Source organism: Mesoplodon mirus (genome assembly GCF_964341445.2).
Source record: "Mesoplodon mirus genome assembly, chromosome: X".
In the NCBI taxonomy this organism is placed as follows: domain Eukaryota; kingdom Metazoa; phylum Chordata; class Mammalia; order Artiodactyla; family Ziphiidae; genus Mesoplodon; species Mesoplodon mirus.
The window spans coordinates 123,428,805-123,500,893 of record NC_138981.1 but is presented as its reverse complement, the minus strand read 5'-3'; positions in this window follow the sequence as shown (position 1 = coordinate 123,500,893).

The window sequence follows — 72,089 nt, the reverse complement described above, 5'->3', positions numbered from 1 at the left end:
GAGAAACTTGTCACTCCTCCATGAGAAAGTGAAAACTCTGCCCCTTCCTGAAACCGGGTGGGGTTTTTTGTGACTGCTGTATCTAATCAGATATGACAACAGTGATACTCTGTGACTTCTGAAACTCATAAAAGATGAAACAACTTCCACCTGGTGCTCCTTCTCTCTCTCGTTCTCACTCTCTCACTCTCACATCTCTCTCTGCTCACCCTTGGAATGCAGGTGCCAGGCTGGCAGGAAGTCTAGGCCACATGGAGAAACTACCTGTAGGTGTTTCAGCTAACAGACTCCTTTGTGGTCCTGACCAACAGACTATATAAACTTCTAGACATGTGAGTGAAGAAGCCTTAAAGGCGAACCCAGTCCACTTCTCATTTAACTGCAATTGCGTGAGAGATCCCAGGTGAGAACCATCTAGCTGAGCACAGTCAATCTCCAGCATTATGAGAAATAATAATAAATGTTGTTGTTTTCTACCATTAAGTTTGAAATGGTTTATTTTGGAGTAATAGATAACTGGAACAGAGACCAAGTGGTAAAGTGACTTGCTTATGGTTACACAGCATTTGGGTTGCAAATCCTCAAGGTTTGCTTGTCATCTTGTAAATGTAGATCTTCAAATTTTTGTACCTATGACCTATTCTTTGGAGAAAAGAAACTGTGTATGTATGTATGGATGCTCATAGGAAAATACTCATGGATCTTCATGACCCTTATCCACTGATAATAAACAGCAAGGATTTTAGAAAAACGCTTCTAAGCTTCTGTTGTAGTCCATCCTATAATATTTCATCTTTTTTTTTTGATGGTGGTGGGTGGGAAGGGGTTGGGGATAAAGCTGGAATTTAGAGAGTATGCTTTCTTTTATCTGATAGTCCCAAAGGATCCCATAAAACGGCAAGTTTAGAGCAAAAAATAACCCAGATTGCGTGTCAGACCTGTGTATGGATAACACTTGCTAGCTCTGTGACTTTTGAATGAGGGCCAAATGAACCAGTACTTACTTTTACAGATGAGTAATCTGAGGTCGAAGAGGTGAACTGACTTTCCCAAGGTCATTTATCAGTTCTTCTAAATTCAAATCAGGTGCTCTGTCAATTATACCATGCTGTTCTGTTGTAAAGGTATTTGTTTACACTAAGGAGAGGGAAAGGGAATAAGAAAAACATTTATCAGTTGCTTAGAAGAACACCATGTGCATATCATCCAGTTTAATCCTTACAAAGACCCTTTGGAGTTGGTGCTGGTGTTAGTAAACCATTGAACACTTGAATTAGCTGAGATTACTAAAGCTAGCTCAAAGTCACAGATAACATGTATAAGAGGCAGCATTTAGATTTATTCTTGAGTCATTATGTACCTATTTACTCTGCCATCAGATCATTGTACCATATTCTTTGTTTTTTGTTTGTTTGTTTTAACATCTTTACTGGAGTATAATTGCTTTACAAGGGTGTGTTAGTTTCTGCTGTATAATGAAGTGAATCAGCTATATGTATACACATATCCCCATATCCCCTCCCTCTTGCGTCTCCCTCCCACCCTCCCTATCCCACCCCTCTAGGTGGTCACAAAGCACCGAGCTGATCTCCCTGTGCTATGCGGCTGCTCACATGTACCATATTCTTGATTGAATTTATTTTACTTCCCTTAACGTTTATTTTAAAACTTGGGATCTTTTTCATTGTTTCATTGTTTTTCAGATTAAAAGTTTTCTTCCTCTTCTCTTTCTAAAACTTAAATTAATTTTGGTATTCTTTGCTTTATATAGTTCTGTTCTGTAATTAAAAATACATCTTAAGTGTCATGTCTTTCTAAAAATCATGAAAAGTTATTTCGTTTGAAGTTTCTGAAAAGACAAAACCTTAACTGAAAAGTACTTTTCATCCATCTTGTTGCTCTGTATTCTTTACCTCCAGCCTTTCTGTTTGACTTTGCAGAAAGAATCTAGCTCTTAGCATTGAAAGGGCAAAGCTCCCCTCTGAGGACCACTCCCCAGTGCCTTCTTACCTTAGTACCAGAGAATCATTCTGGCAGACCTCAAACAAAAATCAACCCGATAGTGATATGGGGGAACTGGGCTATTAATTAAGCTACAAATCCTCCTGTAAAAACTTGGCTATTGACTATACATCACGGGCATCCAGGAATATGATCTACATTCCATCCATTCCCTTACTTTATGGGAAGAAGAGAGATGAAATTCTAGATATCAGAGACCACGAGGAGCATAATTTCTGAATTTAATTTTAATCATGAAAATACTTGGTGAAATTTAGTAGAAGACATAATGGAGGAATAATGACTTCCAACTCCACTTAAAGTGAGTTATTGATAACAGCTCTTGGGTACTTTAAAAATAAAGTAAAATAAAAAGTTCATATTGAAAGGTGGATTTATTAAAAGAATACATGCTTTGAAGACACACAGATCTGGTTTTGGTGAACAGGTGGTTCAATGTTTTTGAAACTCAGCTTCCTTATCTATCACATAGGATGACAAATCTACCTTACCAAGTTTTGATTAGAATAAGAAGAGATAATGCTTTTTTTTTTTAATTTTATTTATTTATTTATTTTTTGCGGTGTGCGGGCCTCTCACTGTTGTGGCCTCTCCCGTTGCGGAGCACAGGCTCTGGATGCGCAGGCTCAGCAGCCATGGCTCACGGGCCTAGCCACTCCGCGGCATGTGGGATCTTCCCAGACCGGGGCACGAACCCGTGTCCCCTGCATCAGCAGGAGGACTCTCAACCACTGCGCCACCAGGGAAGCCCAAGAAGAGATAATGCTTTTAAAAGATTTGACATATACTTACTAATGTATAATAAGTACTCAGTAATTTCTAGAAAATAATATTACAAATATAAGTTAGATCTGAAAGCCCCAGTTTTAAATATATTGACAGGAGTCATGAACTGAAATGTCTTAAGTTCTCTGGTGGTCCAGTGGTTGACTCTGCACTTCCACTACAGGGGGCACAGGTTCTGTCCCTGGTCAGGGAACTAAGATACTGCACAGCGAGGCCCCCCCCCCAAAAAAAATCACAGACTGAAATGTCTTCATTGGCTAGGAGGATCAAGTAAATGCTTGAGGTGGCTGAGTGTAATACAGGAGGGAGTCAAGGGGTCTGTGGAGACCTGAAGAGAGATTTGCTGACTCAGGGTTTTCCAGTTCAGTTTTTAAGAGAAGCTCTGTACTAACAAAGTGTGTATGCTTTGTTTGCATCCCACTGACCACCAGCTCAATACCCATGACGTACAGAAGTATTAAAGATAAAATTCCTACTTCTCCCTAAATCTAAGCAGTCTTTTTAAAAAACAAAACACTTTTCTATTTTCTACCTAATTTAATATATAGAAAACCAGTTTCCAGCAACACGTCAGGCTCTCATTAGAAATAGATAGTAATATGAGATTAAATATATCAAAATTAAAATTTCATTTTTGTAAGTTAAAAAAAAACCCAAAACTCCAGGTACTAGAAATTGAGATAATTTTAAAGTTTGGTATTAAATTAAATATGAGCTGATACTGCAGTGGCCCATAAAGTTTTCAATGTTCCATATATGTTTTAGTAGGAGGATAGGTTTCTAACAGAAATGGGCATAAGATACGTGACCCAGACTCTCCAGGAGGAGAAGAAACTATAACTCTTAACATAAAGCAAAAGGACTTCAAGAACTTTTCCATCTGACAAAATAGACTACAATACCTTTCACTAGTGCCCTGAGGATATTGTGAGGAAGCTTGCCATCTGTCCAAAGCCTTTGGTATGTTTCAGCCTCTAAAATCTATCCTTTTAAGTCACCACACTAACAGATTAAAAGATTAAGAGAGAAAAAACATAGTACATGTAGGAAACTATCTGATCAAACATAATGCCCATTTATGATTAAGAAAAAAACTCTTAGTATACTACAAATAGATTGCCTTAACCTAGTAAAGGGAATCTACCAAAAAAAATGTAATGTTATTCAACATTGTAATAGAAGGCCTAACTATCCCAGTAAGAGAAGGAAAAAGTTTTTAAAATGTAAGAGAAAAGAAGGAATAAAAAGGAAGAAATAAAATGGACTTTATTCATACAGGATAAAGTTATCTACACAGAAATTTCGATGACCTCTACCAATTATTAGAACTAAATAGAGAGTAGCAATGTTTGGGGTAAAATAATTGAAATAATTTATAACTCTCCTGTATACTGAATTAGCAACAGCCAATTTGAAGCTGTCATAATAAAAAGGTCCTATTTGTAATAACAAAACATTTTAAGCACCTAGTAATAAATCTAACAAAGGTTGTGGAATATTTTATGGAGAAAATTACAAACATTATTGAAGCCAATGTATTAGGATTCTCCAGAGAAATAGAAGAAGTAATGGAATACATATAGAAAGAGAAAGAGATTTATTATGATGGATTGGCTCACATGATTATAGAGGCTAAGCCCTACTATCTGAGGTGTGCAAGCTGGTGGTTCAAAAACGCTGATGGTATAGTTCCACTCCTAGCCTAAGGGACTGAAACCTTATAGTGTAAGTCCCAGTGCAAGTCCCAAAGTTTGAGAACTAGGAGCACAAATGCCTGAGGACAGAAGATGTATATTCCAGCTCAAGCAGAGAGCAAATTCACCTTACTTCATCTTTTTGTTCTATTCAGGCTCTCGCGGTATTGGATGAAGCTCACCACATGGGTGAGGACTCTCTTCTTTACTCAGACTACTGATTCAAATGCTAATGTCTTCTGAAAATTCCCTCACAGATACACCCAGAAATAATGTTTTACCAGCTATCTGGGCATCCCTTAGCCCATTCAAGTTAATGTGTAAAATTAATCATCACAGGCCATAAAAGGAGACTTTTGTATCAGTTAGGGATTGTGTTCAGGTGTTCATGACAGGAAACACTGAGTGAACTAATTTAAAAAAAAAGAAAAAAAAAAGGAAAATCTTTTACTCCTCCCCTGTAAAATGAACCCTAGAGGTAGTTGATTTAGGGTGGTACAATGACTACATAATGTTCTCTGGGACCTAGGCTTCCTTGAGCTTTCCGCTCTGCCATCCTTAGTACGTGACCTTAATCATCCTCATAGTCAAAGGATGGCTGCTTAGTATCTCGTATAGCATAAGTTTGAAGAAAGGGAAGGATGAAGGGGAAAAATAGTTAGTGCCAGTGAAGTCTGACTTTTTCAAAGAGCTTTCCTAGAAATGTTGCCCAGCAACTTGCACTTATATTTTATTGGCCAGAACTATGTCACATGGCCCTCCTTACCTGCAAGGAGGCTGTAAGGCTGTACCCTTTCCCCTAAGGGTATTGCTACCCTGAACAAAACTGGAGTTTTGTTACTTAGGAAGAAGGCAATATGGATATTATACAGGAACTAGTGGTTATGCCACACTCGGTAACTAGAAAATGATTCCTAGTTTATACATGTGAAGGCTCACTATCAAAATGATATTAATTCTGACCTAATTAATATATGAATTTGGTGTAATTTTAATTAAATTTATAATTGGATTTGTTTCATGGATATTGAAAAATTCACACGAGAGAGAACACTGCATAGTGATTAAGATCACAAAGTCTGGAGCCAGACTGACTGGCTTCAAATCCAGCCTCTGTCACTTACAAGCTCTGTGGCCTTGGGCAATTAATTAACCTCTCTGTGCTTCAGTCTCTTCATCCATAAAATGCAGATGTTAATAGTAGTACCTCATGGTGTTGTTCGTTGTAAAGAACAAATGAGTTACTGTTTTTAAAGCACATTGAACAGAACCTGTCACATAATAAGTACATTGCATTTGTGAAACATATATTAACATATAAAATTAAAAAGAGCCAATGAGATCCAAGATAATTTTGAAGATGACTGAGTCCTATTACATATCACAAATTATTACAAAATGGTAGTAATTAACACGTATTATCAGTGCAGGGATAGACAGGCCAATGTAGTAGAATTAGAGAGCCCAGCAACTGACAGAAGCACATCAGGGAACTTGGTGTATAACAGAGGTGGCAGTAAAACTCAGTGGGGAAAGAAGAATATTGTCAATAAATGCTTGTAGGGCAATTGCTTCCCATATGGAAACAATCATATCCTACTTACGGCATACTCAAAGATAAATCACAGCATACTCAAAGATAAATTTCATATGTATTAAAGAAATGTTTTTTAAAAAAGCAACCTTTGAAGTCATTAGATAAAAATGTTAGAGAATATCTCTGTGATCTCCAGGTACACAAAGATTTTTTAAGCAGAATAAACACAAACTGCCAAGGAAAAGACTGGTAATTTGACTACATGAGAATTTGAAACCTTTGTTTCAAAAACAAAGGTTTTGTTTGAAACCACAAACTTGGAAAAGAAATGTGTGAAGCATATTACTGATAAATATTAATAACCACAATATATAAAGAACTCCTACAAAAAAAAAAGAAACAATCAAACAACCCAAAAGAAAATAGGGGGAAAATATATAATTCGGCATTAGATAAGAGAACAGTGGTGGGTCTGTATTTCTCAGTATTTATGAAGAGATGCTAAGCAAATTAGAGCAATGCAGTATCATTTCATATTCATCAGATTGGTAAAATTAGAAGATCTGATACTTCCTTTGGAGGGCAATATGCCAGTTTCTTGTTAAGTTGAAGTTACATATACTCTACGGCTCAGTGATTCTTCTTCTAGGTATCTCTTGCAGGTAAAAATTTATGGAGGGATGATTATATGCCAAGAACTATTTTGAGTGCTTAATTGTCTCACTTAGCCTTCACAACAACTGCATGAGATAGGCACTGTTGTTGTCCCTGTTTTACAGATAGTAAAGCAAGGAAGAAAGAGATTAAATAACTTGCCCAGGTATGCTTAGCTAGTAATAAGCAAAACACCTGGGATTAAAACACAGGAAGTCTGGCTCCAGAGTGCATTCTTAGCACTGTCGTATGTTTCATACACAAATGTTCAATATTGTTGGTAATAACAAAATAATAATAGTAATAATAATAATTATTATTAATAAAATTACCTAAATGTTTTTTAGTATAAAATGGCTAAATAAGTTGTTAATCATTGTATGATAGAACACCACATGCAAATTAAAATTAATGAAGTAGATCTACAAGTATTAACACAAATCTCAAAACATAAAATTAAGTGATAAAACTGTGGTTTCGCATCCGCGATTTCAACCAACTGTGGATTGTGTAGTACTGTAGTATATATTTAGTGAAAGAAATCCTTGTATAAGTGGGCTCACACAGTTCATACCTGTGTTGTTCAAGGATCCACTGTAGTGGTCACTTCTGGCTGAGTTTAAGGAGTGAGATTATGGGATTAGGGAGGACTCTAGAGGAGGTTTCAACTAGATTTTTAACATTTTATTTCTTTAAAAATCTCAGGTAAACTCCTACAGTTCAACAACAAATAGGCTAACAACCCAATTTTAAAATAGGCAAAGGACCTAAATAGACATTTCTTCAAAGAAGGTATACACATAGACAACAAGCACATGAAAAAATGCTCAATATCATTAGTCATTAGGGAAATACAAATCAAATCCACAATGCAAATTAAAACCTCTTCATACCTACTAGGATGGCTGTAATAATATTAATAACAGGTATTGGCAAGGATGTAGAAAAATTGGAACCCTTGTACATTGCTGGTGAGAATTTAAAATGGAGTAGCTACTGTGGAAGACGGTTTGATTGTTCCTCAAAAAGTTAAACATAGAACTACCATATGACCCAGAAATTCCACTCCTAACTGAAAACAGGGACTCAGAGAGGTACATGTATAACAGTGTTCACTGCAGCATTATTCACAGTAGCCAAAGGTGGAAATAACCCGTGTCCATCAACAACTGAACGGATAAACAAAATGTTGTATATACATACAATGAAATATTATTAAGTCATGATAAGGAATTAAATTCTGATACATGGGACAACATGAACCTTGAGGACATTATACTTGGTGAGAGAAGCCATACACAAAACGTCAAATGTTGTATGATTCTCCTTATATGAGGTACCTATAATAGGTCATAGAGACAATAAGTAGATTAGTGGATACCAGGGGCTTGGGGGAAAAGGGAATGGAGCATTATTAGTGGGTACAGAGTTTCTGTTTGGGATGATGATAAAAATTTGGAAATGGGGAGTAATGATGGTTGCACAACATTAATTACATTGTGAATATAATTAATGCCACTGAATTGTGCATTTAAAATTGGTTAAAATGGCAAATTTTATGTTATATGTATTTTACCATAATATTTCTTAATCAGGCAAATATGGCTAAATATGACCATTTTTACATTTAGATGATAGATACTTGGGTTCTATATTATTTGTATTTTCTGTATTCTTGAAATGTTTCAAAATAATAGATATCAATGGTGGATTTATTCAGAAGGAAAAAGGAATATACTATTGGAAAAGAAAAACACCAACTTGGGAAGGTTTAAGATTTCTGGATATAGGGACTTCATTAATTCAGTGACCAATGATATCAAAATGAATTGAGTTAAATATTAAAATTAATGAATTAAAACAACCCAAATCTGCTCAAATTATTTGGAAGCTGAAGCAATGCATGCTTTTATGTGTGAAAAAGTTTTAAATTCATTTGACTGTCAAGCAGACAAAGGGTCATACACCTTGACAATCTCAGCAGTTTGGGGAGAAAGATGCATTTAAATTGTAAAAGGCAAGCAAAACAGACGTACTACATTTGCACTCTTCCCATTAGAATTGGAGGCTACGAATCAGCAGGAAAGAATGCTATGCAGGCTACTTCCAAGTCTATGTCTAATTGTGTGAAAATTCCTCATATTTCATGTCCTATCCATATATTCTACAGTAAGGAGACTTTTTCTGAGGTGAATTTTATGCGGGAAATAACTAGTGGTTCATTTTCAACTGTTTGATGTTTTCAAAACAACTGAAGCTTATGTTTCTATGGTAAGAAAAAGAACAATTTGGAAATAGTTTTTAAGTGTGCCATGTTAATAAGAAGAAATTCGAATCGGGTGGCAGAACTGAATTGAGATTTTGTCTCTATCATTTATTAACAAGGTAATGTTGAGCCAGTTGCTTACTTTGTCTAGTTCTCCATCTCATCATATAAAAAGGAATGGGTTGACATCAGATCGTTTCTTATTTTACAAAGTAAGGTAAAAATGATTCCAGAATCTTGAAGTAAAAGTCAATTCAAAAGAGTGTATTCCATGGGCAATACTAGTTATGTCAAATAATACTTTTATTCCATTTTCTTTTGGATACATTTAAATAGCAGGATGAACACAAGAGGAAGGCCAAACTGATAGCAGGTTCATGATGAATAAATACTCTTTATTATACAAAATATTATGTGCCAGGTTTCAGTTTTCATACACCAGCCTATTTGCTTGCTTATTCTGATGCAAAACTCCTTTATGCACACCAAGAAAGTGGGGATATAGTTTTGTTTTGTTTAACTTTGGGTTTTGGTCTTAGAAGTCTGTATTTGTCCTTCAAAAGTAATAAGCAGAAACACATATATATGGAATCTAAAAAACAAAATGATACAGATGAACCTAGTGGCAGGGCAGGAATAAAGACGTAGACATAGAGAATGGACTTGAGGATGCAGGGGGGAGGGGGAAGCTGGGGCTAAGTGAGAGTAGCACCGACGTATATACACTACCTAACGTAAATAGCTAGTGGGAAGCAGCCGCATAGCACAGGGAGATCAGCTCGGTGCTTTGTGATGACCTAGAGGCGTGGGATAGGGAGGGTGGGAGGGAGGTTCAAGAGGGAGGGGATATGGGGACATGTATATGCATATGGCTGATTCGCTTTGTTGTACAACAGAAACTAACACAGTATTGTGAAGCAATTATACTCCAATAGAGATCTGTTAAAAAAAAAAGTAATAGGCAGAAATAAGGCAAGTAGGTATCCATTATTCTAGAGCAGCCCTGTCAAAAAGAAAAATAATGTGAACCACATATGCAATTTTAAATTGTCTGGTAGCCACATTGAAAATTAAAAAGAAATGAAGTAAATAAAATAAATAAATGAAATTAATATTTTAATGATATGTTTTATTTAACACAGTATGTGTAAAGCGTTACCATTACAACGTGTAATTAATATTACCAAGAAATGTATTAGTGAGATATTTTGCATCCTTTTTTCTTACTTGGTCTTTGAAATCTGATGTGCATTTTATACTTAGGGCACATCTCAGTTTGGATTAGCCACATTTCAAGACCTTGTGGCTACCATATCGGACAGTACAGGTCTAGAATAAGGTTGCATTATGGCTTTAAAAAATGATTTAGCAAGCGCTATCTCCAGCCTTGACATGCCGAGCAGGTCACTAGTGGAGGAAGTGCACTGATTTGTATAAAGATCCCAGGCCAGCTGGTGAAGGAAAGATTTTTAGTCCATCTTCTGTTCCCCAGGATCCAAATGTTAAGGAGATCTCTCAGGGTAGACAAAAATGGCTAAGTTAGGGCTTACTTGCAGGTAATTTCAATGCGGAGTAGTTTTGCAAAATTAATTTTTGCCAGAGATGATTTTGTTGCAAACTTCAGATGAACTCAGTTCCAGTGAATTTGATTAGTTGACTAAGTGTCACAATATCTGTAAGAGCTGTTGACAGAGGATGGAGCATGATTTGTCATTTTCTTTTGCTGGGGTGTCCCCTGGATGAAGTGTACGTGATGGAAATAAGTAGGCTGTAGGCAGGCATTGCACATTTATGCATGGTCTTTCATAAACTCGGAGGTGGCTCTTAAGGGGTCTTTCAGCTTCCGTAGATGCAAAAAAGAAAAGAAAAAAAGAAAAAAAGTCTGAGAAACCTTGACAGATGTCAGAGAGTCCTCAGGGAGTCCTATGCCCTTTATTTCAGAGTAGAGCCCCTCAGGCCATCACTCAAGAACTTTTCCTTTCTTAATTTACAATCCCACATATAATAAGGATGATTATGATGATGTTACCCTCTGCTTGTATTTCATTTTCATTTTTGACATCCCTTTCACATATATTACTTAATTTTATTTCCGTAGACTTTCTGCAAGTTAAAGAAAGAGATCTATCCCTACTCCCTAAGGCCTTGGACCTTGAGAAAATCAGTTCAGGTCCCTGAACCTCACTCTTCTTATCTTGTAATATGAATAATACCACCTTTCTCATATAGTCTTAGGTTTAAATAAGAGCATATTTAAAATGCACTGCATATTGTATGTGATCATTAGATGTTAGTTAGCCACATCAATAGATATTTAGAGTAACAATTTAGCAAACTTTATGGTCAGCTTTAAACATACCACAATCATAATAGCTAAAGTAGACATTTTGCCATATAAAGTCATGGACTCATAGACCTAGTAGGATCTGAGGTTCTACTCACTTATTACATGCTTTGAGGAGCTACAGTATGCCAGGCACTGTGCCAGGCACAGATAATCTAACTTGCACTCTGCACTGCAAGAGACAGAGGCGGAGGAGGGAAAGTTGTGCGCTCAAAGTCACATGGTTAATACATAATGACAGTGGCACTAAAATATAGGTTTTCTAATAAGTTCAGGTACTTTTCATGACACTACTTCCATCTTTTCCTCCCCTAAACTCTTAACAGTTTGTTATTTAGTTCATAAGCCCACAGAAACAGCACATTGAAGGCAGGCTGAACAGTACATGAGTCAGACATACTGACAGCAGTAGTGACAATTGACATCCTGGGCTCAAGGGAGGAAGCAAAAACACTGCATTCTTATAGTCCATGACAGTGTCTTATGCTCAAAATCGTGACCCTGGGTCTTCTAAAAATGGAGTTGAACATGTTAAAAAAACAAAAAAACTCTTTAAGTCAGAAAGATTTTCATCAAAATGGTTAAAATAACATGACACTAGAAAGGATATTAGACAATATCTAGTCAAGTGGTTTTCAACTGCTATTTTTTTTCAGAAGTGTGTGGGAGGCCACTGACTACAGCTTTCATATAAGTTTTCATTTGATGAGAAAGTTCCAAATACACACACACACACACGATATATATATACCTACACGTCATATATATATATAATGTACAGTATGTATGCCATATATGTCATATATATACACTCACACATATGTTTATATCTATGATTAATCAGTCTATCTATTTATCTATCTATTTCAACAGTCTTGTGGTTCAGCCACTTTGTGTTGCCCTGCAAACCTCCCCTGCTCCCCATTTCCCTGGGACTACTAGGCTGGACCACTATACTAGCTCCCAGGATTTCTAGGCTGGGCACATGACTCAAGATGGGCCAAGGAGATTCCCTATCTCAGGAATTTAAATTTTGCACAGAGATATACAGAGACAGAAAGTGGCTGGAAGTAAGTCATCTGACAGCAGTACCCTGGAGAGGAAGTTCATGAGTTCCTTTTGCTCTAATCTCCAGAGCTACTCGGATTCCCATCCTTCCCAAGGTTTGATTATCTAGCTCTTCCTTTAATTTTTGGTGAGTTAGCCCAGTATCCTCTCAATCACTTTTGTTTAAGTTAGTCAAACTTGGTTTCTTTTGTTTGTAACAAAGCTGCTTAAATGATAGCCTTAGGGAGTGAATGTGATTTAGTTAAAGTCACACAGTGAATGGTAAAAACTTGACAGGATGACAATTTCTTGATCACCAACTTGGTCTCTATAGCTAGATGCACACCCCCTCCCCCAATGTAGAAACCCCCTTTTCAGAATGATTCTAAATGAATGATTCTGAATGATTCTGGATGAATGAGGTATCACTTTTTCAGGCCAACACAAAACTGAGGGTTAATATTAAGCAAGAACTTTGCAGTCCTTGTGCATAAAATATACCCACATAATATAAATATGTTCTTTCCATAGTATTTTCTCTTCCAGACTTGCTCAAAGATAAAGTGTCCAGAAGTGAAACTTTGGGTTGCTCTCCTGGCTTTGTTACACTAAACCTGACCCTATCATCTAACCTGAGGAAGGGATAACTGTGCTTCAGCTATCTATCAGTCAGGATTGTCCAGGCTTTACTGTGATAACAAACAAATCCTGAAATCTCAGTGGCTTAATACATAAAAGTATTCTCATTTACATATGAAATAGACGGCTGCCGCTCTGTCCACTCTGCAGACCAGTTCCCTTCCAAGAGTACTTCAGACAGCCAGTTGGTTTCCATCTTGTAGCTCTGCCATCTCAACAGGAGGCCTCTGTGATCACACTGAGGGTTAGAATTAAGCAAAGGCTTTTCACTTCTCAGCTCAAAAGAGACAATGCACTTTACTTCTGCTCAGAGCAGTGGTCTACCTAGTATATTTGATGCCTGGGTTGGATAATTTTGAAACTATTTTCAGGAATAATAAATTTTATTATTAATAAACAATAATTTACTTATTATTAATAAATAATAATTTTCAATAATAAAATTAATAAAATATGGCCAGAAAATAAAGCAACCAGTGAAGTTCTTTTTGTGATTTTCATATCAAACCAATAATAAAAAAAAGTAAAATATTTTAGTGCAAAAAACAGAAAAAAGTCATGGATTAATACTTCATATTTATACAAATGTGGTTTTTGAAAAGAGGGAGAAATTATAATTGCATATTGGTATGATCCAGCAATAAATAATAACTAAAAATAGTATTACAGTTTGTGACTTTGATTTCTGAAAATATGTCAATGATTCATCAAAATCAGTCTTCTCATATTCATTTTCACTCATAGTTGATTGAAGAATACATTTATTAGCTTCAGTTTTAAAGCTTTTTAGTAAGAAATGACAGATTTATACATAATTAGGAAGCATCTTAAACATAAGGATAAGTTTGGTAGAGATTTTTTAATTAATTAATTAATTGATCAATATATTTATTTTGGCTGTGCTGGGTCTTTGTTGCGGTGCATGGGCTTCTCTAGTTGCAGTGCACAGTCTCAGGCCCCCTACATGGGGAGCGTGGAGTCTTAACCACTGGACCACCAGGGAAGTCCCTGTTAGAAATTTAAAGAATCTAATTTCACAGTAAATTGTAGAAATTAGAATATTATCCATGTCTTTGTTCCTTTAAGCTTGATTCCAGGAGCCGTTCAGTATTTCTGCGGTGAAAAAAAAGTTTTAAACACGAATTAAAATGTTCAGTGGTCACACAGAATGAGAGATTTGGGATAACTCAAGTTCTAAGTCTTTGTCTTCACAGTCACTGTGCTATCATGGTTTATTTTGTATCCACTGCTTAAACACAGGGATACGTAGCACCACAGGAGACAAGAACTCTGCTCTGAGGAGTTCAAATGATTCCAAACTCTGACAGACTCTACTTAAAAGGAATTTGTGTAGCTGAGTCTGTGTGTCAGAGCTGACTGTATACCTGGCAATCCTCCAAATTAACTTCCACGTAGAATATAATGTTTCTTAAAGAATAAGTAATAACAAAGTGCTGACTTGAAACTAAGCTATATACTATTAAAACTCAACAGTAACCACAGCGATTATTTACAACTTTAAGGCTACCAAAATATTTTTTTTTCAGGGAGGAGTGATATATTACTGACAGTGTTTATAATTGCTGGAACGAGGTAATAGGTTGATTTTAAAGCCTCCTCGTTAGGTGTGCCCTAACAGACTGCTTCTGTCACTATGGTTTTGGTAAAACCACTTGCCCACAGTCAATTGACCAGAACTGGTCCCTTGGCCCTCCTCAATTGCAAGGGGTCTGCGAAGAGTGGCATAGTGATTTTCAGTGCTCCAGCTGGGCCTGACCCAGTTTGATCAGGACATTTCCAATCAAGCTGTGTATGAGGGCAGTGGAGGGTATGTGTAGACTCAGAAACAGCTCAGACAGCAGTGAGTCAGGCTCTCTTGGGTCTAGCAGAGATCGTGAGGGTAGATACACTTTAATGGATATGTTTTTCTAAATAAGGGGAATTAATTTTCCGATTGCTTTCAGGGCCTCCTTCTATTCTCAGAATTCAGTGCTGCCTTCTGGGGTTTGACCGTATGCCAGATAAGTTGAATCCTGTTATCTGGAACAGATAAAATTTGCAAAATATGCAGTAGTGTAGTGTTTTCAAAATGTGTTTGCTAAGAATCACCTGGGACAACTTGTTAACTACGTAAGTTACCAGACCTTTCCCCCAGGAAATTCTACTTCAGTAGTTCTGGGTTGGGGCCCAGGAATCTGTAACGAGTATACTAAGTTTTATTTTCAGGCAATTTTGGAGAACACTGTGGTAGCTGAGTACCCTGTCTATAGTCAAACAGACCTCAGTTTGACTCTTTAAAGTTTGAGTTTCCCTGAGTCTGGAGAGATAATTTTTAGTTGTTCAGTTCTTACAGCTTCTTGCCTGACCAAAGGCAGTCCCAGAACTCTTCAACCACTGCTCTGGCTCACTTGGTAGGCAAGGTGTAGTAAGCAACAGAAGAAATTTTCTCAGGTTGTTTGTGGGGATAGGTAGGAGGACAGAGACCTGTAAGACTGTTTTCAACATAGCTGGGGAGAGATGCATTCTAGTTTAAAGGAATTTTCCAGTTGTGTTTAACATGCATTTCTCACCTCCTAAATCAGTGAATTTCAACGTTGGTTGCACGTGGATCACCTGTATAGTTTAAAAAAGAATGATGCCTGGGCCCCACCCCCGGAAGTTCTAATTTAATTTTTCTTGGGTGTGGCCCAGGCACTGGATGATTTTTAAGCTCCCAAGGTGATTGTAATATTCATCCAAAATTTAAACCTACTCTCCTAGATTGAAAACCAGTGATCCATTTCCTCCACCTGGCAGGTAGTGATTGGAGTTTATCCTGTAGACAGGCATGCCACTGATAGGTTGTAGCAGCAGAAAGTATAATCAAGGTTTCACTTGAAACCAGGGTAGACTGGCAGCAAGTTATGGTGACCCATATTTGCATACAGAGATCAGGTCAGTATTCCAGACTCTGAAAAGTCTTGGAGGAAAGGACTTGGAAAAATGCTGGCTCAAAGAAGACAATGTGAAATAAGTGAATGACAGTGGAATCTCATACCTGGAAGAACTGAAATACTTGATAGTGAACAGAAGAGGGTGCCCTGACACAAGAATCATATTGCATCATGGTTTCCAAACTAGGTATGAGGTGGGGGCTTGGCATGAGAACAGGCAAAAGCCCCGTTTGTGAAATCAGGTTTTATCAGTTAAGATGATCTGGATGCAAGTAATAGAATACCCAACTAAAAGTAGCTTAAACAATAAGTGTATATTAATCTCATAACTGGAATTTTGGGATAGGCAATTTCAGGTTAATCCAGCTTAATGATTTCAGGGCTCTAGACTGGCTCTTCTATTCTGTGAATATCTTTGCTTCCCCCTTGCACACAAGATGCCTGCCACAGCTCTAAGCATCCTGTCTTTGCAGCTGCATACAAAAGCAGGAAGAAAGAAGTTCAATCTGAGCTGCTCTATCCTCAGAAAAAATCAGGAAAAAAGTTTTTTCTGGAAGCCCCCCACACCCAGCCCCCTCAGCCCCTGCAGACCTTCCTTACGTTTCACTGGCCAGAACTGAGTCACATGCCAACCTCAACATTAGTCACTGTCAAATAGGTATGGATCTACCTTATTGTCTTAGATCATGCTTCATTGCCTGGGACCTGTACATTGCCATCACATATCTTTGCCAAGGAAAAGGGGATAAATATCAGAAGGACGTGTACAACATGGTTGACTTTAGGTTGAGTTTAAAAGATCAGGATGTAACCCTCTTTATATTTTCCTTGTCTGAGAACAGTTTGATCTCAGGATCTGGATTACTTTGCCCAAGAATGATGACTGAGGTGGCATTGGCAAGTAGCCAAGGCAGTTATTACAGTATTGGGTACTGAATTTTGTATAAATTGGCAAAACTGCTAACTATAGTTCAGAGTGCATGTGTATTATGAACAAAGAGTGATGAAAGACATGTCCTTATATACAAAGAGACTTTACAGGAAATGGTTCAGCCAGCTGGAAGGTTTATTTTAATGGCTACCATTTAAAGGCTGGTTGGGCTGGAAAGCTGCCAAGATGTATTTTCATACACACACAAACACACCCCCACACACACACACTCAGAAGCACACGGAGCTTAGGAGGGGATTTGGTCCTATTCTTGTTTGGAGATGTTTATCAACATATGTAGGGATATGCTGGGGTCAAACAATTCGTCATTTGATCCTTCTTTTCCTCTCTGCATGAATTTTACATGGCTCTGAGAATCTCATCTGAGTAAAGTCAAGAGAAGTGGGCTGCTGTATGTATTTGATGAAAAAAGGAATGGAAATCATGCACTGTAGTTTTATAATTCTGAGCTTACTCCCAGTAGCAACATTAACACATTGTATATTTCATTATAAGTATCTTCTAGTAAGTTTTTGGATTAATCTGATACATGATTACTGTCTGAGATTGCTTTTGTACTGAACTTGCTGAGAGCTGTAAAATGGAATTCTCTTAAATGAAATGTGAATGAATTCTGGTGACTTCAAAATCTTAGAGATGGTTGTAGCTTTGTTGAGGCTTATCATTTCACAGAGTAGATTTCAATCCATAGAAACTTTGATTCATTTTAGAGAATAAGAAATCACCTTTTCAGTATTTCAGCAAATATATCCCATAGAACACTAGTTCCGCATAATATTTCATTTAAAAAATTGTTTCATGACTTTAATGGTTTCATGGTTTAAATAGAAAATCGTCTGTTCAATACCCTTCTTGATGTTGTCAATACATGTTAAAATCTTTGAAGTTTTGCAACAGAGAAAGCTGCAAACTTTCTTTATCCCGGTGTTTTCTAAACATATTTAAGAACAGAATATGTTTTTTTTGTAATATACCATGAAACAAGTCTTAGGAGTACATATGAGAGATGCTATACTCCTTGATATTTAGAAAAATGGTAAGACACTTTCAGAAATTGTCAATCCAGAAGTCAGTCCTAGAGAGATTAAGGTACCAACACAAGCAAAGGACCAGAGGCAGGGAACAGCACAAAGTATTTGAAGAATTAGTCCAGAGAAGGGATTGACATCCTTGCTATGAAAGGGGAAATGGGACAGCAAAAGTAAGCAAGGGTCAAGAAGGGCCTTGAATGTTAAGTTAAAGAGCTTGGATTTTTTTTTTCCTTTGGCTGTGCGGTGCAGCATGCAGGATCTTAGTTCCCCCACCAGGGATCGAACCTGTGCCCTCTGCAGTGGGAGTGCAGAGTCTTAACCACTGAACCTCCAGGGAAGTCCCAAGAGCTTGGATTTTATTATGAAGTATTAATTACTGAGGTTTTTGAAACGGGGTATCCCTTATGTATTTCAAGAAGATAACTCTCCTCAGCATGATATCTGGCTTGGTGGTATAAGACCCATTAAGAAGGTAATCGCAGTGGTCCACATGAGAGATTACGGGGCATGAACCTAGGCAGTAGCAATGGGCTGAAAAGAAAGGGCCACTTAAAAGAGTTATTGGAGAAGTAGAATCAGCAAACCTTGCAGATCAGTTGTACATGGAATGTACATGGGGTTGCTGAAGATGTCTTTGATGTTTCCTTTGTGGCTAATTGGGAGAATGGTAGTATTGTTAATTAATGAAGAAAACCAGAATATATTCAATATAGATCATATATTACTCCGTGCTCAAACCCTTCAAGGCTGCCCATTATTCTCAGAATAAAATCTGTCCCTCTAACTCACTACACTCTAGCCACAGTGATCTTTTGGCTTTTTCTTAACTACTCCGATCACACTCAGGGCTATTGCATTGGCTGTCCTCTTTCTTCTTGGAATGCTCTTCTCCCAGACCTTCTGATGGCTTCTTCTATCCTTTCATTCAGGCTTCTGCTCAAATACTATTTAATTTAATGGGCCTGTCTGTATTATAATGTTCTACAAAGAATTGTGATGTTGGCCGTCATTTATCACGTTAGTACCTTTTTATTTCTCATTTGCTAAGGACTTTGTCAGGAGCACGTTTTAAATTTTACCAAAAATATTTTCTCTATTGAGAAGGTTTTCTCATTTTAAACTTTCCTATGGGGGTGATGTCAGCAACATGGCTGAAGAAGACATCCTGCATTGTATCCCCCCTCTCCAACATCAACGATTCTGTACCTATCCATGGACAAAAGCCCCTTTGTGGGAACTGTGGGATCCAGCACCATACGCCAAGGGAACTCAGTTGTTTCTCTGCTTTGGCACTATTGACATTTTGGACTGGGTGACTTTTTGTTGTGGGGATCTGTCCTGTGCACTGTAAGATGTTTAGCAGCATCCCTGGTCTCTACCCACTAAAGGTCAGTAGCACCCACTCCCCCAAATTGTGACAAGCCCAAATGTCCCCTGCGGGGCAACTCCCCCAAACACACACTCACCAATTGGGAACCATTGGTGTAAAGTTGTTAAAGAACTCTACCTCTAACTGTGTGGGCCTGAAGCCTTTTTTGGGGGGGGGCGGCCCTGAAGCCTTTTAAAGGAGCTTTGATAGCATTTTCTATTCCTTTCATGATTATTAGTCTTTCCAAGTTTTCTACTTCCTGTGCCAATTTTGATAGCTTTTATATTCTCACAAATCATTTGTTTCCTAAAGAATTTCTTCAGTATTAACAAAATCTCCTCTATGTCTATTATCAGTAGTAGAATCTTTCCTGTTTCCATATTTTTGTATTCGAATTTTCTCTTTGGTTTTCATTACATTTCCCAGAGGTTTGTCTATATCATTGCTCTTTTTAAAAAAAAAATTCACAAAGTCATTTCCTGATTTCTTACCAGGTACTAGGTACTCTACCATATGGATCAAACAAGTTCACTGCCATAATAAATTTCTGAGGCAATTTCTGGATACAGATTTACAAATCTCTAATTACAGTATGTTAAATGTTAGAATAACAGCATAGATTGGGTACTATGTAAAGAAAATCAGGGCAACTAAATAATTCCCTTCCTAGGGTCAGTGAGGGCTTACCAGAAGCTTGAGTTGAGTCTTGAAGGATTTGAAGCAAAATAATCTTAGGTGTTACTAAGTGGGACTGCTTATAACTGTGCTAGAAATTCTATGAAAGGACAGCTGAGTATGGGAAGATGTTGGAGATACATTAGGTTTGGGGCAGATGGGTGAGTGTAGAGGTAATTTCAGGTGGGGAGAACTGCAGACATAAAGCTTTAAAATGAAAACTCAAAGAATTGAAGTCTCTTTTTTATATTGGAAATTTAAAAAATGTTTTTAAAATCTCCAGAATGAGTGACAGGAGTGTGTGTGCTGTATGAAAATCAGGATGCTGAAGTAGTTGGCAAAAACATCAAAGTCCACTTTCAATCATACTTATCCATTATATGCCTGCACATATCATACACTTGCCAACTCTGCTTTTCCCTTTATGACTGTCCTTTCTTGAAGTCCTACGTTGACTTACATAACTAGAGGGATTTTTCTGGTGCCTGAGGAAACTTGCTCTTAATGTGAAAATAAATGCTCCACACCCCTTAGCATTAGTGTTATGGTCATTGTACATACACTTCCCAAATTACTTTTATGAGGAATGGCAGGTCTTTCTTTGGATCCATCTGATTTCTGGCATGATTCATAGTCCTGCCAGGCAGTGCACCAATGGGAGGGGTAGTCAAGGTCAGGGCCACTGAAGAGGAAAGGGTTGAAGTGATAATGTTGTGAAATGAATTTGAGCTGAGAGTTTGGCTTCTTTTTATCTTACTAGAAATTAGAATTACCAGTGTTGTGAACTGGAAATGTGTACATTGCTTTTCAATTCATTTTTTGTACTGTTTCCAAAATTGTAATGTGACATGTTCAGTTCTTTCCCTGTGTTCATGTCCCTAAACAGAACTAGTAAGTGGTATTGTACCTTGCCAAGAGGCAAGTGTACCAGCCTTGATAGGGAATCCCAGGTGACCTTAAAGAGGTAGGCCAGAAACAATGAAGCTAATCAAAACATTTTTTACTAGGGGAATCTCTGAGGCAAAGCACAGAAGTTTTCAAAGACCTGTGCCAAGAACTAAAATCACTTAGTGTACCATTTGGCTATTTTAAGAGCGTGACCTGTATGTAGTTAGTCACTGTGGGGTGAGGTAGTACTCTCACTGGCTAGCAGTTCCTTGTGGTTACACAAGCATACTTAAAAAATTTTTTTCTTCCAGTTTTCTTGAGATATAATTGACATACAGTATTGTATAAGTTTAAGGTGTCCAGCATAATGATTTGACTTACATATATCATGAGATGATTACCACAGTAAGTTTAGTGCACATCTGCACCCATCATCTCATATAGATACAAAATTAAAGAAATAGGAAAAAATTTTTTTCCTTATGATGAGAACTCTTAGGCGTTACTCTTTTTTTTTTTTTTTTTTTTTGGGTACGCGGGCCTCTCACTGTTGTGCAGCACAGGCTCCGGACATGCAGGCTCAGCGGCCATGGCTCACGGACCCAGCCGCTCCGCGGCATGTGGGATCTTCCCAGACTGGGGCACAAACACGTGTCCCCTGCATGGGCATGCGGACTCTCAGCCACTGCACCACCAGGGAAGCTCTAGGCTTTACTCTTAACAATTTTCATATATAATGTACAGCAGTGTATGTTTCTTCAGTGACCCAGTGGTTATTTAGTGGTATATTGTTTAGCCTCCATGTTTTGTGTTTTTGCATTTTTTTTTCTTTTAGGTGCTTTCTAGTCTCAAACTGCTGTGGTCAGAAAAGATTCTTGATATGATTTCAATCTTAAATTTACTGATACTTGTTTTGTGGCCTAGTATATGATCTATCCTGGAGAATGTTCCATGTGCCGTTGAAAAGAATGTGTATTCTTCTGCTTTTGGATGGGGTATTTTCTATATATCTATTAAGTCCATCTGGTGTAATGTGTCATTTAAAGCCAGTGTTTCCTTATTGATATTCTGTCTGGGTGATCTGTCCATTGACGTAAGTGGGGTGTTAAAGTCTTACCCTACTATTATTGTGTTATTGTTAATTTTTCTCTTTATGTCTGTTAGTATTTGCTATATATATTCAGGTTCTCCTATGTTGAGTACATACATATTTACAATTATTGTATCTTCTCCTTGGATTGATCCCTTGATCCTTGTGTAATATCTTTCTTGTCTCTTGTTACAGTCTTTGTTTTAAAGTCTATTTTGTCTGATATAAGTTTTGATACCCTGACTTTTTCTTCATTTCCATTTACATGGAGTAACTTTCATCATCCCCTCACTTTCAATATGTGTGTGTCTTTAGATCTGAAGTGAGTCTCCTGTAGGCAGCATACATATGGGTCTTGTTTTTGTATCCATTCAGCCACTCTGTGTCTTTTGATTGGAGCATTTAATCCATTTAAGTTTAAAGTAATTATTGATAGATAAGTATGTATGCCATTTTGTTAATTGTTTGGGGCTTGTTTTCATAGTTCTTTTTTGTTCCTTCTTTTGCTTTCTTCTGTTATGATTTGATGACTATTTTTAACGTTATGTTTGGACTCCTTTTTGTGTGTGTATCTATTATAGATTTTTGGTTTGTGTTTACCATGAGTTTTATATATAGCAACTTATATATATATATACATATATATATATATATATACACACACACACACAACAAACACACACACATACATATATATGATTATTTTAAGCTATTGATCTTAAGATCAAATGCATTTTAACAACGCTGCATTTTTACTCCCCCGTCTCATGTTTACTGTTTTTGACACATGTTTTGTGTCTATTTTGTGTATTCCTTAACTAATTATTGTGGATATACACTATTTTACTACTGTTATCTTTAACCTTCCTACAAGATTTATAAGTGGTTGATCTACTACTTTTACTGTGTATTTGCCTTTACCCATGAGTTTTTTCCTTTTATAATTTTTATATTTCTAGCTGTGGCCTTTTCTTTTTCACTTAGAGAAGTCCCTTTAACATTTCTTGTAAAGCTGGTTTGGTGTGCTGAATTCTTTTAGTTTTTGGTTGTCTATAAACTTTTGATCTCTCCATCAAATCTGAATAAAAGCCTTGCCAGGTAGAGAACTTGCTGTAGGTTTTCCCTTTCATCACTGTAAATATGTTGTGCCACTCCCTTCTGACCTGCAGAGTTTCTGCTGAAATGTCAGGTGATAGCCTTATGAGAGTTCCCTTGTACATAATTTGTTGCTTTTCCCTTCTGCTTTTTATATTCTATTTTTATATTTCATTTTTGCCATTTTAATTATAATGTGTCTTGGTATGGCCTTCTTTCAGTTGATCCTGTTTGAGACTCTCTGTGCTTCCTGGACCTGGATGTCTATTTCCTTTCCCAGGTTAGGGAAATTTTCAGCCATTATGTTTTCAGATATGTTCTCTGCCCCCTTCTCTCTCTCTTCTCTTCTGGGACTCCTATAATGTGAATGTTAGCATGCTTGATGTTGTCTCAGAGGTCTGTTAAATTATCCTCATTTAAAAAAATTCTTTATTTTGTCTGTTCAGCTTGAGTGATGTCCAATACTCTATCTTCCAGTTCACCAGTTCATTCCTCTGTATCATTTAATCTACTATTGATTCCTTCTAGTGTACTTTTATTTCAGTTATTATATTATTTAGCTCTGTTTGGTTCTTCCTTATATTTTCTAACTCTTTGTTAAACTTCTTACTGTGTTCATCCATTCCTCTCCTGAGTTCTTCGAGCATCTTTATAATTATTACCTTGAACTTTTTATTAGGTAGATTTCTTCACTTCACTTAGTTCTTCTTCTGAGGTTTTATCTTGTTTCTTTGTTTGGAACATGTTCCTCTGTTGCCTAATGTTGCCTAATTTACTGTTTTTATTTCTATGTATTTGGTAGGTTGGTTACATTTCCCAGTCTTGGAGAAGTCACCTTATGTGGGAGATGTTCTATGGGACCAAGCAGCACAGTCCCCTCTGGTCACCACAACTGTATGCTCTAGGACTGTCCCCTATATGGGCTGTGTGGGTCCTTCTGTTGTGGTGGGCTTACTACTGTGTGCTTGCTGGTAGGCATGGCTGGTCACTGGTCTGGTTGGTTGCCAGGCCCTGCCTTGTGTAGAAAGCACTGGATGCTGGTGAGCAGGGCTGGGTCCTGGCACAGCTGGCCACATGGCAAAGGGAGTCCTGGCTCTGGTGCCAGTCTGCTGGTGGGTGGGGCTGAGTTACAAGCAGCTGGCTATGGAGCCCAAGGGCATCCCAGGAGTGGGGCTGGCCTCCTGGGTGGAACCAGGTCCCAGGGTGGCTGGTTTTGTAGCCATGGGTCCTAAGGCTAGTGTTGGCCTGCTGGTTGGTGGGCCCTGATCCCTGGTGGGCCCTGATCCCAAGGTGGCTGGCTGAGGTGCCCAAGTTGTCTCAGAGTGGTGTTGGCCTGCTGGTGAGTGGGCCATGGTGGTCCCAGGGCTGGTGTCTAGCCCACTGGTAGGTGGAGCCAGGTCCCAGGGTCTCTGGCTACAGGGCCCTGGGGGTCCTGTAGTTGATACTGCCCAGGTGGTGGGTTGGGCTGGGACCAGGGGGTCCTGGGGCTGGGTCTTTCCCACTAGTGGGTAATACATGTCCTAGGGCTAGTCCTAGACCACTGATTAGCAGAGTCAGGTCCTGGGGTCTCTGGCTACAGGGCTTGTGTGTTCTGGAACTGGTGTTGGTCTGTTTTCAAGCAGGGCCAGGTCTGATAGCAGGTGTCATAGGGCTAGTGTCAGCCCACTTGTGGGTGAGGCCAGGTCCTGGACCCTCTGATGGGCAAAGCTGAGTCCCAGAGCACCTGAAAGCTCATGGGGTCCTAAGCCAGCTGGCCTGCTGGTGAGTGGGGCTGTGTCCCTGCCTGGCTAGCTGCTTGGCATGAGGAGTCCCAGGACTGGTGCAGATCAGCTGGTGGGTGGGGCCAGGTCCTGGCACTAATAAGCTAGAAGGAGGATTCTAAAATGGCACTTGCCAGCACCAGTGTGCTCATGGTAGGAGGAGCTCCGAAAATGGCATGCTGTCAACATCTATCCCCCAGGGTTAGCTCCAGTTGCCTCCTGCCTCTTTGGGGAGGCTCTCCAAGATCAGCAAGTGTGTCTTACCCAGGCTCCTTTCACATTACTGCTTCTACCCTGGGTCCTGGAATGTATGAGATTTTGTGTGTGCCTTTTAAGAGTGGAGTCTCTATTTTCCCCAGCCTCTGAGTCTCCCCAAAGCTCTGCTTGCCTTCAAAGCCAATTTTTCTGGGGCTCATCTTCCTGATGCAGGACCCTCCCCCCCAGGCTGGGGAGCCTGATGTGGGGCTCGGACCCCTCACTCCTTGGGGAGAACTTCTGCAATTGTAATTATCTTCCCTTTTGTGGGTTGCCTACCCAGGGCATAGGTCTTGAATATACCGTGTCTCTGGCCCTCCTACCCATCTCATTGCAGTTCCTTCTTTATATCTTTAGCTGTGGAAGATCTTTTCATTCCTCAAGACATTATCACAGTCACTTAGGTTGGGAGGCTGTCTGTGATTCTTTTCTCTTCTCTCAGGTAGAGTTCGTTACCCCTTTTTTGTGCCCCCACTGTAACATGTACATTCTTGTCTCATTGAACTTATCACACTTTATTGTAATATGTTTTTTTTAACATACCCTAGTAACTACTAAACTCTTTGAAGGAAGGAACTGTGGTGTTAATCTTTAAAGCTGAATGCTTGGCATGGTTCCTATGAAGTGTTTGGGGAAATGAATGGAATGTTGTTCTCTCAGACCATGTACCTGACTGCTACATGACTGTCACATGTTGTTCAGTCTTCAATGGTAATGGAAAACTTTCCTTTGGCTTGGGGTAAAGACCCCACCTATGACCCTCTAGAGCACCAAGTACTGTCTAATAGAATCTAATGCACTGTATTATAATTTTCTTTTCCATGTCTGTTTCTTCTGACCTTTTAAGTGCAGAGATTGTTCCAGATTCATTTCTGTATCCCCCAGAGCCTGGCGTTTACCTGGTTTATAATATATGCTCAATAAATGTTGGATGGATGGATGGATAGGTAGATGACCACTGGAAATAACATGATGGAACAGTGACTTAGAATCACAATATCTTGTAATTCCAAGCTCTGTCCATTATTAGCTGTTTGATTTTAGGCAAGTCACTTCATTGTTTGAAGATTTATATTCCTCAGTTATAAAGTAGAAACAATGCTCCTTATTCTGCCTTACTCAGTGGGTTAGTGTGAAGAGAAAGATCAAAATAAAATAATAACTGAGATTTTTAAAAAAACTTTTAATGGTCTATGCAAAGTTATGCGTGGTTAAAAAAGAAAAAAAGTCAATGACCTAGCTTTATCTTTCCTATGTAAAGCTAGAATAGTCTTTCTTATAATATTTAAAGATTCTTTTGATCATGGACCACAACACACCGACACTGGGACAGATGAAAGGAAGAACTCTTTGTTACTTACAAGTCTGAATGAGAGAAGGCTGCCAGCCAGGGCCACACAGTAGGTTGTATCTGGGAGCAAGGTAACAGCAAGCTGGAGTTCTAGAGGGAAGCTTATGTATGGCAAGTGGAGTGGGGTTAGCTAGGTTTTTGGGGCTCCCTGTGTATTGGTGGATTTGAATAACTTGTACTTCTGGGAATCAGGGCTGTCCCTAGTTGTCTTGTACCTGGGCCCAGGGGTGATAAGAGCAGGTTCATAGTGGCCCAGAGTGTGAGAGCCTGATAAAGAAAGTGGTCAGGGTGTGGACTTAAGTAGCTACTCAAGAAGGAGAACTGACTAGCCTCTAGCCAGAGCCTCAAAATTGGGTTAATACAACCTTTAAAAAACATGTTAAAGTCTAAGGATCTCTAATGCACACATTTTACCTATAACATGTACGTGAGAAATGTTTTCCCCGCAGAAACATCTAGTCTCTATCTAAATGAGTGAATAATAGATACTGAGGACAGTGGTGGTGGGGGCTGTCATCTAAACATGTCTAATTCTGAGCTCTGTTTGACTCAAGATTCCTGGTAGAAGTGAAGCATTATAGATATAGCCCAGACTTTGGATTTTAATCCTCTGCTTTCAAAATTTGGTTCTTTTATTAGCGTTCTGATTATATAATACCAAAATACAAGGTTGTTGCTGACTGAAGATAATATATATAAAGTGCCTCTCACAGAGATTTTAACTATTTAGTAATCCTTAGTGAATAACTGGATCTAAGCAATACTTAACAATAGGTGCTAAAAAAAATTACAAAAGAGAAACAACCTGAGATAATATACCATTAGTAGAGGTATACAAAGCACTTATAAAATCATCTTGCAAAAGAAATATCAATGAACAGAAAATAAAGAAACCAGAAGAACATATTAAAGGATCAAAGGGAAGAAGTCAGCAAAAAACAGACTATAAGGAATCCTTCAGGGAAAATATATTAATTTACTATGCCAACTGTAACAAATATCCAGATATTCAGTGGCTTTAAAAAAGAGAAATTTATTCTCTCACAGTTCTGAAGGCCAGAAGTTTTAAATAAGTATCACTAGCCTGAAATCAAGGCATCAACTGGGGCAAATCCCCTCTAAAGGTTCTAGGAGAAAATCTGTTCTTTGTCTCTTCCAGCTTGTGGGTGCCAGCATTCCTTGGCTTGTGGCCACATGACTCCAACCTCTGCCTCCCTGGTCATATAGGATTCTCCTGTTCTGTATGTGTAAAATCTCACTCTGCCTCTCGAATGTACTGATATTTGTGATTGTATTTAGGGATCACCAGATAATGTAGAATAATCTCCCTTTTCCAAGTTCCTTGACTTAGTTATATTTGCAGAATCTTTTTCTTTTTCTTTCTTTTTGTTTTTTTCTATATAAGGTAATGTTCCATGGTTCCACAGATTAGGATGTGGATATCTTTGAGAGGAGGTAATTTACAGCCTACCATGGAAAACAGTCCAGTTTCATCAAAAATAATTTAAGAAGTGGGGGAAACTATACATTAAAAGAGATTTAAGATATATGTCAACCAGGGGGTGGAGTCAAGATGGTGTACTAGGAGGACATGGAATTTGCGTCTCCTCACAACTAGGGCACCTACCAGTCAGTGGTGGGGGACCACACATACCTAAGGGGATAGGAGGAACCCCCAGCAACCGGCTTGTGGGATCTTGGTTCCCAGGCCGGAGGTCGGGCCCAAGTTCCTGTGGTGGGAGCTCTGAGTCCAAACTGCTGGACTAACAGAGAACCTCAGACCCCAGGGAATATCAGTCAGAGTGAGGCCAGCCAGAGGTCCTCATCTCAGCACCAAGACCCAGTTCTGTCCAACTGCCAGCAAACTCCAGTGCTAGATGTCTCAGGCCAAACAACCAGTAAGAGAAGAATACAGCACCACCCATCAAAAAAAAGAAAAAAATGAAACAAAAAAAATATATGTTACACACTAAGAAGCAAGTTAAAAACCTACAAGACCAAATAAATGAAGATGAAATAAGCAGCCTGCCAGAAAAAGAATTCAGAGTAATGATAGTAAAGATGATCCAAAATCTTTGAAACAGAATGGAGAAAATACAAGAAACAGTTAACAAGGATCTAGAAGAACTAAAGAGCAAACAAACAGTGATGAACAACACAATTACTGAAATTAAAAAAACTCTAGAAAGACTCAATAACAGAATAACTGAGGCAGAAGAATGGATAAGTAAGCTGGAAGATAAAATGGTGGAAATAACTGCCAGGGAGCAGAATAAAGAAAAAAGAATGAAAAGAATTGAGGACAGTCTCAGAGACCTCTGGGACAACATTAAACGCAACAACATTCAAATTATAGGGGTCCCAAAAGAAGAAGAGAAAAACAAAGGGCATGAGAAAATATTTGAAGAGATGACAATCAAAAACTTCCCTAGCATGTGAAAGGAAATAATCAATCAAGGGCAGGAAGCACAGAGAGTACCATACAGGATAAGCCCAAAGAGAAACATGCTGAGACACATACTAGTCAAACTATCAAAAATTAAATACAAAGAAAAAATACTAAAAGCAGCAGGGAAAAGCAACATATAACATATAAGGGAATCCCCATATGTTTAACAGCTGATGTTTCAGCAGAAACTCTGCAAGCCAGAAGGGAGTGGCAGGACATATTTAAAGTGACAAAAGGGAAAAACCTACAACCAAGATTATTCTACCCAGTAAGGATCTCATTCAGATTGGATGGAGAAATTAAAACCTTTACAGATAAGCAAAAGTTAAGAGAATTAAGCACCAACAAACCAGCTTTACTACAAGTGCTAAAGGAATTCTCTAGGCAGGAAAAACAAGAGAAGGAAAAGACCTACAATAACAAACCCAAAACAATTAAGAAAATGGTAATAGGAACATACATATCGATAATTACCTTAAATGTAAATGGATTAAAAGCTCCAACCAAAAGACACAGACTGGCTGAATGGATACAAAAGCAAGACCCATACATATGCTGTCTACAACAGACCCACTTCAGACCTAGAGACACATACAGACTGAAATTGAGGGAATGGAAAAAGATACTCCATTCAAATGGAAATCAAAAGAAAGCTGAGGTAGCACTTCTGATATCAGACAAAATAGACTTCAAAACAAAGACTATTATAAGAGACAAAGAAGGACACTACATAATGATCAAGGGATCAATCCAAGAAGAAGATATAGCAATTGTAAATATTTATGCACCCAACATAGGAGCACTTCAATACACAAGGCAAATGCTAACAGCCATAAAGGGGGAAATCGATAGTAACACAATAATAGTAGGGGACTTTAACACTTTCACCAATGGACAGATCATCCAAAATGAAAATAAATAAGGAAACACAAGCTTTGAATAATACGTTAAACAAGATGGACTTAATTGATATTTGTAGGATATTACATCCAAAAACAACAGAATACACTTTCTTCTCAAGTGCTCATGGAACATTCTCCAGGATAGATCATATCTTGCCTTGTCACAAATCAAGCCTTGGTAAATTTAAGAAAATTGAAATCGTATCAACTATCTTTTCTGACCATAATGCTATGAAATAGACATCAATTACAAGAAAAAGAACTGTAAAAAATACAAACACCTGGAGGCTGAACAATACACCACTAAATAACCAAGACATCACTGAAGAAATCAAAGAGGAAGTTAAAAAAATACTAGAAACAAATGACAACGAGAACACGATGACCCAAAACCTATGGGATGCAGCAAAAGCTGTTCTAAGAGGGAAGTTTATATCAATACACTCCTACCTCAAAAAACAAAAAACATCTCAAATAAACAACCTAACCATACACCTAAAGCAATTAGAGAAAGAAGAACAAAAAACCTCCAAAGTTAGCAGAAGGAAAGAAATCATAAAGATCAGATCAGAAATATGTGAAAAAGAAATGAAGGAAATGATAGCAAAGATCAATAAAACTAAAAGCTGGTTCTTTGAGAAAATAATTAAAATTGATAAACCATTAGCCAGACTCATCAAGAAAAAAAGGGGGAAGACTCAAATCAACAGAATTAGAAATGAAAAAGAAGAAGTAACAACTGATACTTCAGAAATACAAAGGAGTATGAGAGACTACTACAAGCAACTATATGCCAATAAAATGGAAAACCTGAAAGAAATGGACAAATTCTTAGAAAACCACAACCTTCTGAGACTGAACCAGGAAGAAATAGAAAATATAAATAGACCATTCACAAGCACTGAAATTGAGACTGTGATTAAATATCTTCCAACAAACAAAAGCCCAGGACCAGATGGCTTCAAAGGCAAATTCTATGAAACATGTAGAGAAGAGGTGACACCTATCCTTCTCAGATTCTTCCAAAATATAGCAGAGGGAGGAACACTCTCAAACTCACTCTACAAGGCCACCATCAACCTAATACCAAAACCAAAGATGTCACAAAATAAGAAAACTACAGACCAATATCACTGTTGAACATGGATGCAAACATCCTCAACAAAGTATCACCAAACAGAATCCAACAGCACATTAAAAGGATCATACACTATCATCAAGTGAGGTTTATCCCAGGAATGCAAGGATTCTTCAATATACACCAATCAATGTGATACACCATATTAACAAACTGAATCATACAAATCATGTGATAATTTCAAGAGATGTAGAAAAAGCTTTTGACAAAATTCAAGACCCATTTATGATAAAAACTCTCCAGAAAGTAGGCACAGAGGGCACTAACCTCAACATAATAAAGGCCATATATGGCAAACCCACAGCTAACATCATTCTCAATGGTGAAAAACTGAAACCATTTCCTCTAAGATCAGGAACAAGACAAGGTTGCCCACTCTCACCACTATTATTCAACATAGTTTTGGAAGTTTTAGCCACAGCAATCAGAGAAGAAAAAGAAAAAGAATCCAAATTGGAAAAGAGGAAGTAAAACTGTCACTGTTTGCAGATTACATGATACTATACATAGAGAAACCTAAAGATGCTACCAGAAAACTACTAGAGCTAATCAATGAATTTGGCAGAGTAGCAGAATACAAAATTAATGCACAAAATCTCTTGCATTCCTATACACTAGTGATGAAAACATGTGAAAGAGAAATTAAAGAAACACTCCCATTAACCATTGCAACAAAAAGAATAAAATACCTAGGAATAAACCTACCTAAGGAGACAAAAGACCTGTATGCAGAAAACTATAAGAAACTGATGAAAGAAATTAAAGGTGATACAAACAGATGGAGAGATATACCATGTTCTTGGATTGGAAGAATCAACATTGTGAAAATGACTGTACTACCCAAAGCAATCTACACATTGCATGCAATCACTATCAGACTACCAATGGCATTTTTCACAGAACTAGAACAAAAAATCGCACAATTTGTATGGAAACACAAAAGACCCCGAATAGCCAAAGCAACCTTGAGAAAGAAAAACAGAGCTGGAGGAATCAGGCTCCCAGACTTCGGGCTATAATACAAAGCTACAATAATCAAGACAATATGGTACTGGCACAAAAACAGAAATACAGATCAATGGAACAGGATAGAAATCCCAGAGATAAACCCACATACCTATAGTCACCTTATCTTTGATAAAGGAGGCAGGAATATACAATGGAGAAAAGACAGCCTCTTCAATAAGTGGTGCTGGGAAAACTGGACAGCCACATGTAAAAGAATGAAATTAGAACACTCCCTAGCACTATACACAAAAATAAAGTCAAAATGGATTAAAGACCTAAATGTAAAGCTAAGCACTATAAAACTCTTAGAGGAAAACATAGGCAGAACACTCTATGACATAAATCACAGCAAGATCCTTTTTGACCCACCTTCTAGAGAAATGGAAATAAAAACAAAAATAAACAAATGGGGGTTTCCCTGGTGGACCAGTGGTTGAGAGTCCGCCTGCCGATGCGTGGGATGTGGGTTCGTGCCCCAGTCTGGGAAGATCCCACATGCCGCAGAGCGACTGTGTCTGTGAGCCATGGCCGCTGAGCTTGCGCGTCCGGAGCCTGTGCTCTGCGGCGGGAGAGGCTACAGCAGTGAGAGGCCCGCGTACCGCAGAAAAAAGCAAAAAACTAAAAATAAATAAATAAACAAATGGGACCTAATGAAACTCAAAAACTTTTGCACAGCAAAGGAAAACATAAAGAAGACGAAAAGACAGTCCTCAGAATGGGAGAAAATATTTGCAAATGAATCAACGGACAAAGGATTAATCTCCAAAATATACAAGTAGCTCATGTATCTCAGTATCCAAAAAACAAACAACCAAATCCAAAAATGGGCAGAAGACCTAAATAGACATTTCTCCAAAGAAGATATACAGATAGCCAACAAACACATGATAAGATGCACAGCATCACAAATCATTAGAGAAATGCAAATCAAAACTCCAATGAGGTATCACCTCACACTGTTCAGAATGGCCATCATCAAGAAATCTAGAAACAATAAGTGCTGGAGAGGGTGTGGAGAAAAGGGAACCCTCTTCCACTGTTGGTGGGAATGTAAATTGATACAGCCACTGTGGAGAACAGTATGGAGGTTCCTTAAAATACTAAAAATAGTACTACCATATGACTCAGCAATCCCACTACTGGGCATATACCCTGAGAAACCATAATTCTAAAAGGGTCATGTACCTCAGTGTTCTTTGCAGCAGTATTTACAATAGCCAGAAGATGGAAGCACCCTAATTGTCCATCAACAGATGAATGGATAAAGAAGTTGTGGCACATATATACAATGGAATATTACTCAGCCATAAAAGGAAACAAAATTGAGTTATTTGTAGAGAGGTGGATGTATCTAGAGTCTGTCATACAGAATGAAGTAAGTCAGAAAGAGAAAAACAAATACCATATGCTGACACATATGTATGGAATAAATTTTTTTTTAAAAATGGTTCTGATGAACCTAGAGCCAGGACAAGAATAAAGGCACAGATGTAGAGAGTGGGTTTGAGGACATGTGGAGGGGGAAGGGTAAGCTGGGACGAAGTGAGAGAGTAGAATTGACATATATACACTGCCAAACACAAAATAGATAGCTAGTGGGAAGCAGCTGCATGGCACAGGGAGATCAGCTCTGTGCTTTGCGACCAACTAGAGCGGTGGGATAAGGAGGGAGATGAAGAGGGAGAACATATGTGGATATATGTATACGTATAGCTGATTCACTTTGTTATACAACAGCAACTAACACAACAGTTAAAGCAATTATACTCCAATAAAGATGTTAAAAAATTATTTTAATTAAAAAAGTAAAAATTTAAAAAAAAATAAAGTCCTTGCTAGTATAATAAGGCAAGGCAAGGAAATAAAATATATACAGATTGGGAAGAAAGACATAAAATTGTCTTTGCAGATGACATGACTGTAGAAAATCTGAAAGAATTGACAACTGAAATTAATAAGCAGTTACAGCAAGGTTGCAGAATACAAAGTTAATATGAAAAAGTCAATTTCTTTCCTATATACCAACAATGTACAAATGGAATTTAAAATTCAAACATGATACCATGTACATTAGCGTCCAAAACAAATGAAATACTTAGGTATAAATCTAACCAAATATATTCAGTGTCTAAATGAGGAAAACTACAAAACTCTGATAAGCAAAATCAAAGAACTGAATGAGTAGATATTCCATATTCATGGGTAGGGAGACTGAATATTTTCAAGATGTCAGATCTTCTCAATTTGGTCTATACATCCAAAGCAATCCCATGCAAAATCCCAGTCAGTTATTTTATGGATATCAACAAACTGATTGTAAAGTTTACATGCAGAGGCAGCCTTATCACCTCAGGATTGTCTATAGTTGATAGATAGTTAGAAGCTGGAGATCTCAGTTCTACAAAGAAATGAATTCTGTTAACAGTCATGCAAGCTTGGAAGAGAATCCTGAGCCCCAGGAAGGAATACTGCCTGGCTGGGACTTTAATTATAGCCTGTGGGAGATTTTGAAGCAGAGGACACAGTTACGCAATGCCTAGATTTCTGACCCATGGAAACTGTGATAGAATAAATGTGTGTTGTTTTAAGCACTAAGTTTATGATAATTTGTTACACAGAAATATGCAACTAATATAGCCACTCACTGAGCTTCTCAAAATTCCTAGTTCTTTTTTTTAACCAGTGCATTCCATATTGTTTTGGTAAATATATTATCCTCTGGAACATTTTGCAGAATATGATGAGCTGTTGAGTTTTGTGGCCTTATATAACAAATCCTACTCTATAATGCCTACTTCTCTGAGCATTTTGATTCCTTCCCCTATCATCCTCCACTGCAGTCCTAGCACTTATTTTTCACTTAGTGTGGGTGCTTTTTCCAAGTTTCCTGGAGCCATTTTAGTAGCATGTCATCACTTTCTCCTGTCTTTGCTAGATTATTCAATCCTTAATAATGGTGGATTTCTCCCATATTAATCACTACTTCCAACTATACTCTGCTCCTCTTGATTCAGTATCTTCAGGGTCTTCCTACTAGGTCCTCTAGTTAATTCAGTGTATAGTCATCATCTTTCCCTTCCTTTGCCAGCCCAGTACTTTCCCCAACCAGTTTATGTTGTGACTTCACCTTAGTTATTTTTTTGTTGGTCAGGAACGGAGGTGGGGATTGATTGCAAGAGGATCCTGAATTGACTTGCAAGGCAGAAGGCTTTCCTTTCTCTTCAAGCAGTGGGTGAATGCTACTTTAACCATCCCCTTAAGTCCTGCCAGATGGAGACTACGAATTAGAATCATCCTTGACTTAGAATTTAGTCATTATAAACATTATTTTTAAAGCTTCAGCTGCATCTTTCTGTTGTTTCAAGAAAGGCCATCAAAAAGTGTATGGCTCAGCAACCATGTTATTTCCCACTCCCAATCAGCTAAAAAAAAAATCCGAAAGGGAAGAAGGTATTAAGGCAATGAAGAGGAGGAACTAACACTTCTCTGTATAATATAATGAACTAGCATCAGTGTGAGAGAGGCTGTCTTGCAAACCATGAGCCAGCTGATAGGTTGAGACTGTACTATCCTTGAGAATTAGTGATTGTCTTTTTCCTTTTTTTAGTTGGTTTTATTAAGATATAATTTACATACAATAAATTTTACCAATTATAAGTGTACAGTTTGGCGAGCTTTGACAACTTAATATAGTCATGTAATCACCACCAAAATCAAGTTATAGAACATTTCCATCACCCCCAAATTTCCTCGTGCTCCTTTGCAGTCTATTTCCTCCCTACTGATCATATTCCTGTCACTGTGAATTTGCCTCTTTAATAATGTCATGTAAATAAAACTATGCAATATGTAGTCTTTTGCATCTGAATTTTTTTCACTAAGCATAACCCTTTTGAGGTTCAACAACAAAGACATGTATGCAAATATTTACAGTAGATTTATTCATAATAGCCCCAAACTGGAAACAACCCAAATGCCCATCAACTGGTGAAAGGATAAAGGAACTGTGTCATACTCATACAGTGGAATACTATTCAGCAGTGAAATGGACAAACAACTGACAAACACAATAAGGGTCTGCTAGTTTACGTGTATAATGTTATGGACTTTTTTTTTTTTTTTTGCGGTACGCGGGCCTCTCACTGTTGTTGCCTCTCCTGTTGCGGAGCACAGGCTCCAGATGCGCAGGCTCAGCAGCCATGGCTCACGGGCCCCGCCGCTCTGCAGCATGTGGGATCCTCCCGGACCGGGGCACGAACCCATGTCCCCTGCATCGGCAGGCGGACTCTCAACCACTGCGCCACCAGGGAAGCCCTGTTATGGACTTTTTTACTGATGAATTTAATTTTTCAAAGATAATAGAAGAAAATTATTCAGTGTCTGGATACAGCTAAGTGTTAAAACAGGGGCTTGGATTCTGAGCAACTAAGAAGTGACAAATAGCTACTATTGTTTCCATAAGAGTGTTGCCTTTTGCTAATCTATCTATATCCTATTGACTTCTCTTTCTTATGACTAATACATCCTCTTTTGTAAATTGACCTGCCAGGATTAGGGAAGAGCCAACTTGACAAATGTAAAATCCCCTATGAGAGTCTGAGATGTAGCAGTGGTCACTGGCATGGGAATTGGTAAAATACTTTGGGAAATTGATTCAGCTATAACAAGCATTATATAGCCATACATATTTACTGAGTTTACTTATGGAACTCTGTCCTATGAAAATAGAAATGCAATCCAAGATTATCACAGTGATGTTCAGTGCACTTTTATCCATTTCATTTTAATTTAAGTAATAGACTTTATTTATTAGAGTTATTATAGATTTACAGAAAAATTGAGCAAAAATACAGAGTCCCCATATACTGGCTCAACCTCCACCCCACCCACACACAATTTCCTCTATTATTAACATCTTGCATTTGTTTAGTATATTAGTTATAACAATGAAACAATATTGATATATTAACTAAAATCCATAGTTTACATTAGGGTTTCCACTTGGTGTTGTACAGTTCTATGGGTTTTGACAAATTCATAATGACATGTATCCATCGTTATAATATCATACAAAATAGTTTCACTGTTGTAAAAATCCTGTGTGCTTCACCTATTTACCCCTTCCCCTCTCATCTCTCAACCCCTGGCAACCACTGATCTTTTTACTGTCTATATAGTTTTGCCATTACAGAATGTCATGTAGTGGGAATAATATAGTTCCTTTTTTTAGATTGGCTTTTTTTCACTTAGCAATATGCTGAATGTTCCTCCATTTTTTTGTGGCTTAATAGCTCATTCCATCTTATGGCTGAACAAAATTCCATTGTATTGGTGTACCACAGTTTGCTTAGCCATTCACCTATTGAAGAAATAGGTTGTTGCCAATTTTTGGTAATTATGAATAAGGCTGCTATAAATATTTGTGTGCCGGTTTTTGTATGCAAGTTTTCAATTCAATTGGGGTAAATACCTAAGAGTAAAAATATTATATTGTATGGTAAGAATATGTTTAGTTTTTTAAGAAACTGCCAAACTGTCATCCAGAGTGACTGTACCATTTGCATTCCCACCAGCAGTGAATAAAATTCCTTTTGCTTTATAATCTCACCAACATTTGTGTTGTGAGTGTTTTGAATTTTAGCCATTCTAATAGGTGGGAGGTAGTGGTAGGTTGGTAGGTAGGTAGGTAGTTGTATCTCATTGTTTTAACTTGCAAATCCCTAACATGGTGTTGAGCATTTTTACATGACTTATTTGTCATCTGTATATCTCTTTGTTGAAGTGTCTGTTCAGATCTCTTGCCCACATTTTAATGTTTTTTTTTTCCTTATTGGTGAGTTTTAAGAGTTCTTTAAATATTTTGGATGCAAGTTTTTATTAGTTATGTGTTTTGAAAATATTTTATCCCAGTCTTTGGATTTTCTTCTCATTCTATTAAGTGTCTTTCCCAGAGCAGAAGATGTTAGTTTTAATGAAGTCCAACATATTGAAGTCCAACTTATTAATTTCTTTCTTTCATGGATCTAAAAATTCAGTGCCAAATACAAGTTCACCTGGATTTTCTCCTACATTGTCTCCTAGAAGTTTTGCAGTTTTGTGTTTTACATTTAGGCCTATGATCCATTTTGTGTTAATTCTTGTGAAAGGTATAAGGAGGTGTAAGATCTGTGTCTGGACTCATTTTTTTTTCATGTGGGTTTCCAGTTTGTTCCAGCACCATTTGTTGAAAAGAGTTTCTTTGGGGAAAAAGTGGAGCAAAATTGGCTTTGTTTCTTTGTCAAAGATCAGTTCATCTTTTTTATGCTAATGTAAATATTATTATGATTTCAAATTTCAAATGTTCATTACTGGTATATAGAAAAGCAATTGATTTTTATACACTTGTCCCTTGGTGTCTGGAGGAGATGAGTTCCAGGACTGCCTGCAGATACCAAAATCCAAGGATGCTCAAGTTCCTAATATAAAATGGCATAGTACCTATATTAACCTTGTATCCTGCAACCTTGCTGTAATTGCTTATGAGTCCCAGGAAATTTTTTTTTTGTTATTGCTGATTTGGGGGGATTTTTTTTTTACAGAGACAATCATGTAATCTGTGAACAAAGACAGTTTATTATTTCCTTCCCAATTTGTATACCTTTTATTTCCCTTTCTAGTCTTATTGCATTAGTTAAGACTTGCAGGACAGTGTTGAATAGAAGTGGTGAGAGAGGACATGCTTACCTTGTTCCCAGTCTTAGGGGAAAGCGTCTAGTTGCTCACTATTAAGTGTGAGGTTACCTGTAGGTTTTCTGTAGGTGCTCTTTATGAAGTTGAGGAATTTCTCCTTTCAGTTTCCTGAGAATTTTTATCCTAAATGGGTGTTGGATTTTTCAAATGCTTTGTATGTGTTTATTGATATGATTATATGACTTTTCTTATTTAGCCTGTTGATGTGAAGGATTATATTAATTGATTTTGGAAAGTTGAACCAGCCTTGCATACCTGGGATAAATCTCACTTGGTCATGGTGTATAATACTTTTTATAGATTGTTGGATTCCATTTGCTAAAATTCTGTTGTGGATTTTTGTATTTATGCTTATGAGACATTGGCCTGTTGTTTTTCTTTCTTGTAAGACTTTGCCATCTCTTGGTATTAGGGTAATGTTGCCTTCATAGAATGAGTTGGGAAGTATTCCCTCTGTTTCTATTTATTTTGGAACAGATTGTAAAGAATTGCTATCATTTCTTCCTTAAATGTTCATTAGAATTTACCAGTGAAACCAGCTGAGCCTACTGCATTCTTTTTAGAATGGTTATTAATTTTGATTCAATTTATTTAATAGATATAGAAATTTCAGATTATATGTTTCTCCTTGTGTGAGATTTGATAGTTAATATCTTTCAAAGATTTGCCCCATTTCATCTGGCTATCACACTTGTGGGCATAGATTTGTTTCTACTATTCCTTTATTATTCTTTTAATGTCCAAAGAATCATAGCATTGGCCCCTTTCATTCCTGATATTAATAATTTGTGTCTCCTCTCTTTCTTCCTTGGTTAGACTGGATAGAGTTTTATCACTTTCACTGATGTTTCAAAGAACCGGCTTTCGGTTTTGTTGAATTTCTCTATTTTCCTGTTTTAAATTTCATTGATTGTTACTCTAATATTTATTATTTAATTTCTTCTGACTACTTTGGATTTAATTTACACCTCTTTTTCTAGTTTACTAAGATAGAAGCTTAGATTATTGATTTTAGATCTTACTTCTTTTGTAATATATGCACTTAATGCAAACAATTTCCCTTTAAGCACTGCTTTTAGTGCATCTTACAAATTTTGATAAGTTGTATTTTCATTTTAATTTAGTTCAAAATATTTTATTTTATTTTTCTTCTGGCACTTCTTTGATCCAGGAGCCATTTAGAACTGTGTTGTTTAATCTCCAAGTATTTGGTGAAATTTTTCTGTTATTGATTTCTAGTTTAATTCCGTCGCTGTCAGAGAGCATGCTTTATACGGTTTCTTTTTTTTTTTTTTTTAATTTGTTAAGGTGAGTTTTGTGGCCCAGAATGTCATCTGTCTTAGTAGATGTTCTGTGTGTGTTTGAGAAGAATGTGTATTCTGCTATTATTAGATAAAGTAGTCTATAAATGCCATTTAGATCCAGATCATTGATGGTGTGGTTCATTTCAACTATATCCTTACTTACTAATCATCATCGCTCTAAATTCCTAGTTTAATAATTCCAAAAGCTCTGCTATGTCTGAGGCTGGTTCTGATGCTTGATTTTGCTCAACAAAATGTGTTTTTTGCCTTTTAGCATGTCTTTCAATTTTTTGTTGAAAGTCAGATATGATGTATCAGGTAAATTGTGATAAACAGACCTTAGTATGAGGTTTTATGTTTTGTTGTTCATTTGTTTTTGAAAGTACAAAGAACTCTTATTTCCTAAACCATTTGAGATGATGCCCCGAGATGCCCCATCACCCTCAGAAACTCGAGTGTGTAATTTCTACAAACAAGAACATTCTCCTACATACCCACAAAACAACCATGAGTATCAGGAAATTAACATTGATGTATCACTACTGTTTAATCCACAGACTCCATTCAAGTTCTGCTAATTATCCCAATAATGTCCTTTATCACAGGGGGCCAGTCCAAAATCACACATTGCATTTAGTTGTCAAGTCTCTTTAATGTATTTCAATTTGGAATCTTTCTTCAATATTTTCCTGATTTTTATGACCTTGATATATTTTGAAGATTACAGGCCAATTATGTAGAATGTCTTTCAACTTGAGTTTGTATAATGTTTCCTTGTGATTAGACTCAAGTAATGCATCTTTGGCAGGAATATCACAGGAGCAGTAGTGTCCTTTTGACATATCAGGTGTGGATCTGTCCCAATGATGATGATGGTCATCTTGATCAATTTGTTTGTTTGTTTTTCTGTTTCTTTTTTATTTTTATTGGAGTATAGTTACTTTACAATGTCATGTTAGTTTCTGCTGTACAGCAAAGTGAATCAGCTCTATGTATATATATATATATATATATATCCCCTCCTTTTTCAGTTTCCTTCCCATTTAGGTCACCAGAGCACTGAGTATGTGCTATAAAGTAGGTTCTCATTACTTATCTATTTTATACATAGTAGTGTATACATGTCAATCCCAATCTCTCAAATCATCCCATGCCCCCTTCCCCCCTTGGTATCCATACGTTTGTTCTCTACGTCTGTGTCTCTATTTCTACTTTGTAAATAAGGTCGTCTATACCAATATCTCCAGATTCCACATATATGCATTAATATATGATATTTGTTTTTCTCTTTCTGACTTCACTCTGTATGACACTCTCTAGGTCCATCCATGTCTCTACAAATCACCCAATTTGGCTCCATTTTATGGCTGAGTAATATTCCATTGTATATATATACCACATCTTCTATATCCATTCCTCTGTTGATGGACATTTAGGTTGCTTCCATGTCATGGCTACTGGAAATAGTGCTGCAGTGAACACTGGGGTGCATGTGTCTTTTTGAATTATGGTTTTCTCTGGTTATATGCCCAGGAGTGGGATTGCTGGGTCATATGGTAGTTCTATTTTAGTTTTTTAAGGAACCTCCATACTGTTCTCCACAGTGGCTGTATCAGTTTACATTCCCACCAACAGTGCAAGAGGGTTCCCTTTACTTCACACCCTCTCCAGCATTTATTGTTTGTAGATCTTTTTGATGATGGACATTCTGACTGGTGTGAGGTGGTACCTCATTGTAGTTTTGATTTGCATTTCTCTAATGATTAGTGATGTTGAGCATCTTTTCATGTGCCTCTTGGCATCTGTATGTCTTCTTTCGAGAAATGTCTATTTAGATCTTCCACCCATTTTTTAATTGGGTTGTTTGTTTTTTTGATATTGAGCTGTTTGAATATTTTGAAGATTAATTCCTTGTCAGTTGCTTCGTTTGCAAATATTTTCTCCCATTGTGACACTTGTCTTTTCATCTTGTTTATGGTTTCCTTTGCTGTGCAAAAGCTTTTAAGTTTCATTAGGTCCCATTTGTTTACTTTTGTTTTTATTTTCATTAATCTAGGAGGTGGGTCAAAAGAGATCTTGCAGCGATTTATGTCAAAGAGTGTTCTTCCTATGTTTTCCTCTAAGAGTTTTATAGTGTCCAACCTTATATTTAGGTCTCTAATCCATTTTGAGTTTATTTTTGTGTATGGTGTTAGGGCGTGTTCTAATTTGATTCTTTTACGTACAGCTGTCCAGATTTCCCAGCACCACTCATTGAAGAGCCTGTCTTTTCTCCATTGTATGTTCTTGCCTCCTTTGTCATAGATTAGGTGACCATAGGTGCATGGGTTTATCTTTGTGTTTTCTATCCTGTTCCATTGATCTATATTTGTTGTTGTGCCTGTACCATACTGTCTTGGTGACTATAGCTTTGTAGTATAGTCTGAAGTCAGGGAGCCTGTTTCCTCCAGCTCCATTTTTCTTTCTCAAGATTGCTTTGGCTATTAGGGGTCTTTTGTGTTTCCATACAAATTGTAAAATTTTTTATTCTAATTCTGAGAAAAATGCCTTTGGTAATTTGATAGGGATTGCATTGAATCTGTAGATTGCTTTGGGTAGTATAGTCATTTTCACAATGTTGATTCTTCCAATCCAAGAACACGGTATATCTCTCCATCTGTTTGTGTCATCTTTGATTTCTTTCATCAGCATCTTATAGTTTTCAGAGTACAGGTCTTTTCCCTCCTTAGGTAGATTTATTCCCAGGTATTTTATTTTTTTTGTTGCAATGTTCCATTGAATTGTTTCCTTAATTTCTCTTTCTGATCTTTTGTTGTTAGCATATAGGAATGCAAGAGATTTCTGTGAACTAATTTTGTATCCTCCAACTTAACTAAATTCATTGATCAGCTCTAGTAGTTTTCTGGTGGCATCTTTAGAATTTTCTGTGTATAGTATCCTGTTATCTGCAAACAGTAATAGTTTTACTTCTTCTTTTCCAATTTGGATTCCTTTATTTCTTTTTCTTCTCTGATGTCTATGGCTAGGACTTCCAAAACTATGTTGAATAATAGTGGCCAGAGTGGCCATCCTTGTCTTGTTCCTGATCTTAGAGGAAATGCTTTCAGATTTTCACTGTTGAGAATAATGTTTGCTGTGGGTCTGTCATATATGGCCTTTATTATGTTGAGGTTAGTTCCCTCTATGACCACTTTCTGGAGAGTTTTTTTTTTATCATAAATGGGTGTTGAATTTTGTTGAAACCTTTTTCTGCATCTGTTGAGATGATCATATGGTTTTTATTCTTCAGTATGTTAATATGGTGTATCACATTGATTGATTTGCATATATTGAAGAATCCTTGCATCCCTGGGAGAAATCCCACTTTATCATGGTGTACGATGCTTTTAATGTGTTGTTGGATTCTGTTTGCTGGTATTTTGTTGAGGATTTTTGCATCTGTTTTCATCAGTGATATTGGTTTATAATTTTCTTTTTTTGTGATATCTTTGGTTTTGGTATCAGGGTGATGGGGGCTTTATAGAATGAGCTTGGGAGTGTTCCTCCATATCCTCTGCAGTTTTTTGAAAGAGTTTGTGAAGGATGGGTGTTAGCTCTTCTCTGTTTTTTATTTTTTGGGGAGGGGGAGCTGTACTGTGTGGCATGTGGAACTTTCCTGACCATGGACTGAACCCATGCCCCCTGCATTAGAAGCACGGAGTCTTAACCACTGGACCACCAGGGAAGTCCTTCTCTGAATGTTTGGTAGAATTCCTCTGCGAAACAATCTGGTCCTGGAATTTGTTGGAATATTTTTAATCACAGTTTCAATTTCATTATTTGTGATTGCTCTGTTCATATTTTCTGTTTCTTCCTGGTTCAGTCTTAGAAAGTGTACCTTTCTAAGAATTTGTCCATTTCTTCCAGGTTGTCATTTTATTGGCATGTAGTTGCTTGTAGTAGTCTCTTATAATCCCTTATACTTCTGCGGTGTCCATTGTAACTTCTCCTTTTTCATTTCTAATTTTATTGATTTGAGTCCTCTCCCTTTTTTTCTTGATGAGTCTGGCTAAAGGTTTATCAATTTTGTTTATCTTCTCAAAGAACAAGCTTTTAGTTTCATTCATCTTTGTTATTGTTTTCTTTGTTTCTATTTCATTTATTTCTGCTCCAATCTTTATGATTTCTTTCCTTCTACTAACTTTGGGTTTAGTTTGTTCTTCTTTCTCTAGTTGCTGTAGGTGTAGGTTAGGTTATTTATTTGAGATGTTTCTTGTGTCTTGAGGTAGGCTTGTATTGCTACAAACTTCCCTCTTAGAACTGCTTTTGCTGCATCCCATAGGTTTTGGGCCGTCATGTTTTCATTGTCATTTGTTTCTAGGTATTTTTTGATTTCCTCTTTGATTCTTCAGTGATCTCCTGGTTATTTAGTAACATACTGCTTAGCCTCCATGTGTTTGTGTTTTTTACAGCTTTTTCCCTCTAATTCATTTCTAATCCCATAGCATTGTGGTCTGAAAAGATGCTTGATACAATTTCAATTTTCTTAAATCTACCAAGGCTTATTTTGTGACCTAAGATGTGATATATCCTGGAGAATGTTCTGTGTGCATTTAAGAAGTGTATTCTGCTGCTTTGGGATGGAATGTCCTGTAAATGTCAATTAAGTCTGTCTGGTCTAATTTGTCAATTAATGCTTGTATTTCCTTGTTAATTTTCTGTCTGGGTGATCTGTCCATTGGTGTAAGTGGAGTGTTAAAGTCCCCCACTATTATTGTGTTGCTGTCGATTTCCCCTTTTATGGCTGTTAGCATTTGCCTTATATATTGCTGTTCTCCTATGTTCAGTGCATAAATATTTACAATTGTTATATCTTCATCTTGGATTGATCCATTGATCATTATGTAGTGTCCTTCCTTGTCTCTTGTAACAGTCTTGATTTTAAAGTCTATTTTGGGGAATTCTCTAGTGGTGCTGTCATTAAGAATCCACCTACCAATGCAGGGGACATAGGTACGAGCCCTGATCTGGGAAGATCCCACATGCCGTGCAGCAACTAAGCCCGTGTGCCACAACTACTGAGCCTGCACTCTAGACCCTGCGAGCCACAACTACTGAGCCCGCATACACAACTACTGAAGCCCGAACGCCTAGAGCCCGTACTCTGCAACAAGAGAAGCCACCCCAGTGAGAAGCCCATGCACCACAAATGAAGAGTAGCCCCTGCTCGTCACAACTAGAGAGAGCCCGTGTGCAACAACAAAGACCCAACACAGCCAAAAATTAATTAATGAATTAATTAATTTAAAAAGAAAAGTCTATTTTGTCTGATATGAGTATTGCTATTTTAGCTTTCTTTTCATTTTGATTTGCGTGAAATATCTTTTTCACCCCCTCAGTTTCAATCTATATGTGTTCCTAGGTCTGAAGTGGGTCTCTTGTAGACAACATATATACAGGTCTTGTTTTTGTATCCATTCAGTCAGTCTGTTTCTTTTGGTTGGAGCATTTAATCCATTTACATTTAAGGTAATTATCGATATGTATGTTCCTGTTACTATTTTCTTAATTGATTAGGATTTATTTTTGTGGGTCTTTTTCTTCTCTTGTTTTCCCGCCTAGAGAAGTTCCTTTAGCATTTGTTGCAATGCCAGTTTAGTGGTGGTGAATACTCTTATCTTTTGCTTGTCTGTAAAGCTTTTGATTTGTCTCTCGAATCTGAATGAGATCCTTGCTGGATAGAGTAATCTTACTTTCATCACTTTAAATATATCCACCACTCCGTTCTGGCATGCAGGGTTTCTGCTCAAAAATCAGCTGATAACCTTATGGGGTTTCCCTTGTATGTTGTTTGTTGCTTTTCCCTTGCAGCTTTTAATATTTTCTCTTTGAATTTAATTTTTGTTAGTTTGATTAATATGTGTCTTGGTGTGTTTCTCCTTGGGTTTATCCTGTATGGGACTCTCTGCGCTTCCTGGACTTGGGTGGCTATTTCCTTTCCCATGTTAGAGCAATTTTTGACTATAATCTCTTCCAATATTTTCTCAGACCCTTTCTTTCTCTTCTTCTTCTGGGACCCCTATAATTTGAGTGTTGGTGTGTTTAATTTGTCCCAGAGGTCTCAGAGACTGTCCTCATTTCTTTGCATTCTTTTTTCTTTATTCTGCTCCTTGGCAGCTATTTCCACCATTCTATCTTACAGCTCACCTATTCATTCTTCTGCCTCAGTTATTCTGCTATTGATTCTTTCTAGTGTATTTTTCATTTCAGTTATTGTGTTGTTCATCACTGTTTTTTTTGTTCTTTAGTTCTTCTAGGTCCTTGTTAAACATTTGTTGTAGTTTCTCAATCCTTGCCTCAATTCTATTTCTGAGATTTTGGATCATCCTTACTATCATTACTCTGAATTCTTTTTCAGGTAGATTGCCTATTTCCTCTTCATTTATTTTGTTCTGTAGGTGTTCACCTTGCTCCTTTGTCTGTAACATATTTCCCTGTCATCTAATTTTTGTTGATGTGTGGGGCTGTGTTCCTATCTTGCTGGTTGTTTGGCCTGAGGCATGCAGCACTGGGAGCTTGCAGGCAGTTGGGTGGAGCCAGGTCTTGGTGCAGAGATGAGGACCTCCAGGAGAGCTCACACTGATTAATATTCCCTTGGGCCTGAAATTCTCTGCTAGCCCAGTGTCTCGGATTTGGCTATCCCACCACAAGGGCTCAGGCCTGATCCCCGGCGTGGGAACCAAGACCCCCACAAGCCACATGGTGTGGCAAAAAGAAAAAAAAAAACAGGCAAACAAAGCCCAAGGCAAATAATAAAAACAAAACTAACCAAACAAAAACAGAAACAAACACACACACAAAAAGGAAAGAAACAGACAAATAAAACCAAAGACAAATAACAGAAACAAATTCAAGGAAACAGAATCAACCAACAAGCAAACAACAACAACACCAAAAGAAAAACCAACAACAAGGAAAGCAAAAACCAAGAAGGCACCCAAACAAACAAGAGAGCCGAAAAACCAAAACTGATGATAAAAATGAAACTAACCTAAACAGGAAGCAAAACCAAAACAAAATCGAAAAAACAAACTAGAAGCTAAGTAAACAAAAGACAAACACACAAAAATGACAAAAACAAAACAAAAATAAGATAAAAGCAAAACTAAACAAAACAAAACAAAACAAAAATATCAAAGGAACAAACTGACAAAAAAGAACAAAAAGGAGCAGAACAATAACAAAGAATAAAAAGTAAAATAAAATTAGAAAAACTGAAAAATATATTAGAAAAATAAAAAATAAAAATGAAACAACAAAACAAAACACAACAACAGGGACTTCCTTGGTGCTCCAGTGGTAAAGAATCCACCTTACAAGGAAGGGACACGTGTTCGACCCCTGGTCAGGGAACTAAGCCTGTGTACCACAACTACTGAGCTTGCGTGCCTCAACTAGAGAGCCTGCATGCCGCAAACTACAGAGCCCATACACTCTGGAACTGTGCACCACAGCTACAGAGCCCATGTGCCCTGGAACCCACACACCACAACTAGAGAAGAGAAAACCCACGTGCTGCCACAACTAGAGAGAAGCCTGCATGCCACAATGAAGAGCCTGCGTGCTGCAACGAAGGATCCTGCATGCCTCAACAAAGACCCCACGTGCTGCAACTAAGACCCAATGCAGCCAAAAAGGAAAGAAAAAAAAACAGCAAATAAATTAATTAATTAAAAAATTAAAAATTATAATTTAAAAAATTAAAAAATAAAAAATTCCATGGTGCCTCCACTATCAGTGTCCTTGCCCCCACAGTGAGCTATGGCCAACCCCCACCTCCACAGGAGGACCTTCAAGACCTTTAGGTAGGTCTCTGGACTTGCTCTGTCAGCCCCACCTCTCTGTGTCTGCCTCTCACCAGAGTCTGCTCCTGAAGCTGGCCTTGAGCACACATACCCCCACAGGCCAACTTGGGCACAGGCTTCCATGTGTGTGACCACAGGGGCTGGTGCAGCCGGAGGAGGCTTTGGGCGGGGGGAGCAGTGCTTGGCCCACCAGGACCTGCACAGCCAGAAGAGGCTTTGTCAGGGGCAGTACGTGGGCCACCAGGACCTGCGTGGCCTGTGGAGGCTTTGGGGTGGGTGGTGCTCAGGCCCACTGGGACCCGCACGGCCAGAGGAGGCTTTGGTGGGGTGGGGCTCAGGCCCAGGGCCCTAGCAGGCTCACCGGGGCCTGAGCAGTCAGGGGAGACCCTGGCTTGAGGGGCGGGTGAGCCTGCTCAGTTGTGCACCCCTGCCATTGCTCAAGGAAGCCAGGCCGGCTGGTGGAGAAAGGCATTGAAATGGTGGCCCCGCCCTTTGTGCGCCACTAAACAATGGCGCCTCACTTACATGGTGGCCTGGGCTTCCTCCACAAACCTTCCCAGCTGTGGAGCCCTTCCCTCCTGCTGCCTCAGGCTGTCTCCTCACCACCAACAGCTTCCCCCTCCCTGGGTCCACTCTCCAAACCACACTCTCCAGCACCCAGCCCTCCTCCGCACCAGGAGACACACAACTCATGCTGGGGTGCGCAGGGCTGTGGTACAGACTACGAGCATAGGTCTTACTCTGTCCTGCCTTCCACAGACCGGTTGCTGCATTCCCCTCTGATCCCCCAATCCCCCGAATGTCTGTCTCTATCCCCGTTGATCCCCTCGCCGTGAGTGGGCTTTTCTGAATGTGGCAACCTCTGCTGTCCTTTAGATCCCCCTCAGCGGTGCCAGCCCAGTCCCGTTTCCACTTTTCTTCACCCTTTCCTTCTTTCTTTCATCCTACCCAACTGCATGGGGATTTTTCTTGTCCCCTTAGGTGTCCAAGGTTCTCCACTAGTGTTTGGTAGGAGCTCTGTGAGAATTGTTCCGATGTATTCCTGATGTACTTGTGAGGAGATGCGAACTCCGAAGCACTTCTCTTTTAACTAAAAAAAGCATTCACAATTCCTTCCCTTATCTCTCTGCACGTGAACTTTAAATATCTTTGTTTGGGCTTTAGAACTTTCCAGTAAGCAGTGTGTTGATTCACCCAGATCTTCTGTTTATTGTCAATGCTGGGAATATCTTCTGCTGATGGCTCAAAGCTGGGCCCCTCAAAGAGCGTTGCCTCCTCGTGCAAAATTTTAGTCATCTTTCTGCCAGGTGGTCTATGGACAATGATTACCTGATATGAGGGTTCAAAGGCCCAAACAGCTTTCTTCAATTTGGTACAACTCTGAAAAGCTGGCCACCCAAGCTCTAGAGATTTCTGGAATTTTCTCTTAGGCCCCATTTGCAAAGCAGTGGAGATCAGATTCTCTTTGTTCAGCCCTGTCTTCCTTACTTCCCTACAAGAACATCTCCCTGGAATACTCCCAATGAAATGCCTGCATATAACTACCCATCTCACAGTCTGTTTCCAGGAAATCTGACCTAAAATTAATCTCTAACTGGTTCTACAGATTTTCCATTGTGAAAATCTGCTTTGTATTCTGACACTTTGCTTTGGAATTCCATGTCTATTGTACTGTGGTCACTCAGTCCAAACTTCCAATTTAAAATATGGTTATAGGTGAAGTGTGCTCTGAACAAATTTAACATGGATTGAGGTAGTTCAGTACAGTTTGAGGGAAGACTATCAAGGGGCTACAATGAGAAATAAACCTTAAGAAGTAGGCACTGACCAGATCATGACATTCAGTATGGATTTTTCCCTCTAGGCAACAAGGAGCCTTTCAACAGACTTGAAACAGGAGAATAACAAAATCAGATGTACACTTCAGAAAGATGTCTCTGGTGGTAAAGGGGAGCAGAATTTGCTACCCCAAAATATGTCTCTATGGCATATTCATTATTTTAAGCTGGTTATTTCCTAAGAAACAGCAGACATGGGAAAAACTCTGAAAACCAAGTAATTAAGAGTTACCCTTTTGTGAGAAGCATTTACATTTATAAGGGAAATCTCCATTTGTAAGGGTGTCTCCCTCTCTGGACCAGGAAGAGGAGGATGACTAAATCTCTAGAAACTCTTATCAATGGAGAAGGCAGTGACCTAAATCTGAATAACAATTTTACTCTTGTTCACTGTGCTTTTCCTGGTCACCTCCCATAACTGGGCACCCTGCCTGCAACTTCTTTTGTCTTTAGCTGGAGATGGTAGTTAAGGTGGTGGCTCGAGCCATTCAGGGGAGTTATTCAGTTTTCCTGGGTCTCTCCCATGTGTACAGGAGGGATACATGTTATTAAAGTTCTGTTCATTTTTCTCCTGTTAATCTGTTTTTTTTTTTAATTACAAGGGAGTCTCAGCCAAGAACCTAGAAGGGTAGAGGGAATATTATTTTTCCTCCTCCACAGCATGAAATGGTGTTGTTATACTGTTTATCTATCCAATCTATCTATCCATTATATATATATATATATATGTATATATATATATATATATATATATCACTATATTATGTGAGTTATAAAACAAATGAAACATAAGAATTAAAAGTGATGAGATCAAAAATAAAAATAAATAGAATTTATATTATTGTCTTCCAACACCTCAGTGGATGGTATTTGTTTAACTCATCTTGGAAAGCTCCTTTAGTGAAAAGTCTTTTATGAGGAAGAAATGAAGTGCTTTTACTCATTCTTCTATTTGTGCAAGGAGATCTTTATTATTTCCTGCCATTATCATCCCACTTATAAGATAATAGCTTTTATCAGTTCTTATAATGAATGTTCTTCTCTACAATTACATTATATGCTGCACTGTATTGAATGGACATACAATGGAGTATATTTTATACAGAAAGATACATAAATTTACTACTGTTGGTGAGATGCTTGAGTCCTTTTCAAGTGATCATGAGGACCTACAGGTTTCAGTGAAACCCAAGGACTTCTCTTATCACACTTAGTATTCCCTCTGTTCAGTTCTTTTGTTTTAATTGTAAACTTTGTCAAGATCATTAACTATAAAATGGCCTTCAAATGGTGTTTTGAAAGTTTATAATGAATCCAGCATTAGCTAATTATCATCCTAGCTTCACAGTTAAAATGAGGAGCAGGAATGACATTTCCCCATTTTGGGCCAGCAGCAAATCTTGTTGGATCTGGATCCATATCCCAAATGCCCTAAATCCTAATTCAGTGCTTTGTTGAAAACCTGTGTTAACTATTCCAAATTTCATGTTAAAAAAATCTGTTTTCTCTTCTGCATGAAACTATAGATTATTCTTTAATTAATCTTTGATTATTTTTCAAGTACCCACAGGACAGCAATAAGAAATAATACTATATAGAATATCAGTCCCTTTGACTCATACAACATTTTTTTTTTTGCGGTACGCGGGCCTCTCACTGTTGTGGTCTCTCCCATTGCGGAGCACAGGCTCCGGACGCGCAGACTCAGCGGCCATGGCTCACGGGCCCAGCCACTCCGCGGCATGTGGGATCTTCCCAGACCGGGGCACGAACCTGTGTCCCCTGCATAGGCAGGCAGACTCTCAACCACTGCGCCACCAGGGAAGCCCCAATACAACATTTTAAACAGTCATTTCTTCACTGATTTTCTTTTTTCACTCTATTAGAAAAATAACAACCAGAATCCTTTAAAGTATTCAGTAGAAATGATGTGATATTTGCCTGAGCCCAGGATGCAGAATCTTTTGCTTCTTTTGTTTCTTTTTGCAGAAGAGACTGGATAGACAGTTCAGGAGAGGAAAATTTGCCACCCCAAATATCTCCTTGGCATGTAGGTTATTTCAAGCTGCAAACAGTCAAGGCCCAGAAAACTCAGGAAGAAACTTTGATCTTCCCCCTAACTGCCTAAAGAATATGGATAGAGGACCTGTTTCAGGAAGGGAACTATCAACATATATAACTGTAGTATGAACTAGGTGTGTAGACAGGGAGGAACCTAGCAAAGTCTATTTGTTAAAATTCTTCTCTGTGTTTCATTGTCTCTGCCTGACCCAGCAAACATTTGTTTACCAAACATTTGCTTTTCCATCTCCATGTGAATTCCCTTCCTCCCCTTTGAAGTCCCAAATCACTACCCCTTCTGTCTTTAGCTAAAGATGGTGTTTAAGGTGAGGGTTTCAGCCATTTTGTTGAGTTACTCAGTTCTCCTGGGTCTCTCCCATATATACATGTAATTAAACTTTTGTGTGATTTTCTCCTGTTAATCTACCTTATGTCAATTTAATTCTTAGACCAGCCAGAAGAACCTAGAAGGGTAGAGGGAAATTTCTTCCTCCCGGACAAAAACAATGAATTCATCCTAGCTCATAGCAAAATTATTCTTCATAATATTTCTTGGACAAGAATGTGCCCTTATTGAAAATGCCACCCTATAGATGAACTATCTGAGACAGTGAGTAGTGTCTGTGAAAAGTGTCTCCAAACTGCTAAACTCTGTGATTCCTTGGATGGAAAAGTGGCAGAAAGGATGTAGAAGGGCCTGTCTTATATCCTTTCCTATAGAAGGGCATCAAGGAGATGAAGGAATTCAGGAATGAAAGCTCCTATTGTGTTCTGCTTTTGTTTCTGAGTCAAGTAGGAGGGGGCTTACCTGAGTCATACCAGGTTATAACTCCCATCTGAGTAATTTTCATAAGAGGTGGCTTTTGTCACCTACTACTGCAGAAATGATGTTTTACCCCCAATAGCCTATTAGATAAAAAAAAAAATAAGATTCATCTGTGGCGTCATGACTCTCCCTATCACTCAGTGTTATTGTTTTGTTGTTCTAGATTACTTCATGAATCTTGTTTAATATCCAAGGTACCTTCTAGTCCTCTCCTCTCAGTCACCGTGCCACTTTCCACCCCAGCTGACTGACTCTGTCTCTCTCTCTCTCTCTCTGTGTATGTCTCAATCTCTGTCTTTCTTTCCATCTGTCCAGAATTCTTGATTCCTTTATTGCTGTCTACCTCAGCTCAACCTAGAACTAGCTTCCAAACTAAATCCTGTGTTGTTCTCTACCCTACTCAAAAAGTCCAGTTAGTTCCACTTGAATCACAGTTGTGTCTGTGTGTGCACAGGCACGTGTGTGTGTGTGTGTGTGTGTGTGTAGGAAGGAGTTTAAATACACAGAAAACTGAAAAAACATAAGATGCTAATATCGACACTCATATACTTACCACCAGGAATTAATGTATGTTAACATTTGATTCAGATTTTATTTTTAATAAAATTAAAATTTTGTAGATAGAGCTGATCTCCTTTTTGTATCTTTCCACAGTGCAATTTCCCTTTTTTCTAACCTGAGACAGTCACTAACAGGAATTTGTTAAATTCATCTAGTACTTAATTTTATTCACGTGACAGTAGTTGCCTCTATTTAAAATGTAAATTTTTGGCATTGGCCAGCTATTGTTAATCTGCTCTACTTTACATTTCTACACGCCTTTCACAAACATTTATGAGGTTTATTTTTTTCAAAACCTTAGATGATTGTTTTGTTTTTCTACAGATTGCTAGTGAGGTTGAGCATCTCATCTTTTGTTTATTCTTGGACATTCTAATTCCCTCTTCTGCAAGATAACCATTTTCTATTGTGCCTCATGGATTTGATTTTCTTTATATTCCAGATGCTAAATACTAAATGCATGTCACGAATAGCTTCTTCAAATCTATGATCTGTCTTTTAACTCTCTTTATGCTGTTTTTTATACAGAAGTTTAAGATTTTGACACAATGAATTCCACCAATTATTTTTTCCCTCTGTTAGGCAAGGAAACCTCCTTCCTAAACATTTGCTTTTTTTCATTTCTATGTCAATTGCCTTTCTCCCCTTTGAAGTCCCAAGCCTCTGTCCCCAATATCCTCTTTTTTCTTTACCCAAAGATGGTATTTAAGGTGAAGGTTTCAGACACTTTGGCAAGTTACTGAGTTTTTCTGGGTCTCTCCCATGTGTACATGTTATTAAACTTTGTTTGATTTTCTCCTGTTAATATGTTTCATGTCAATTTATTTCTTAAATCAGTCAGAAGAACCTAGAAGGGTAGAGGAAAAATTTTCCCCTGACAATGGCAGAATCAAGGGCGTGTCCATCTAGTGAGAAATCAAGTTCCTTTTCACCTGGCAACTTGTGCTTAGAAAGAGTGCATAAGCAAGCTACCACCTGGCTTCCAAAAAGTCTGCCAAGTGGCTGTCAGAACTTCTTCTCCTGCCAAAATCTGCGTTAAATGGTTTCTGAGTCTAAATTTCCTGGGACAGTCCCCTCTGTTACAGACTCTCTAGCATCTGTGTAAATGCAGATAACTTTTCTCCAGCCCTCTGATGTGTATTTAAGAGGCCTATCTAGTATGCACTCTGGTTTTCAGCAAGAAGGTAAGCCTCTTCTAAAGCTCTCAAAGATTCAGCCAAAGTCACTTGTATACTTTGAAAGCCCAAATGCCTTTAGGCATTCAATCGGGTTCTGTAGTTTCTTGGCCTTAGATGCCTACCATTGCTATAGCATATTTTGAGCAAGATCCAAAAGTCTTTTCTCCCTGAATAGAATTTACATTGCTACAAGCCTCCTCAAGTTTCGGTAGGTTATCATTCCCATAGCAGGCAAAATATTCTGTCCAAATAAGATAATCTCTGTCTTGAGCAGCATGTCCAGGCAAGGGGCAGTTGGAGAACTTTTATACGCCAGGACCTGCCAACATCTGCTGCTATATGCCACTCCTTTTCAGGAAAGAATTTCTTATTCTGTTTCTGGTTTTAGTTTAAAGCAATTTAAAATCTAATACAGGGCATTAAACAAAAATTCATACCCTCTCCCTTTCTATATATTCTCCTGGGAATCTCAGGGAAGTCAGTCCCATCAGAAAGATCTTGTATGAATGCGTTCATCCTCTCCTCCTCCTGAGAAGCCTTTCTAAACATCATCTTGCCAACCTAATTCTGCAGTACTCTGTCAAACTTCATGCTGTCACAGCCCACTATCACATATAGAAGTAGTGACTTCTGAGAGGCCACATTCATCTCTGCATGCCAGCTTGTTAACAATCATAGCCTTTGTCTTAATTGAACCTTCTTCAATTTGGTGAGCTCTAATGAGGTAGGCTGTGATGAAAATGGGCACATATTCTTTGAAATCCAAGAAGAGGTTCTCCCCATGGGGCAAGTTTAAATTTCAGTACAAAAGCTCGGTTGTAGAAGATATGCCACATTCTTTAGTTTAATTAATGTATGTTTAATTTAGAGCCTCCATCCTGCCAGCCAGGAAGGGAAACCTATTTCTGTCATTCTTGAGGCCCAGACCAATCAGGGAAGTTCAGAGTTCCTGAGGTCTTATATCAAGGCACTTGGAAGGTCCCTCCGACCCCTAATCATTAGCCCACTGTCATTGTCATGGAGGCACCACACTTGGGTATCCATTCCTCTCTGAGGTCTGCCATCTCCCCAGGGAGATTCCAGGGATCAGAGTGTGATTCCTCACTTTTCCTTGATAAGTTGCCCTCTATTCATCTCCCAATCCCAAGTCATGGGGAATATTTCTCTCTCTTCCTATATCTCTAGCCCACTCCTCACTCCGTTCCCCAAATCCAACCTTCCTCTCCTCTCTATTTAGTAAAAGTGTCTCCAAGGGGTTTAGATTTTTGACAAACAAAAGTTAGGGAAAAAATTGTCTTAGAAATAATGTCTCTGGGTGTATTTCCTTCCCTAGGTTACTTCTTAACCTCAACAAACCTCCATAGGGTCCTGGAAACACAAACCCGAGCTGCTTGTTTCCTTCTCTGTAATAGCAGTTATCACATGCATGGCACTCTTTATGTACCATATACAGTTTTAGTTGCATTTATGTATGTATGTATGTATTTACACACACAGCTACCAGTGTGATATGTCCTCATGTTATGGAACAGTAAACTGAGACACTGAGAGGTGAAAGAACTTGTCCAAGCTCACACAGTTAGCAAGTGGTGAAGGAAGGGCATTCAGTTCCAAGTGGTCTAGCTCTACAGTCAATGCTCTTAACTACTGAGCTATTGCAATAATAACAGCACATACCTCATGAGATGATTGAGAGGATTACTGAGTCAATATATATATATAAAGTGCTTGGCATAGTTTCTGGAGTATTCTTAATAATTGTTAGTTATTATTGTTACTATTACATGTTTGGGTAGATACAAAGGAAGGAGACAATGCATATAGGAAGAAATATAAATTACCACAGTATATTTTTTTAAATGACCCTACACTGCTACAGTGCCTGTCCAATTCTTTTTTTTTTTTTTTTTTTTTTAATTTTGCCACTTAAGGATATTTTAATTGCTATTTATTACTACCACTGTTTAACAGGATAAAGGATAAAGCCAAGAAGAATAGGAAAGAAATAATCTAAGAATAAAGGATATTTTTTTTTTTTTTTTACAGCTTACCCTTCCCCCTCCCCATATCCTCAAGTCCATTCTCTAGTAGGTCTGTGTCTTTATTCCTGTCTTACCCCTATGTTCTTCATGACATTTTTTTTTCTTAAATTCCATATATATGTGTTAGCATACAGTATTTGTCTTTCTCTTTCTGACTTACTTCACTCTGTATGACAGACTCTAGGTCTATCCACCTCATTACAAATAGCTCAATTTCATTTCTTTTTATGGCTGAGTAATATTCCATTGTATATATGTGCCACATCTTCTTTATCCATTCATCCGATGATGGACACTTAGGTTGTTTCCAGCTCCGGGCTATTGTAAATAGGGCTGCTATGAACATTTTGGTACATGTCTCTTTTTGAATTATGGTTTTCTCAGGGTATATGCCTAGTAGTGGGATTGCTGGGTCATATGGTAGTTCTATTTGTAGTTTTTTAAGGAACCTCCATACCGTTCTCCATAGCGGCTGTACCAATTCACATTCCCACCAGCAGTGCAAGAGTGTTCCCTTTTCTCCACACCCTCTCCAGCATTTATTGTTCCTAGATTTTTTGATGATGGCCATTCTGACTGGTGTGAGATGATATCTCATTGTAGTTTTGATTTGCATTTCTCTAATGAGTAAAGATGTTGAGCATCCTTTCATGTGTTTGTTGGCAGTCTGTATATCTTCTGTGGAGAAATGTCTATTTAGGTCTTCTGCCCATTTTTGGATTGGGTTGTTTGTTTTTTTGTTATTGAGCTGCATGAGCTGCTTATAAATTTTGGAGATTAATCCTTTGTCAGTTGCTTCATTTGCAAATATTTTCTCCCATTCTGAGGGTTGTCTTTTGGTCTTGTTTATGGTTTCCTTTGCTGTGCAAAAGCTTTGAAGTTTCATTAGGTCCCATGTGTTTATTTTTGTCTTTATTTCCATTTCTCTAGGAGGTGGGTCAAAAAGGATCTTGCTGTGATTTATGTCATAGAGTATTCTGCCTATGTTTTCCTCTAAGAGTTTGATAGTGTCTGGCCTTACATTTAGGTCTTTAATCCATTTTGAGCTTATTTTTGTGTATGGTGTTAGGGAGTGATCTAATCTCATACTTTTACATGTCCCTATCCAGTTTTCCCAGCACCACTTATTGAAGAGACTGTCCTTTCTCCACTGTACATTCCTGCCTCCTTTATCAAAGATAAGGTGACCATATGTCCGTGGGTTTATCTCTGGGCTTTCTATCCTGTTCCATTGATCTATCTTTCTGTTTTTGTGCCAGTACCATACTGTCTTGATTACTGTAGCTTTGTAGTATAGCCTGAAGTCAGGGAGCCTGATTCCTCCAGCTCCATTTTTCGTTCTCAAGATTGCTTTGGCTATTCGGGGTCTTTTGTGTTTCCATACAAATTGTGAAATTTTTTGTTCTAGTTCTGTGAAAAATGCCAGTGGTAGTTTGATAGGGATTGCATTGAATCTGTAGATTGCTTTGGGTAGTATAGTCATTTTCACAATGTTGATTCTTCCAATCCAAGAACATGGTACATCTCTCCATCTATTTGTATCATCTTTAATTTCTTTCATCAGTGTCTTATAATTTTCTGCATACAGGTCTTTTGTCTCCTTAGGTAGGTTTATTCCTAGATATTTTATTCTTTTTGTTGCAATGGTAAATGGGAGTGTTTCCTTGATTTCACTTTCAGATTTTTCATCATTAGTATATAGGAATGCCAGAGATTTCTGTGCATTAATTTTGTATCCTGCAACTTTACCAAATTCATTGATTAGCTCTAGTAGTTTTCTGGCAGCATCTTTAGGATTCTCTATGTATAGTATCATGTCATCTGCAAACAGTGACAGCTTTACTTCTTCTTTTCCAATTTGGATTCCTTTTATTTCCTTTTCTTCTCTGATTGCTGTGGCTAAAACTTCCAAAACTAGGTTGAATAAGAGTGGTGAGAGTGGGCAACCTTGTCTTGTTCCTGATCTTAGTGGAAATGGTTTCAGTTTTTCACCATTGAGGACGATGCTGGCTGTGGGTTTGTCATATATGGCCTTTATTATGTTGAGGAAAGTTCCCTCTATGCCTACTTTCTGCAGGGTTTTTATCATAAATGGGTGTTGAATTTTGTCGAAAGCTTTCTCTGCATCTATTGAGATGATCATATGGTTTTTCTCCTTCAATTTGTTAATATGGTGTATCACGTTGATTGATTTGCGTATGTTGAAGAATCCTTGCATTCCTGGAATAAACCCCACTTGGTCATGGTGTATGATCCTTTTAATGTGCTGTTGGATTCTGTTTGCTAGTATTTTGTTGAGGATTTTTGCATCTATGTTCATCAGTGATATTGGCCTGTAGTTTTCTTTCTTTGTGACATCCTTGTCTGGTTTTGGTATCAAGGTGATGGTGGCCTCGTAGAATGAGTTTGGGAGTGTTCCTCCCTCTGCTATATTTTGGAAGAGTTTGAGAAGGATAGGTGTTAGCTCTTCTCTAAATGCTTGATAGAATTCGCCTGTGAAGCCATCTGGTCCTGGGCTTTTGTTTGTTGGAAGATTTTTTATCACAGTTTCAATTTCAGTGCTTGTGATTGGTCTGTTCATATTTTCTATTTCTTCCTGGTTCAGTCTCGGCAGGTTGTGCATTTCTAAGAATTTGTCCATTTCTTCCAGGTTGTCCATTTTATTGGCATAGAGTTGCTTATAGTAATCTCTCATGATCTTTTGTATTTCTGCAGTGTCAGTTGTTACTTCTCCTTTTTCATTTCTAATTCTATTGATTTGAGTCTTCTCCCTTTTTTTCTTGATGAGTCTGGCTAATGGTTTATCAATTTTGTTTATCTTCTCAAAGAACCAGCTTTTAGTTTTATTGATCTTTGCTATCGTTTCCTTCATTTCTTTTTCATTTATTTCTGATCTGATTTTTACGATTTCTTTCCTTCTGCTAACTTTGGGATGTTTTTGTTCTTCTTTCTCTAATTGCTTTAGGTGCAAGGTTAGGTTGTTTATTTGAGATGTTTCCTGTTTCTTAAGGTGGGATTGTATTGCTATAAACTTCCCTCTTAGAACTGCTTTTGCTGCATCCCATAGGTTTTGGGTCGTCGTGTCTCCATTGTCATTTGTTTCTAGGTATTTTTTAATTTCCTCTTTGATTTCTTCAGTGATCACTTCGTTATTCAGTAGTGTATTGTTTAGCCTCCATGTGTTTGTATTTTTTACAGCTCTTTTCCTGTAATTGATATCTAGTCTCATAGCATTGTGGTCGGAAAAGATACTTGATACAATTTCAATTTTCTTAAATTTACCAAGGCTTGATTTGTGACCCAAGATATGATCTATCCTGGAGAATGTTCCATGAGCACTTGAGAAAAATGTGTATTCTGTTGTTTTTGGATGGAATGTCCTATAAATATCAATTAAGTCCATCTTGTTTAATGTATCATTTAAAGCTTGTGTTTCCTTATTTATTTTCATTTTGGATGATCTGTCCATTGGTGAAAGTGGGGTGTTAAAGTCCCCTACTATGATTGTGTTACTGTCGATTTCTCCTTTTATGGCTGTTAGTATTTGCCTTATGTATTGAGGTGCTCCTATGTTGGGTGCATAAATATTTACAATTGTTATATCTTCTTCTTGGATCGATCCCTTGATCATTAGGTAGTGTCCTTCTTTGTCTCTTCTAGTAGTCTTTATTTTAAAGTCTATTTTGTCTGATATGAGAATTGCTACTCCAGCTTTCTTTTGATTTCCATTTGCATGGAATATCTTTTTCCATCCCCTCACCTTCAGTCTGTATGTGTCTCTAGGTCTGAAGTGGGTCTCTTGTAGACAGCATATATATGGGTCTTGTTTTTGTATCCATTCAGCCACTCTGTGTCTTTTGGTGGGAGCATTTAGTCCATTTACATTTAAGGTAATTATCGATATGTATGTTCCTATTCCCATTTTCTTAATTGTTTTGGGTTCGTTATTGTAGGTCTTTTACTTCTGTTGTGTTTCTTGCCTAGAGAAGTGCCTTTAGCATTTGTTGTAAAGCTGGTTTGGTGGTGCTGAACTCTCTCAGCTTTTGCTTGTCTGTAAACGTTTTAATTTCTCCATTAAATCTGAATGAGATCCTTGCTGGGTAGAGTAACCTTGGTTGAAGGTTTTTCTCCTTCATCACTTTAATTATGTCCTGCCACTCCCTTCTGGCTTGTAGAGTTTCTGCTGAGAGATCAGCTGTTATCCTAATGGGGATTCCCTTGTATGTTATTTGTTGTTTTTGCCTTGCTGCTTTTAATATGATTTCTTTGTGTTTAATTTTGGACAGTTTGATTAATATGTGTCTTGGCGTATTTCTCCTTGGATTTATTCTGTATGGGACTCTCTGTGCCTCCTGGAGTTGATTAACTATTTCCTTTCCCATATTAGGGAAGTTTTCAACTATAATCTCTTCAAATATTTTCTCAGTCCCTTTCTTTTTCTCTTCTTCTTCTGGAACCCCTATAATTCGAATGTTGGTGTGTTTAATGTTGTCCCAGAGGTCTCTGAGACTGTCCTCTGTTCTTTTCATTCTTTTTTCTTTATTTTGCTCTGCAGCAGTTATTTCCACTATTTTATCTTCCACCTCACTTATCCGTTCTTCTGCCTCAGTTATTCTGCTATTGATCCCATCTAGAGTATTTTTTATTTCATGTATTGTGTTTTTAATCGATGCTTGATTCATCTTTAGTTCTTCTAGGTCCTTGTTAACTGTTTCTTGCATTTTGTCTATTCTATTTCCAAGATTTTGGATCTGGGAAATAGAATCTTGGATCATCTTTACCATCATTATTCTGAATTCTTTTTCAGGTAGACTGCCTATTACCTCTTCATTTGTTAGATCTGGTGGGTTTTTATCTTGCTCCTTCTCCTGCTGTGTGTTTTTCTGTCTTCTCATTTTGCTTATGTTACTGTGTTTGGGGTCTCCTTTTTGCAAGCTGCCGGTTCGTAGTTCCCGTTGTTTTTGGTGTCTGTCCCCAGTGGCTAAGGTTGTTTTAGTGGGTTGTGTAGGCTTCCTGGTGGAGGGGACTAGTGCCTGTGTTCTGGTGGATGAGGCTGGATCTTGTCTTTCTGGTGGGCAGGTCCACGTCTGGTGGTGTGTTTTGGGGTGTCTGCGGACTTTTTATGATTTTAGGCCACCTTTCTGCTAATGGGTGGCGTTGTGTTCCTGTCTTGCTAGTTGTTTGGCATAGGGTGTCCAGCACTGTAGCTTGCTGGTCGTTGAGTGAAGCTGGGTGCTGGTGTTGAGATGGAGATCTCTGGAAGATTTTTGTCGTTTGATATTATGTGGAGCTGGGAGGTCTCTTGTGGACCAGTGTCCTGAAGTTGGCTCTCCCACCTCAGAGGCAAAGCACTGACTCCGGGCTCCTCAATTTGGGATGATGTGTTGTCTATTCATGTATTCCACAGATGCAGGGTACATCAAGTTGATTGTGGAGCTTTAATCCGCTGCTTCTGAGGCTGCTGGGAGAGGTTTCCCTTTCTCTTCTTTGTTCTCACAGCTCCTGGGTCTCAGCTTTGGATTTGGCCCTGCCTCTGCGTGTAGGTCGCCGGAGGGCGTCTGTTCTTCGCTCAGACAGGACAGGGTTAAAGGAGCAGCCGCTTCGGGGACTCTGGCTCACTCAGGCCGGGAGGGAGGGAGGGGCACGGAGTGCGGGGCGAGCCTGCAGCGGCAGAGGTCGGCGTGACGTTGCACCAGCCCGAGGCGCGCCGTGCGTTCTCCCAGGGAAGCCGCCCCTGGATCCCGGGACCCCGGCAGTGGCGGGCTGCACAGGCTCCCGGAAGGGCGGTGTGGGCAGTGACCTGCGCTCGCACACAGGCTTCTTGGCGGCAGCAGCAGCAGCCCCAGCGTCCCACGCCCGTCACTGGACTCCGCGCTTTCAGTCGCGACTCGCGCCCGTCTGTGGAGCCCCTTTAAGCAGCGCTCTTAATCCCCTCTCCTCGCACACCAGGAAACCAAGAGGGAAGAAAAAGTCTCTTGCCTCTTCGGCAGCTCCAGAGTTTTCCCGGACTCCCTGCCGGCTAGCTGTGGCACATTAGCCCCCTTCACGCTGAGTTCTCGCCGCCAGCCCCAGTCCTCTCTCTGCGCTCTGACCGAAGCCCGAGCCTCAGCTTCCAGCGCTGCGCGCCCCGGCGGGCGAGCAGACAAGCCTCTCGGGCTGGTGAGTGCCGCTCGGCACCGATCCTCTGTGTGGGGATCTCTCCGCTTTGCCCTACCCAGGTATGTGGGGAGTTTCTTGCCTTTTGGGAGGTCTGGGGTCTTATCCCAGCGTTCAGTAGGTGTTCTGTAGGAGTTGTTCCACGTGTAGCTGTATTTCTGGTGTATCCGTGGGGAGGAAGGTGATCTCCGCGTCTTACTCTTCCGCCATCTTACCCGGAAGTCCCAATTCTTATTGACAACATGAATTAGAGATTTGCTGAGCTTTTCTGATAATTCCTTGATTAACTCTTTCACAAGGGTGAGTTTGCTGTGATTTCTCAGATTGTTCCTCTTTTATGGAACTGCTTTTCCTATGAACACTGACTTTTCTCTAGTTGCTTGTGTAAGGGCAAATACAAAATAAAAATACAAGGCTTAATTCTCATTGTCAAAAAATAAGGGAAGAGACTACCCCTTCCCTTTTTTTAGAGTATTTACTTTAGAAAACTTGTAATTGTGAATTCTTTCTCTGTTTATTTGAAATGTGTGTAAATCTTTTTAAAAGCTAAAAAACAAACAAAACAAAAAACAAAAAAACCTTGCCAGCTTTCCCACCCTTTTTCTCAAGGGTCTGGGAAGCATCTTTTAGCAGATAAATATCAAGGAAGATAGCATCCCTATCTCCAAATTTCTGGAGGAGAGTAGGAGCCTAACTTCAGTTCATGCCTTGTTCCACACTGCAAAACTTCCTCTTGTCATAAAGACATGAGAAGTTTGTTTTTCCTTTGTGTGTGTGTGTGTGTTTTTTTTTCTTTTTTTTTAAATTAATTTATTTATTTTTGGCTGTGTTGGGGCTTCGTTTCTGTGCGAGGGCTTTCTCTAGTTGCGGCAAGCGCGGACCACTCTTCATTGCGGTGCGCGTGCCTCTCACTGTGGCGGCCTCTCTTGTTGCAGAGCACAGGCTCCAGACGCGCAGGCTCAGTAGCTGTGGTGCACGGGCTTAGTTGCTCCGCAGCATGTGGGATCTTCCCAGACCAGGGCTCGAACCCGTGTCCCCTGCATTGGCAGGCAGATTCTCAACCACTGCACCACCAGGGAAGCCCTGTTTTTCCTTTGAATAAGGCCAATTAACTAACACAGATGGTCCCCCAGTTTAGGGGATTTAGGGTGAACTGTCTGTGACAAAGTGTGCTGTCATGTCCTCTTGAGGACTAGTTATTGTTTATCTTTTCTTTTATATATAAATTTATTTATGTATTTATTCATTTTTGGCCCCATTGGGTCTTCATTGCTGCAGGCGGGCTTTCTCTCTAGTTGCGGTGAGCGGGGGCTACTCTTCATTGTGGTGCTCGGGCTTCTCATTGCGGTGGCTTCTCTTTATTGCAGAACACAGGTTCTAGGTGCATGGGCTTCAGTAGTTGTGGCACACGGGCTCAGTAGTTGTGGCTTGTGGGCTCTAGAGCACAGGCTCAGTAGTTGTGGTGCATGGGCTTAGTTGCTCCATGGCATGTGGGATCTTCCCGGACAGGGCTGGAACCCGTGTCCCCTGCATTGGCAGGCAGATTCTTACCACTGCACCACCAGGGAAGTCCCTATTATTTATCTTAAGGACAGTATGTAATAGGTTGTATCTACTTGGCTGTATGAAAAGGTAAGACTTCTGTCTTTGCAATCTCTTAGAGGATTTCAGTCTTGCCTGTGATATGCATCACATTCTGGCTTAATGCTTATTAAATAATAGAAGAGTTTTTTTCCGTCTTCTACCTTTGCAGAGGGGTTTTCTGGATTGGAAGATTTTGTTTGTAATTATATTTCCACAACATTTTTCCCTACAAAGGGAGTGGGGATAGTCCATTTTAAATTTGACCTTGATAGAAATTTTGTCAGAGATTGTGTGATATCTGTTAAAATCTATTTGTTGTTTTTATTATCCAAATTATCCCTCTTGAAATACCAGTACTCTTATTTTTCTTCAGGGAACCAACTCCTCTGGAACTGTCATTGCATGTGACACAGATTCCAGTGATAAGCATGTAACTACTGTAACTATAACCAAATAAAATCAGAGCATCACATCTTCTCTGATGACTTATTCATGAATGAATATGTGTGGCCCCAATTGGGGCTTATTAGAGTCTATAAGTATCATAGGATTGAGTCTTCCTTGCCTTCCTATCAACTGTTCCATGGCTTATACTCCTGCCCCTGACTAAAAGATGTTAGTTGCTATTGGCATTTCCACCCTAGACATGCCTTTCCAACCAGTGGACATCTAACCAAAGCCTGGACTGGATCCATAATGATCCTACATTACTTCTCTTTTGTGTGTTTCATTGCCTTTGTAACTTCCTATGGAGACATAACTACATAAAATTTCCAGGCATGTTTCTTTATGGTACAGAGTGTGTCTGCTTTCCCAGTTATAGTAATGGTGTTACTTTTGAAACCCACCTAGAAAAACCTGACACATTCTGTGTTGAGTGTGTCCTATCCTTATGTAACATTATGTAACTATGTCTGTCCAGGTCTTATGTAATCATCTAGTGAAGTTTATCTAGCTTCAAGGGAGTTTATCCCTCAAAATGTTCAACTGTTTGACTCCTTATCTGATGCTTTCCTAAAGCACTTCTCAATAGTTTCCTGGATCTGGACTCCCACTGGGAGTCATTCTAATTAGCTCTCTGAGATCTTTCCTCATGCTTTGTGTTAAATTTCTTCCATCTCTCATCACACTGTCCAGTCTAGTAATGGCCAAAATTTCCCCCCTCTTTCCCAGTCTCATCTCTAATAGCACTTGGACTTGAATATATGTCATTTCTCTTTATTTTCTATCTCAACTTGCCACTAAGATCTCTACATGTTCCTAACGCAATATCTTTTCCTTCAGCTCATTCAGCATGATCCCTTCTTCTTTCTTTCTTTTTGTTGTTCTTCTTGTTCTGGTTATAAGAGTTAATTCCATTCCTTCCTGAATCTTCAAGCAAACATAATCCTAGAATGAAAGATTGCTAGGCATGTGCCTTTTTAATGTTTTTTCAAGTTGTTTTTTTCCAGAAAGAGATCTGATAAATCCCTTTATTTTTATGAAGTAAATAAGTCAATATTTCTAACTTCTCAGAAATAGTTCAAAATGCTTCTCTGGTGCAAGCAGAATTAGTAATGCAATGTAACCATTCCTAACCCTGATATGTTATATATTAAATACATATACGTGTATGTATACATATATTTTCAAATATATATGTATTTTATTAACACAATCTTAAAACAACAGAAAGTTGCAAATATAGTACAAAGAACTTTTTTACCTGAAGCATCTGAGTAAAGAGTTGACATTTCCCTTTCTCCCTGAATACTTTAGTGTGTAATTCCTATAATCAAGGATATTCTCCTGCATAACCACAATACAATCACAAAATTAGGAAATTAACCTTGATGTATTACGATCACATAATCCTTAGACTTTATTCAAATTTTGCCAGTGTCCCACTGCTGAGTATCCTTAATGCTGAAAAAATCCAGTCCAGAATCACATGTTGCATTAACTTGTGTGTCTCATCTGTCTCTTTTAGCCTGGGATGGCTCCTTGGTCATTTCTTGATTTTCATTACCTTTGATGCTTTTCAACATTATAGGCCAGTTATTGTATAGAATGTCTCTCCATTTGAGTTTTCTGATAATTCCTCATGATAAGATTCTTAGTTTGGCTCTTGGCAAGAATATCACTGAGGTGATGTTGTGCTCATCTCAGTGCAGCCTATCAGGAAGGACACAATTTCTATTTAGTCCATTGCTGGTAATGTTAATTTTGATCATTTTATTAAAGCATCTTAAGTCTCAAGATTTCCCAAGCTTCCTCACTGTAAAGTTACTCTTTTCTCTTTTGTAACAAAAAGTTTTTTATAGAAAGGTATTTTGAAACTGTCTTAGTCAGTTCGGCCTGTTCTAACAAAATACCACAGACTAGGTGGCTTATAAACAACAGAAATGTATTTCTCACAGTTCTGAAGGCTGGGAGCCTGCTAGCAGGGTGCCAGCACTGTGGGGTGAGGACCTTGTTGCAGGTTGCAGACTGCTTATTGTATCATCCCACGGTGGAAAGGGCACGGGAGCTCTCTCAGGCCCCTTTTATAAGGGCAGTAATCTCATTCATAAAGTCTCTGTCCTCATGACCTCATTGCCTCCTAAACACCCCACTCCTTTCCTAACGTCATCACATTGGCCATTAGGATTTTAACACATGAATTTTTGAGGGGACACAAATATTCAGACCATAGCAGAAACCATGTAAATATCTTGTTCTTCATTAAACTTTCAATTTATTAATTTATTTATATCACATATCATATTATTGACTTCTACTACATTCGAGTTATAAACCAAAACTGTAATTATTTAAACACTCAAATTGTCCCAGCTTTGACCAATAGTAGCCCCTTCAAATCCCTTCCAACTGGCTTCTGTGCCTTTTGACATGTCCCCATCTTTTTTTTTTTTTTTTTAGCATTCCTTACTTTCTGGTGCATCATGTTCCAGGACCATCTTGACTTTCCCTTTTCCAGTCCTAGAGTCAACCATTTCAACAAGGATCCCTGGTTCCTTTAAGTGGAGGATCATATTAGAAACCAAGATATGAGCACTAGGCAGTCTCACAGCTATTGGAGTATCGGTGATCTCAGAATCTCTTAGTGTACACACACACACACGCTCACACACTTTTAAATATTATTTATATATCTATATTTACATATCCATATTTTTGACTGCCTTTTCTGGTTCCATTATCTTTAATATATTTACATATGTGATCAGTCCCTCCATATGGAACCAATCTCCCATCACTGCTACCTCAGTTCTCTCATTAGTCTAAATGCCTTCTTCACCTCTTTTGGGCTCCAACAGACTGCGCCTGGCCAGTCTCTTGCATGAACGCCCCTTTTATCTCATTTAGGTTATAACACCTTAAACCAGACTACTGCTGGTGCCACCACCCCACATGGAAACCTCCCTCGCCCTCCTCATACCTCACACTGGGATGCTTTTACAGATGGAAGCCCTCTTCATCCTGCTTGGCTCTGACACCCCACATTGAGCTCCACCCACCCTGGCTGTGTATGAATTCTCTTCTTACCCAACTCAGGCTCTGACCCTCCTATGTGAGGGATGGGCTCCCCTCCCTCAGGTATATCTTCCTCACCCACTTGCTCACTGACATCCAGCTCTAGGCCATTCCGCTTCATCCGTTTATTGGTAAAATATACTACCCTTGTGTGTATGGTTAAACTGGTAGTCTGGTTATCTCAAATCAACACTCATGATTGGTGTTGCTAATGATCAATCCACAGTCATCCTAAGAGTATGTGGATGGGCAGAAGTCTTTGGATGTACCATATAGGTTTAAAAGGTTAGTTATGTTATGATTCCTTTCTTGACCCGGATGCAGTTCTAAACAAATAAAAAATAACAGAAATCTGGGTTGATGAACTACTGTGATACAGCAGTATGCAGAACCAACAATATGAAGGCTAAAATACACAGTTGTTAAAAAGTTTGGAATGAGCTCCCATAAGCCTTAGAAATGTATTTGAAGCTTGCATGTTCCAGATAGAAATCTGACATCTGGAAATGGCCCATCAGAACATTCCAAAAACTAAGGATTTAAAATGCAGTTAAAATAAAGAGAAAAGCTTAAATATTGAAAGCACTAATGCCATGTCTATTTTCCTCAAATTGTTACAGAATGATGCTTCTAAAAATGTCTACATTTTAATTCAATGAAATGCTTTTATGGAATAATTGAAATTATTCTTGCAGTTTCTAAACTGGATATAAGCACCCAAACAAGAATTAGGCAGAGATATAATACTGGAAATACTGTGTGATTTAGGTAACCTAGAATATAACATAGAACATAAATGTCTGGTTCTTATTCTTCAGTGATGAAGGTAGTTTAAGCCTTTTCCAGGTTAAGTCACTTGTTTTTGCAATCATTCTATTGTTTAAAGCAGGGGTTGGTAAAACCTTTTCTATAAAGGGCCAGATAGTAAATATTTTACTTTGTGGGGCATGTACAAGTCTCTGTCATATATTCTTCTTTGTGTGTGTATATGTTTTTAACAACCCTTTAAAATTGTAAAAATAAAACAAAAAACTTATAGATCATGGGCTGTACACAAACAGGCTGAGGGTGTATTGGCCAGCTGACTATAGTTTTTTGACCCCAGGTTTAAAACAATGCTCAATGGTTCTCAAAGTGTGATTCCTGGAGCAGTATCTTTAGCACTCCTTGGGAAGTTGATAGAAACAGAAATTCTCTTCCCACACTGACCTGATCAAAACTCTGGCAATCTGTAGTCAACAAACTCCCCAGGTGATTCTGATGCTTCTTCAATTTGCAAATCACTGATTTAGACTCAAACAACAGCCCTTTAGCCAGTGTTATGTTAGATTCTAAAGATATAAAGATGAATAAAATCAACCTTTATCTGCTAATAACTTATAATTTATTAAAAAAATAACTTCTGCCTAGAAATATGGCAGATTGACGATTCACACCTAGAACATCTGACACAAATCTAGTACTCAGTCCAGGTTACCGTGCTGCCTCTCTGAGGTCAGATATTTCCCTGAAGATAACTCTTCTCTGATGGTAATACTTTTCCTAATTTCTTATTGGGAATCCCCCTCCTCTTTTCCTATTTCTTCCTCCTCTTGCCTTTCTCACAGCTGGGGTCATTTGACACCAGTTGACCTTCAGAATCCTCTGGGTTCTGGGACCAATTCTGACTTCTGTTAGCTGGAACTTAAGAACTAAGGCAAGTATTTGATTTTGTATCAGTCTGTAATTGCTCCTTCTTCCATCAATGAGCCAGAGTTCTAAGAACCAAGTGTCCTCTTGTGCTAAAGCTCTGGTGCCTGAATATTTTCTCTTCCCATGTCATTTCCTGAATTCTTTAACTATACATGTGATGTGGTACCCATGTGCCCTTATCATTGCAGCCTTTCTTTTTCTTTTTTTCTTTTTTTCAGTTCCCCGCATTCCTGGCTGGTCATATCAGGAAGTCCGAATATCACATTTAGTTGAAATCCTTGCTAAAGGTAAGAAAACAACCCTCAGCACATGGGATAAAAGGGGAAACAAAAGTGAACAGTCATGAAAAGTTGCAGCATTTTTAGAGAGACCTGGCTTCACTGGAAATTTATTAACCCAGATATGGAAAAAGGTTTAAACCAGATATGATAGATGGTCTCCAGCTCCCTTGTCTCCAAACACTGCTTCCTTTCCTTATTTTTTCCTTTCACCTTTTTTTTCTATCTCCCCAGCCCCTAACCTTGACTAATAGAACAAATGCAGGACTTAAAAGAAACAGTTCTTGACAGTTATCAGTATGAGATTGTACAAATGCTCTTGAGCAAGAGGCAGGAATACTGGAACAATCTCCAACTGTTCCAACCATAAGTCTTGCAGCAGTTAGAGATGCAAACTTACCTGAGCCAAAAGTCAAGCACATACATCTCTTTCTCTTTTCCTCACCCTATAAAAGTACAGTCTGCTTTCAGCAATGCATTAGGTGACTTAACCTGGTTTTCAGGTGCTTCCTGGTGTGAATCAGCTCAATAAAGTCTTTTACTTCTGTTTGAGTCACTTAAACTCTTTTTTTCCTTGACAGGCATATACCAGTACTATGTAGGAAAAAAATTAGCAATTTCTGAAATTAAACATTTTGTTTTTAATTTAATGTTAAATAATAAAGCTAATAATGTATTAAACAATAAGCATTATGCTATGAATTTTTTTTTTTTTTTTTTTTTTTTAGCGGTACTTGGGCCTCTCACTGCTGTGGTCTCTCCCGCTGCGGAGCACAGGCTCCGGACGCGCAGGTCAGTGACCATGGCTCACGGGCCCAGCTGCTCCGCGGCATGTGGGATCTTCCCGGACCGGGGCACGAACCTGTGTCCCCTGCATTGGCAGGCGGACTCCCAACCACTGTGCCACCAGGGAAGCCCTATGCTATGAATTTGAGAGGTATTTCCTAAATGATGCTGGCATGGAATATCCACATTTCTGTTCCCTTTTTTTTTTTTTTTTTTTTCCTTTTTGCGGTATGCGGGCCTCTCACTGTTGTGGCCTCTCCCGCTGCGGAGCACAGGCTCCGGACGCGCAGGCCCAGCGGCCACGGCTCACGGGCCCAGCCGCTCCGCGGCATATGGGATCCTCCCAGACCGGGGCACGAACCCGTATCCCCTGCATCGGCAGGCGGACTCTCAACCACTGCGCCACCAGGGAGGCCCTCTGTTCCCTTTTATTAGCACTGCTGGTTCACAGAACTATATGCACTTGGTATGAAGTTCAAGAGAGGACAAAGCTACAGTTTAAATAATCTGCCTACCAGCCACTTCAAAACGCTTATTCCCTTAAGTCAGCATGACTGTCACTCACTGTTTTTTAGGACCCTCTCATTTCCTACATGCCTCTTAGGGTGTAATCAGCTCACCATGCTGAGTGTGATTTAAGGATTTAAAAATAAGCATGTCAGGGCTTCCCTGGTGGCACAGTGGTTGAGAGTCCACCTGCTGATGCAGGGGACACGGGTTCGTGCCCCGGTCCGAGAAGATCCCACATGCTGCAGAGCGGCTGGGCCCGTGAGCCGTGGCCGCTGAGCCTGCGTGTCCGGAGCCTGTGCTCCGCAACGGGAGAGGCCACAACAGTGAGAGGCCCGCGTACCGCAAAAAAAAAAAAAAAAAAAAAAGGCATGTCATATAATATTGCCTCTGAATGCAAGGCAACTCCTTCGTCTGGTTCTCAACCAAAGAAGCAAGGAACTGTTCCAATGAGGGAGAAGGAGATGGCTGTAATTTTGGCCTTATTAGCTTGCTTTAGAACTTAACTTTGGCCATAAGATGCAGGTCTACTGTCTATCTGGTACTGAATACTAGTTTATAGTCTCAGTGTGGAATAATGCCTAGCAAGCCCACTATTCAGCGTATGCCAGACTTTTCAGTTTAGAAAACTGTATTCTTAAATCAGACTTTACTTAGGCCTTGAACTTAGCCCATGGATGTGTCCAAGCATGGCTTCTAGATGTGAAATGCAGGGCCTGTGAAATCTAAAGCTATGTGTTTTCCTTTTCTTAGTGACAACTACAACTATGGAATGAATGAAAATTTCCTGAGCTAAAAAAGCAGTTTGCACAGAATATCAGTCAACTATTCGTTTTTTTAACCAATCTGATTATCAAAAGTTAAGAAAATAAAACAACAATATCCCGTATTTGCAAAGCATAGGGAAATCAGTACTCTCATACAACGTCTTTGGACATACAGATTGACATAACTGTTTTGTGAGAACTGTTTGATGGTATCAACACGTCACATGTAGAAACCCTTTGATGTGCCATTTCTATTTTCTAATTTTTTCCTTCAGAAATACTGATTAATATGCTGAAAAATATATGGACAGGGGATTTCTACTGCAGCACTGTTTATAACAGCAAAAATATTGGAAACAACATAAATGCTCAGATAGAGGAATGGCTAAATAAATTATGGTATATCCAATCTATCACATTCAATGTCTCATGAAAAAATAAAATGAGATAGAACTATATATAGTGACAGATGTCCAAAAGATGTCCAAGATACTTGGTTAAGTGAAAAAACAAGCTTTAGAATCCTGTGAAATGC